Here is a 58,555-nt window from a genome sequence, read left to right as displayed (position 1 = left end):
CTGATTGAGCGGGGATGTCTCATTTTCTCATTTTTCCTGTGTTAGAACTGGAATTCACACCGGAGGCTCCCCTAGTTCTCCAGCATGGAAACTCTTACTGAATTATACCATTGGCTTTCCTGGGCCTCCAGCTTATGGATCCTGAGACTTCTCAGCCCCCATAATAATGTGACCAATTCCTATCGGATACATACATGAGCACATACACATTTTTTTCTCTCTCTCCTTACTAGGTAACATAAGATACAGGATGTTATGTTATAGTATTTTAGTACTGTCAATTTAACATCATAGTATTGAGGCAGGATAGAAAGAATTAGGGAAAACCCCTGATAAGTGGAATGAGGCAGAAGGAGTGGACATCGCCAGGCCAATAAACCCCTAGATCCTTTCATCAGAGCCCCCACCTCCATGGGTGATTGTAGGGAAAACAGGTCTGGCAGGAAACCCCTGCAGTGGTCACAGAAGTCAACAACAAGGACTAGTGAACACCAAGTCAATCCAAGATGGAGGGAAAACTGACCAGAGACTGACCCCAAAGCTCATTATGCCATCATTATAATGAAAACTGACACCACACACAAGTTTAAGGGATGCAAACGCCCTTACAGTCCTGGAACAGACCATATTAGGGACAAGACCCCTCCCAACTAAAAGCAGAATTTGGCACCACAAAATTCAGAAACAAAGCGTCCTTGGAAACAAACACATGAAACCCCAAGAACTGACTGACCCCACAAGCTACTCACCAGAAGGCTCACATCCACCCGGATGTGTGCTTTCGCCGTCACAGTGGTGCCCTGTGAGGGGTAACCAGGGGGGCAGCAGGCGACTCAACCTCTGATCCTGTCACCAGGAACCTGAGTCCCAGCCTGCTTTTCTTTACCCGAATAAAACCTGCTTCCACTTTCACTTGTTCTTGAATTCTTTCCTGTTTGAGTCAAGAACCTGGAGGTCCTGGACTGCGCCGGGGCAGGGCCAGCCGCGACGGGAAGTTATGGGCTATCACGGCGAAGAGTGAACATGACTTAACTCTTCTGGGGAAGGATGTAGTGCATTTTTGTTGGACAGAGCATATTTGTCTCAGTGATTGGCAGAATTATGACCACGTTGTTGTCTTTATTTGGTGACGGAGTGTGGTTTAAGATGTGGATGGGTACCACGTTGATAAGAGGTGGACCTGTGTTGGTTAATTTTCTGTTAACCTGAGCGAGCCATGGGTGTTGAGGTTAACATTATTTCTGGGAGGGGCTGTGAGAATGTTCCCAGGTAAAACCAGCAGAGTCAGTAAAGAAGTGTGCCTGCCCCAGCGTGGGTGGGCATCCTCCAATCCGTTGAATAAAAAGCAGAGGAAGGAGGAATTGGCCCCGTTTCCTCGCTCACTGACTGAGCCGGGACACTGCATTGCATCTAACCTCCTCTGCTCCTCAGACTGGGATTTACAGCACCAGCTGCTCTGGTTCTCAGGCCTCAGACTCCAACTACAATAAATGATAACACAAGCTTTCCTGGTCTCTAGCTTGCAGGTGGTATATCGGAGGCAGAAAAGTCCCATGAGTCATGAAAGCAAAATTCTCATAAATTTCCACATATATACATACATTCCCTCCCCTTACTCCCACTTACATATCATATTTGTTTTGTTTCTTTGGGGTACCTCAACACACTAGGTTTCTCTCCAGAACATTCTCATTATATCAATCTTGATGAATCAAAAAAAAAGGACAATTATGTAATACCATAATCAAAAATTAAAAAAGAAAAAACAATTTTTTTTTTTTTTAATGAGCACCCCAAGTGATTCTCATGATGAAGAAAGTTGCAAAGGTCTTACTTTGCAGAAGGTATATCCTGTCTCTACGCATAGTTGGTTCTGCTCAAGGTCAAAGAACCTTTCTAAAACTCAGTTCTTCAGAAGAGAAATAGGGGGACTGTAGAATCCAATCACTAGATATTTTCCAAGAAATTTCCACTGTGGACATCCTCTTTCCAAAATAAAAACATTTGGGAAAAAATTGATCTATGGAGACAAACCCATATGTGGTAACTGAATTTCCACAAACGTGACAGTTAGAAAAAGCTTGTTTTAGTGTTTAGTCAGCAATGCTGTACTTCCAGTTAATTATCCCATTGTACCATGAATTGTCAAAAAATTAGCTTTACAAAATAAAGGAAAAGGTAAAAATTTGTTAATAGTTTAAAAAGAAAGTAATTTTGAACTAGATGTTTTGTCATAATCCTTTACTTAGAGCCTAATTAAACAATGTCACAGCAGAAAGATAACCATCAGGAGAAACTTAAGAGATTCTTGGCTGTAACTGCATTAGCTTGCAGCTGCCAGATGCTGAAGTCTAATTACAAAATTAGTGAAAAATAAGCCTTGTTTGGGGAGCACTGGGCACGTAAATAAATGACATTAGAAGGAAATAGAGGCTGGTTTAGAACACACTGACCTGAGAAAAACCATGAGCTGCCTTACAGACCTATTCTCCATCCCATCTTTCGCTTGTAAAACCAATGCTGGCATCCGACAAGTGAAACCGTTTATGACTCACTAAAATAAAGGACGAGAATGAAGAAGCGCTATGAATCCTGCTCCCGGATGCTTTATGCTCAGCCTCACCAGCATCTATTGTAGTATCACACGGAGCGCTAAACGTTCCATGCGGCAGACAGACAGACTGCCCGGGAATGGGCTGCTTCGAACCGAGGGAGCTGGTCAGCAATCAGCTTTTCATTCCTAGGCATGCCTTCATCTGGCCTTTAGTAAGTCTTCCTCCTCATCCTCCCTTATGTTGCACTTCTCCAGCTGATGCATGGCTTCAAAGCTGCCCTTCAGTCTAGCCAGATTTTACCTATGAAAGAATGGAAAGCCGGACCCGAGAGTCTTAGTCATTTTTTCCTGTTGACTGAACTGCTCTGGCCAAAGTGACACTAGAGCGTAGTCTACTCTGAAACCCGGCTGTGCTCCAAGCAGAACGTCCAGCTGCCGTCTGCACCGGTGTGGTTCCTGGGTGCATTGACACCAAACTCAGAGGAGTGAAGTTTACTGATTGGTCCTCAGTACTAAAATGTAAAAAAACAAAACACAAAAACAAAACATTTGAACCACAGAAGAAAAGCAAGCTCTGTCCTAAGCCCAGCGAATAAGTCTGTCTTGTAACAGGAGCCCCACGTGGTTTGAATGCACACTAACGTTTAAGATCCACAGTGTTAGGATAAAAGTCCAACTCCTTCCTGGCTCACAAGGCCCTTCCTTCATGAAGTCGCCTCACTTTTCCTGCTTCTCTTAACAATCCCATCCGTCCAACCTGTTAAGATGCCCTGAGGTCTCTTCCAACCACCTTTTCCTGAACCCTCTTTCCCACACCACACCCAGTGCTCACAATGTTACGCTTTTTTAATTCTCTGTCAAGGATAGTTCTTCTTGTCTCTCTCTCTCAGTCCTTTCATCTATGAATAATTTCTACTTCTCAGTACAGAGGAAGACTACACTCCCAATGCTGTTATTCTCTATATCAATAGCTGCTATGTAGACATGAGGAGATCAGTGTCAGTAAACCAAGTAGGTAATTGGAGAAGCCTGGACAGAGATTGTGCAGTGAAGGTGGGGAGGATGGAATCCATGTGAATGATATTAAAGAGGCAAGGTTGATGAAACGGGATATGAACTGAACTGTAACCTCATTGGCTGAGATTTTAATACCTTAATATCTCATTATATCCAAACTATCGTTGAAGAAATGATACAAATAGAGTATTACCTTCGCTGGCCAGTGCTAACAGGGAGCATGAGGACTGTGAAGCCCAAAGCCAGCTGAGTGTTAGTGCAGCATCCGTAGACGCCCTTGTAGCGGGAGATACAGTCAGGCCTGAAGGCCCAGCTCAGGAGCTGAATATAACAGCGGCCAAGGACATTGGAGTTAACGGGGCTCAGAAAGCTATTATGACCTTTGTTCTCATTCTTCAACTGAAATCTTTCTTAAACACACACACACACACACACACACACACACACACACAAAAGTCTAAGTAGTTGGAAAAAGGTTCAGTGGGAAGCACATTGTCTCTAATGCTCAGAGAAGAATTCTGCCTAAGCCAACTAGAAAAAAAACTGTACCAAAAAAAAAAAATCTGGGTTTGCCCAGTGGATAGAGCGTCAGCCTGCAGATTGAAGGGTCCCAGGTTCGATTCCAGTCAAGGGCACATGCCTGGGTTTCGGGCACATCCCCAGTAGGGGCGTGCAGGAGGCAGCTGATCAATGATTCTTATCATTGATGTTTCCATCTCTCTCATCCTTTCCCTTCCTCTCTGAAATCAATAAAAATATATTAAAAGGGCAAAAGTGTCCCAGAAGCCACACTGTGACAGCTGTGCACATGAGATCCGGGAGGACTTAGTCTCCCCAGGTGAACCTGTGGGCAAGAGAACCCGGGGGCACCACCGAGGTTTATTAGCTAGAGTGCTGCAGAACCATGGGATGTGGAACACAAGTCTGAAGTTTATAAGAAGCTCGTGGGCAAGATTGTTAATTTTCAATTCCTAGAGTTTTAGTTATAAACAAAAATGACTAAAGTACCATTCACCAAAAATTAAAAAAAAGTAAATTTCATCATCTAATTTCAAAGCCATTCTGGAAATGAAAGGAGCTTCTCCCAGGGCAATGAGTGAAGTCCCGACGAGCTAAGCGCAGTCAGCCTACATGGGCACTTCTTCCTGAGGCCACCACCACGGTCTGTTACCTGACCTCCTTATTGCCTAAGAGACAGGCTCGCAAATGTTTTGATTAGAGTTTATATCATTTTGCTTTTTTGTTTTTATATTGTCAAGAAAATATCATAACGCCTCCTTAATACCATGTACATTCAGCACAGATCAAAAGCAAACTTTGGAGATAAGGACCAAGCCCTAAAGTAAGGTGACTTCAAACCTTCAAGCACTTTTAAAATGAGAACCAAGTCCTAAGAGATCAGCGAGGAAGGAATAACTTGAAGACTGGCTCTACGCATAAGAGGGGCTTGAGGAACACCCTGGATTTCCCAGCGAGTCTAACAAAGCATAAAACCAAACCCACACAAGTCCAATGTGATCAGTCAGTAACCTAACTGCTCGATAAAACACAAATAATCCAGAGGCTCTACAATGTTTTTTTTTGTTTTTAAATAATGTGCAACATGAAAAAATACAAGATATACAAAAACTAAAATATTGTTATGCATATAAAAGCAATCAATAGAAACCAACCCTAAAATGGCCTAATTGGTGAATTCAGCAGACAAAAATTTAACACAGATATTATAAATAGGTTCAAAGAACTAAAGGGAAAACAGATAAGGAATATGAGCTGAAGAGTGAAAATTATAAAACTAGCAAGGAAAATTCTATTCTGTCCATGAATGATTAAATATGACAGGAATTTCACTTCCTCCAGTAGAAAACTCAACAAAAATAGATTACACAACTGATTTCAGACATTATGTAACAGATCGGAAGTAACTATTATCCCTTAGAAAAGGGAAACAAAGTAGGCACGTAATTGCCAGAGGTGTTTCTTTATCACACCTCAGAGAGGGGCAGCCCTATCAAGCTGTCCTTTTTTATTGAGTATAATAATAAAGTGTAATATGGGAATTAGACCAGATGTCCTTCTGGGTGAAGCCGGGGCTGTGAGGGAAGCCCGGGTTCTGGGTGCCAGAGGAATGAAGGCCTACTCTTGCACAAATTTCGTGCATCGGGCCTCTAGTACATACCGAAAAGGTACAAGGAGACAACAACAACTAGATTCAGTAGGGCAGAGCAGTGGGAAAAAGGAAGCTGCAGAGGCAGACAGACATACAAAATGGTTCCTTCAAATATTTGGCTGAGTACTGATCTGCATATGTATGAGAGACATTACCCAAGACGAGAAAAGAAAAACTAAGGAAAGCAGTAGGTCGAACAATTCCTACAATTCATAAAGAGCTAGGGATAACTTATCATTCCATTAGCCAGAGTTTAAAGACTCTAATGTTGCATTGGATAGAGTCCACAGATGGGTATGAACTTATTGGTGAGGCTATCTTGAAGTAGGCCCACGAAATAATCTTAGAATCAAGCCTCAAATTAATATGACACTAACTCCAAAATTCTTTAAAGGAATACAATTCAGTTCAGCCCTCAACAATACCCAGCAACCAAAAATAACCAGACAAGCAAGGAAGCAGGAAACACTATCTATACCAATAGAAAAATCATCCAGAGAAACAGACCATAAGGTGGCAGAAGTTATTGATGTAGCAGTAAAGAGGTTTAAAAGGCTATGATAAAGATTATAAGTATTCAAGTATGTCAAGGTAAACTGAACATAAATTAGAGAAATGGAAGATAGCATGCAAATCAAACTATAGAGATGAAGAATACAGTATTTGAAATGGAAATATAATACCTGAGATTAAGAAAAGATTATAAGATAGTGAAGAAAGTATCAGTGAATAAAACAAAGACAGGAAGTAAAACTGTTCTTATTCTCAAATGACATGTTTGTCTACATAGAAAATCCTAAGAAAGCCACTTAAATTAATAAATAAACTAGAGGCCCGTTGCACAAAATTCGTGCATGGGGTTGTGTTCCTCAGCCCAGACTGCACCCTCTCCAATCTGGGACCTCTTGAGGGATGTCCAACTGCCTTGTATAGACTAAATGGGCAGTCGGACATCCTCACAATCCAGGACTGCTGGCTCCCAACTGCCCACCTGCATGCCTTCCTGATTGCCCCTAACCACTTCTGCCTGCCAGCCTGATCACCCCCTAGCCAGTCCCCTGCCAGCCTGATTAATGCCTAACTGCTCCCCTGTCAGCCTGTTTGCCCCTCACTGCCCTCACCTGCAGGCCTGGTCACCCCTAACTGCCCTCCCCTGCAGGCCTGGGTCCCTACCAACTGCTCTTCCCTGCAGACCTGGTTGCCCCCAAACTTCCCTCCTCTGCAGGCCTGGTCACCCCTAACTGCCCTCCCCTGCAGACTTGATTACCCCCCACCTGCCCTCCCTTGCAGGCCTGGTCCCTCTCAACTGCCCTCCCCTACTGGCTCTCTTGTGGTGGCCATCTTGTGTCCACATGGGGGCAGCATCTTTGACCACATGGGGGTAGCCATCTTGTGTGTTGGAATGATGGTCAATTTGCGTATTTTTTTTTATTAGATAGGATTTAAGCAAGGTTAATGGAATATAAGATAAATACTAGTATACTATAGATTAGCTACAAAATTAAGAAATAATTTTAAAAATTCAAAAGATAAGATGCAAAAGCATAAAATAATTAGGAATAAATTTAATGGAAAATAAGTAAGAACTGTACAGTACAAAACTACAAAACACTATTCAGAGAAATTAAAAATCTTAATAAATAGGAAAATAAAAATATTTGTTGACTGGAAAGACTAAGTTTTGTTAAGTCTCCTCAGATTAATTATGGATTTAATTTAATGCAGTCCTAAACTAAATCCCAGCAAACATACACATATAGATCAATGGGGCAAAATTGAGAGTTCAGAAATAGATATATCAGTACATGAATGTATGGTCAATTGTTTTTTTGACATTGGTACCAAAATAATCCAAAAGGGAAAGTTTTTCAACAAACTGTGCTGAAATAACTAGATATGCATAAAACAAAAACCAAAAACCAAAAACCCAAACCTTGGCTTCTACCTCAAACTTCATACCAAACACAAACCTTAATTTGAAGTGGATGGAAACCAAACAAAGTTGAAACCCTAAAAATTTTGGAATCAGATATTTGGATCAAGTGGTACCAAAGACTTCTTAGACAAGATAAAAAAAAATCACTAACTTTAAAATACAAAAAAAGGTCAATTTGATTTCATCAAGATAAAAATCTTCAACTCTTCAAAAACACCACTAAGAAAGCCATGTTGAACTAGGAAAAAAATATTTACAAGCTATATTTCAAAAGGATTTTGCATCCAGAATACATAAAGTACCCTTACAACTCAAAAATAGAAAAACAACCCAACTATTTAAAATGGGCAAAAGGCTTATGTAGATTCTTCATCACATACGCGCGCACACACACACACTCACACACTCACACACGTATATATGAATACAAATGGTATGAAAGGTGTTCAACACTACTAGTCATCAGGGAAATATAAATTAAAACCTCAGTGAGATGCCACAAATATCAGAAAGAAAAATTATTAATACTGATCATATCGAGCTTTGGAGAGAATGTACAACAACTCTGAAATTTCAAGCTTTGCTCTTAGGAATGTAAAATTAATAAACCACTTTGAAAAGTCACTTGCTGGTTTCTTTTAAATATATATTTATATGACCCAGAAATACCATTCATAGCTACTTATTCAAAATAAATATAAACATGACCACACCAAGAGCTATACACAAATAGAGAAAGAGCAGATGAATAGATAAATGAACTGTAAAGTTCAGATAAATCTAGTCAGTAATAAAACCAAACAAAACATTAAACTACAACACATGCAAAAACCTGGATGAATTAAAAAATATGCTAGGAAAAAGAAGCCAGCGATGGAACAGCTGTATAACTCCAGTTATACAAAGTTCCAGAACTAATAGTATTAGATTAGTGGCTGCATAATGGTGGGGGTAGGGGAGGAAGACTGACTGCAAAGGGGATTGTGGGAACTTGCTGGAGGTGATGGAAATGATGTATATACATTAAAAACAACACATACAATGCAATTACTCAACAAAGTTTATTTGAAATAAACTTCTTATTTTACTGCAAATCAATGAAAACCTGTACAAATGGTTTTGGCCAACTTGGGGAGGCATCCATTTGCAAAAAGGTAAAATTAAATGATTAGTCAGAAAGAACAGTTATTTTGATGAGTAGCCATACTTTTCCTTTCAATATTTTATTTCACTTAGATTGCTCTGATGTAGGAATTTACTAATTCCTAATAAATTAATAATACTATTAAAAAAGAAAAGAAGTATCAGCCATGTTGATCATACGGCATGCATTGATATCCAATGAGCTGATCTCATAGTCAGCCATGCCACTGCTATGGTCTGAAAGTCTATGCCCCCCAAATTCTTGTGTTCAAAGCCTAACCTCCAATGTGATGGTATTAGGAGGTGATTAGGTCATAAGGGGAGGGGCCTTATGAATGGAATTAGTGCCCTTAAAAAAAAAAAAAAGGCCAAAGGAAGCTTGCTTGTCCCTTCCACCCTGAGAGCAAGGGGGCCCTCACCAAACGCCACCTCTGCTGCCATAACCTTGGACTTCCCAGCCTCCAGAATTGTGAGAAGTGTTTGTTATAAGCCACCCAGTTTATGGTATTTTTGTAGCAGCAGCCAGGATGGACAGAAACAGCCATAGACCTGCTAACCACGTGGTTTCTAGTTAGGTGACTCAGCCATCTTCATTTTGCCAGCTGTCGGTGAAACTGACGCTTGGAAACACACTGATTTAGAGCAGGAATAAGCAACAGCTCTAAAATAAATACATCTTTTTAAGATTTGACCAGAGGGTAACAATTCAGTCTCTCTTTCTAGATTATACACGTTATATTTTAAAATAGTACATTCTTGACCACTGTTGTTTTTAGGAGCATTATTTAAAGTGCCCCTTATGTTTTTATTAGAATAGCAAAATATATTAATAAACTGAAATAAGTATTTTAATAACTCATGTTCCCAGAAGTGTATTTTTAAATATGTATTCCTAAACAAATTTGAAATAAGACATTACATCACAGATAAGAATAATGATGCATTTTAAGGGGGGGAAAATCGCATTATTCTTATTCATTCCACAACTCTCTGTTTGTTGAGTACCTATAATGTTCTAGGCACTATTGTGGAGGTTTGGGATTTATCAGTGAAAAAGACAGATAAAGATCTCTATCTGCATGGAACGTAAACCCCAACAATGAGAGGAATAAAAGAATAAACATGAGCAGCGAGCTACCTAACATCCGTGGTTAGTAAGTGCCTTGGGGGAAATATAGAAAAAGTGAACCAGAGTGGGAGCCAGCCGGCCAGGCCTGGGAGTGTGAGGTGTTCAGCCCCAATCACGAGTGTATGTATTTTCCCAGTGTACCAATATTTTAAGGAAATGATTTATGGAGCAAAACAGACCCCATGTTAAGAATGCAAGATTGATAGTGCTCTCTGGCCCAGTGTATCTTATAGAAGAAATGTTCCTTTGAATTGCCCATTTTTTGGAATTCCAGTTTGAATTAAGTCGCATTGATTTCTTAACTTTAGTTATAAGAACAGTTCCATTAAGAAGTTATAGGAAGTCTTTAACTTTTATTTTTCAGTGCATTTTTTTTTAGGTAAAACAATTGAGTTAAAGTTTTTTTGTTTTTTTTTTTCTCTGCTCAAGAAACCAGAAAACTATAAGATATTTCCAGTACAAGGTTAAAAGTAAAATCTTAACCTTGTACTGGGAATATTAACACAATTTATAATCATGATTTATGAGTACACATCTTCTGATTTATGATCTGACAGCACATTAGTTAGTTATGGGCAATTTAGAATGCTCAATAGATATAGAAGTTTAATACCTTAATTTTAAACAGCACTCAGTAATTTTTTTTATTTTATTATAAAACTGAGTAGACTTTGAAGTAGCTCAGGCAAAGCTCTTCCTGCTTCAAGGTTAGCAGTGGTTCACTGACCCCAAACAGCCAAGACCGGAGTGTGTATGCATGCTCCCTGGTATAACATTATGTGTCAAAGTCAGCTTCAGCTGTCAGACAAGAGGCCCATTCTCTCTGCGAAGAAGTGGTTGTGACTAAAAGTGAGGATTCAGTCAAATGCTCCTTCTGTAAACTTTGGGCCAGAGGGCACCTGACCCCCAGACACCATGTGACTGCAGAGGAAAAACCCATGTTCATCACTCTTCTGGCGCTTTAACCTCACAGTAAATGAATGTGGGATTAACTTATCAACTCGAGTTAAAAATCTCAGTGCTTTTGTCAAAATCATGAATTTTAATTATCTTCGTGTTCAAGACTCCTTTAAAGATATATGATGTACTCTTGGCTGACTGGCAAAGGCATTCATTGTCTTGTCCACAATGTAAGAAAAGTTTAAGATCTATCTTACCCTCTACCTCCTGTGTCCAGCTGAGCAAGGAATTGCTGAGGTACAAATTTAGTTTAGAATTCATTGAACAAGGCAGGAAACCTAGAGTGGAAACAAGACTAGAAGTTGGTTGGGTGGACGAAGACAAGAGGAATGTAACAGTCTCCTTTCTGCCTCTCCAAGCAAGAGAAGGCGACTAAGGGAGGGGCACACATTTCATTCAATGCAGGCTGCTGGTAGCTTTGGTATCACTACAAATGGAATAGGATCTCTCTCTCATTGTTTCCATGGAAATCCTGAGTAGGGGGTGTGCAGGAGGCAGCCGATCAATGATTCTCTCTCAACATTGATGTTTCTACCTGTCTTTCCCTCTCCCTTCCACTCTGAAATCAATAAAAATATATTTAAAAAATAAAAATAAATAAATAAAATGTCCATACTTCCCAGCGCAATCTAGAGATTCTGTGCAATCCCCTGGGGATTGAGCCCACAACCCAGGCATATGTCCTGAACAGTAATCAAACCTGGGACCCTTCAATCCAAAGGCTGATGCTCTAGCCACTGAGCCAAATTGAGTAGGGCAGTATGGACATTTTAATGATGTTGATTCTATCAATCCATAACACACTGGTTATGTCTTTATTTTTTTTTTTTCAGTGTCCTGTGGTTTTCTGAGTACAGGTCTTTTACCTCCTTAGTTAAGTTTATTCCTAGGTATCTGAACATAGATGCAAAAATCCTCAACAAAATTCTAGCAAATTTGATTCAGCATTACATAAGGAAGATCATACACCATGACCAAGTAGGAATTCTCCTGGGGATGCAAGGATGGTACAATATCTGCAAATCAATAAATGTGATACATCACATTAACAAATTGAGAGACAAAAATCATATAGTCAGATCAATAGATGCAGAAAAAGCATTTGACAAACTCCAACACCCTTTCTTGATAAAAACTCTCAGCAATGTGGGAATAGAGGATCATATCACAACATAATAAAAGCAATATATGACAAACCCACAGCCAACATCATACTCGATGGGCAAAAACTAAAACCATCTCGCCCCAAAACAGGAACGAGACAAGGATGCCCACTCTCACCACTCCTGTTTGACATAGTAATGGAAATGCTAGCCATAGCAATTAGACAAGAAGAAATAAAAGATATCCAAATTGGGAAAGAAGACGTAAAACTCATTATTCACAAATGACATGATACTGGGCATAGAAAGCCCTAAAGACTCCATCAAAAAATTATTAGATTTAATAAATGAATTCAGAATATGAAATTAACACCAAGAAATCTATGGCATTTTTTATACACCAATAGTGAACTTACAAAAAGAGATTAAAAAAACAATCCCATTTATCATCGCACCAAAAAAAAAAAAAAAAATGGAGAAACTAAGTTTTTAAAGAAAAACACTTTCTTTTGAAAATCATTTTGCTAGGAGGTTCATTTTCTATTTCCATTTTCCTCTTGTCAATATTTGGCCCTGTCTTTTCATTAATCAATTATGAATTTAAATGTTTTTGATAAATGCAATCTACCAGAAAAACAAGTGACTTTATAAGTCAATTCAATAGAATTGTGTGTGTGTGTGTGTGTGTGTGTGTGTGTGTGTGTGAGAGAGAGAGAGAGAGAGAGAGAGAGAGAGAGAGAGAGAGAGAGAGAGAAGAGAAAAGAGAAAAGAGAAAAGAGAAAAGAAAAAAGAGAAAGGAGAAAAGAGAAAAGAAAAAAGAGAAAAGAGAAAAGAGAAAAGAGAAAAGAGAGAGAGAGTCAATGTGAGAAAGCAGTGATGGTAATCTTTGCTTTCAGAATCCAGTTAACAAGTTGCTACTGGCTACGGCTCATATAAAGAGGAGAATGTGAAGACATTTTAATACATAACTGGCACAAAGATAGGAGATTTTTAAAAATTGAAAAGTTAAAACCAACAGTAGACACATTTTTAGGAGAATGAGGTATAGAACAGGGTCTGTTCGGGATCACTGTCAGTTAGTTTTATTTACTATTATATTGTATTTGCATGTCCAGAGGGACAGTGTAGACGTCTCTGACAGTGAAATATCAAACGGGCGAGGGGAGTGCTGTAAAGGCTATAGGGACTGACAGAAATGTCCCAGGGAATGTCAAGTTAAGGTGTAGGTAATGAATGTATTTAGAGGGAAGGGACTCCAACTATAAAGCCCATCATCAATCATAACCCAGGATAGGTCATCTCTATGGTTCATGACACCTGAATCCAACACAGAACTGTGGTCATAAAAGTTATGAAGGAGGCACATGTGGAAGGAAAAGAATAAGGACTGCCTCAGCCCCTGGCCTGTGCCTCATACAGTGCTTTAAAAAATGGAACTATTTTTATAAGTTGTCATAGAATTATAGACTTTTCCCCTAAAGCAATAACTACTGAAAATATGTTGAAATAACAAAGCTCTACATATACATATTTTTGTCGGTATTCTCATAACGTATTAAGGAAATCCATGCATTTTGGCGCTTCAACTTATTATTATTATTATTATTATTATTTTTTTACAGAGAAGAAGAGAGAGAGAGAGTTAGAAACATCGATGAGAGAGAGACATCGATCAACTGCCTCTTGCACACCCCCTACTGGGGATGTGCCTGCAACCAAGGTACATGCCTTGACTGGAATCGAACCTGGGACCTTTCAGTCCATAGGCCAACGCTCTATCCACTGAGCCAAACCAGTTTTGATTCAACTTATTTTTTGAGACTACCAGCAAGGACAATGACCAAGCCCTCCTTCAACAGTCCTCTGGTGTCAGCCAGAGACAGAGCCCAGACCTAGATGGACATGATTCATTTTTTCACCCAAATGCTGGAAACAAACACCTAAAGGAACATTTAGAGGTTGTTGAACCTTTTCTTTGGTTAATTGTCTGTAAAAGTTTAAAATGATAAATGTTGATATTTGTGATGGAAGTCCTTTATTTCTCCTATGTACTTTTTGTTGTTGTTGCATATTTAAAAATGTAGTAAGAAAAATATTTCCCCTTAGGAGTCACCTTTCCTCCGTCAACCAAATGAAGAGAAAACACTCCTGGCCTATTTGAGAGAAGCCAGGGTGCATCCCTGCTGTTTCAGGGTAATTTAATTATGCAATGATTCATCAGGTTCTTATTTAGCCAGAGAATTATAAAAATGAAATCAGCACTGTGGATAAGTGATGGCAAGGGGCAGGATTTATAAAGTTACCTTGCTGTCTCTCCTCCTGGCCCCGAGGCCTAGCATTCGGCATGTTGTCAGGAATCACTGCCCGGTGAGAATGATGAATTTTTGATGCCAGGATGCACTCAGTTTACCTCTGCCTGTTGGCATCCTTCTGTGTCTGCTTATGGTTTTTATGACTGAGAAGGTTATTATTATTTTTTCACAGAAGGTTATTCTAAAGTCAGAAGACAGTTTTAGAAAAGCTATGGCCTGGAAATGCATGCAGTCATTCTCAGATTACTCTGTGAGGTAAACACCAGTAATCATCTTGATCGGGTCCTGGCTGAGGCACACATTTTAAGTCAGTCTCCTAAAGCGATGCACCAGACAGGTCCGGAGCCAAGTCTGAAACCCAAGACTCTGGCTCCGCAACTGCTGCCGTGAAGAGGCTCTGCCTGAGCGAACATGGGTTCTCCGTGGCAAAACAGTGGGAGCGCGGTGGCAGCCGGAGGCCCACAGGCGCGCCTGCGACGGGCAGGGAGACCCTGTGATTGAAGGGAGCTCCTCGATTTTAGCTCAGACCTGTGCACGTATGCCTGGCCTGACTTCCCTCCTCAATCCTGAGACAATAAAGGAACAGAGAAACGAATACACTTGTAAGAGTAGAGAGAGATTGGGAAGTGGTCACTTGGGAACTAGAAACTCACCATTTTCTGGAAGTCGGAAAGTACAGCATGTTTTTGAAAATGTCTTTTTGTTCAACATTGTTTTGTTATAACATTAAGAAGATGCTGTAGGAACTTGTTTACCTCCATGAGCCTAGGGCAGTGGTCGGCAAACTCATTAGTCAACGGACCCAAATACCAACAGTACAAAAATTGAAATTTCTTTTGAGAGCCACATTTTTTAAACTTCTCCTAACACCACATCTTCAAAATAGACTCGCCCAGGGCACGGTATTTTGTGGAAGAGCCGCACTGAAGGGGCCAAAGAGCTGCAGCGGGGGATGGCAGAGCAGGTGAGGGGGTAGTGCCAGGCCATGGCGAGGTGCCAGGCAGGGCTGCGGGGCTTGGAGGCTGGGGTGCGACCTGGGGCCCGATCCCCACAGGCCAACCTGAGGGACCCTACAAGTGCACAGGGTCTCTAGTTTCCAATAAAAGCAACATTAACAACCGTTCAGGTTAGAGACCTAGGAACATTGCACACTCAACAGAGAAGTAATGCCAGAAAGAGCAAAAGCGTAAGTGCTTCTACTATGACAAACATGTTCTTGAATGAGGCACAGCTTCTCTAACCCTCGTTTTTGTTTTTTCCCCCCCTCAACTGTCAAATGGGAATATCATTAAATTCTATGCACACAGACTTTCGGGGATAAAATGTGAACTCGAAACTATTAGCGAGAAGGCCAACCCCTATTTTGTAAAACTGCTATTTGAAATTGTCTGCTTTTTAGATGGTTCCTTGTTCTGCGAGTCAACTCTATTATTTTTAGACGGTCCCTTGTTCTATAAATTCACTTGACTTTTTGGCTTCCTTGAATAATGAGGAAGATGAGCGTGGCTGTCTGACCTTGCACGCCGCTTTGCTGCTGTCCCTAGATAGCCCACCCCCATGCCAGGTGCCTCTCAGTTATCTGTGCTCAAGGTTACAGGCTTCCAGCCAGATAGCTACCAAACATGCAGAGGGCTCTTTTGAAAACTTGCAAAAGGGAGGAAGCCCCAAACGAAAACATTAGAAAAATATAAAAAGAGAAAGCTCCCTCCATGTGTTTGCTCTGAATTTGAGAAATCTTTCTCTGAGCCCGCCGGCATAATAAACAGTGTAACTCCATTCCCTCTGGGCGTTGCTTAGTTTTCCTCTGGTCTTCTGTACCATTCAAATTGGCTATACTCTATAGAAGTGTAAGGGTTGTAGTGAAAGCATGCAATTAAGAGCTGGGGTGAGAATAAAGGACATAGTTTTACTCTTAATGACAGAGCAAGTCATCGATCCATCTGGGGCTCAGATTCCTCTGGAAAAGAGGGGCTGAACAATATGTGAGTTCTCTATCAACTATGACATTTTCTGACTGAATAGCTGCACGCTGGGAAAATAAGTTTTAAAAAAAGTATTTTATTGATTTTTTACAGAGAGGAAGAGAGAGGGATAGAGTTAGAAACATCGCTGAGAGAGAATCAATCATAGATCAGCTGCCTCTTGCACACCTCCTACTGGGGATGTGCCCTTGACCAAAATCGAACCTGGGACCTTTCAGTCCTCAAGCCGATGCTCTATCCACTGAGCCAAACTGGTTTTGGCATGGGTAAATAAGTTAATAAGTGTGTGAGCCTGGCTGAAGCGACTGTCCTGGTCTCACATAACCTGCCAGGGGCAGCACTAACCCAGTGCGTTTCCCACCCCGCATTCCAGGACTTCCCAAAGGAATCCACAAACCCCTATCGAGGGAGGGCCTGCAACATGCCAAACATGCTAAGCTCTGAATTAAGAACATACATAGAGTATGTAAAAGTGGCTTATCTCTTCCATTGCTCTCTCTTCAATAGAAACTTGCAAAATTAAAAAAACAAACTCTTTGAGGAATAAACATCACAAAGTACATTTCAGTGCACCGATATCTGAGGCATTTACAAAAGGAATCGCCAGTGTTTTATTAGCCGGCACAGCTCTTTTCTTGCCTTTTTCACCTGAACCATAGTTTCAATGTGATATGTTTGTCTCCGCTGCCCCAAGTCTCCAGATATGAGGCACACACTCTTCTTGGACAATAAACAGTCCATGCAAAGCCCATTACTTGAAAGTGATATCCATTTTATAGCAATTTATAGAAAATATAGCAATATGTTCATATATACATAATTATCTACTCATGTGAGCTTACATAAATCCATGGTCATGTGTTTAATGTGCTTTAAGAAACTGAAAAGGGAAAATGAAAGTAGCATGTATTCAGAGACACATTTTAGTGTCCATCGATGATGAAGATGGCATTTTTATAACTACCATATTATGAAAAGACTGAGGAAGGAAGAAGAAAGGTCAGTGTGACTTCTCAGAGGGAAGAAATAGTCTTGGGATTTTGATTTCAGGGGAAACCCCTTTGCTGCCCAGAAATATTTTCTGAACTTTTGCAAATATTCATCATCCTTCCTGCTTAGCACAAAGCCTTCCATCCTCAAAATGCAGAAGTCCCAGGAAGAAGTAAAACACCTGCTTCTATTTGTGAGTTCCTTTTAGCAGCTAAGAAAGGCAGGCTTGCAAACAAGAAGCCGAGCTCAGCTCGCCCAGGCCCCGGGGTCACAGGAGGGTACAGATGGACACTTTCCCAGATGGAGCAGCATCAGGAAGCAGAGACCGGAGAGCACCTTGGTCTGCTTCCATTATTGGCTCATGACCAGGACTGAAGTATCGCTGTTTAAGCAGATATTACAATACACCTTAAACTGGCAACAAAGGATCATCGGGATTTGCATATCTGTTTAGAATCCATAAACTTAGAATTTTTAAGTTTTATGTGTTCATTTTGATGCCAGAAGCAAGAAAAATTTGTTTTGCTAATTGCAAAGCTAAAAAGTATCCTTTGCAGTGAAACTAATCTCCATTTTATAGCAATTTTCTTGGAAGGCATTTTCGGGGAGTGATGTTTCAGTTCCTCAGGGTAACTCTGTCAGAGGTTTTGGAAGCCTATTAAGTCTGAAAGATCCCGCCCCTCCCACCCCCGCCCGAGCATGGATGGCTCACGTTTGAGCACCATGACTAAGTAGGAAAACTTATGAAGAAATAACTTCATGCTGGACATGACTTAGCCATTTCCAGTCAGCCCAGATCTATTAGCACAAGTAGGCCTTCAGGAACTTGGAGAGCATTTACAGAACTGGCTCTCTACCTGAGCGCGAAGCTAAAGGGAAGTGTCTCCTCGCAGACAGTAAGTTAGCACCCCAAAGCTTTCTGGGCCCTCCTTCAAGCCCCAGGGCACCGATTCTCAGCGTTTTCTGATTTACAGCCACTGCCATCAGAACCACAGGAGATAATTTGATAAAAATACCAATGATCAAATGTATGCCTTCGTAAAGAACACATATGAGTAGTTTAAGATCCACTTAGGAACTTGTATCAAGGAGTACTCGTATATGCTTCTTGTTAGCTAAAAATAGTAGGCATGCTAATTCAAAAAGTAACTTTTCCTTATAAATTTACATGTTTATAAACAATAAGTAATGAGTCTTGGTTTTTCGAAGCTTGACTCAGTTTTTCTATATTTGAGACTACTGGCCCTTTAAGCTTCTCAGTTACCAGATAAACAATATCCCCTCAAAGCTTGGGGAAACTTAGGATGGGGCCTGGCTAGGGAGACACTGAAGCCCACAGAACCAATGACAGCTGGGAGGGTAAGTCTGTATCCTGCTCTCTCCTCTGAAAGGGAAACTGGGTGAGGTAACTTCTCAGGTTGAATTTACTGGAGAATTCTCTAATTTCTAGTTCAGCATTCACAATCTCTCAATGCACCCAGATTTGTTACAATGATCACAAAAGATACATGTCTTTGCACAAGGAAGAAGAAAACCAGGGAAAAACACATGAGCACCCGTCATTAAAACAGACTCCTGAAGGACTGCTGGAAATACCTCCATAGAGATCTAGTATTTTCATTTTCTTCTGTTTCCAGATGATCGGATCCATGCTTAGAAATGAAATCTGAGATACCACCAGAGTGTAAGCTCTACAAAGGCAGGGACTTTCTTTATCGATACTTTATTGTAAACGAAGACGTGTGTGGAAGGTAACTAAGAAAACCTAAGAGCTGAGCCGTTGAGTAGTAAGCCAGGTTGAGCCTTATTCTCATAGTGTGCCCCAAGGGGGCGCCAAAGAGCCTCCAGCGCAGGTGATCTGTGCCAAGCATCCACCTAAACTCCTCCGGATCTTTCCAGCCCCCTGGGCCAGAGTGTTTAAACATGTTATTTCTCTTAGACCAGCTTTATCTCTATTTATATCCAAAAGTGCCCTCTATCGTGTTAGCTTTTCTTTTAACTCCTGCTATGACGGGAAGATTGAAAGCCACTGCAGCATGTGACACAGATAAATCAGCCCTTTAAACTTGAATAAAATGTGTAACCTGTTGGCCACTATGACCAAAGATTGCTTGCTCATACACGATTTAGCTTTCCGGCATACCCCACAAAACAGAATAAGCCGAATTGCTCAGATTGTCTGGGGGTGGGGGGAGACCTCCATTTTCACATTAATGGGGAACATGTGGCTTACTGGAGATACTTCTGGTGATTTGTGGTAAGCCACACCATATGCATAGGAAAGGTAGTGATTTTATCTTTGTGATTAAAAGCAATGCAACTAGTTCATTAAAAAAACAAAACAAAAACCTTCTTTAATTTGGGTAGAAGTCAAAGAAAGGGAGCCAAAGTTCTGATACACCCCATTTACGACGAATATCTTCTGTCTGGAGAAGCTCTGCCCTGTCGGATTAGGCTTCAAGAAGTACTGACAGGTTTTATAAACACTACACCCAGTTCTCCCATAAGGAACAGAAGAGGTGCCCTCTCCTTTCTCCTGCTGGAGAAACAGGAGCGAACTGCTTTATCCCAGGTGATCTCCAGTCCCCTCAGGCAAGATTCCTGCTTGAATGAGCCACTCCTGTCTTTTCCTACTGGCCTGTGTTGGGGGCCTGGGGCACGGATTCTGCCCCTCCCTTCAGCCAAGGCTTTGGAGTTGTGGGAAACACAGCGAGTGTGGTTGCATCCGGGCATCCCGGCTCTTTGGAAAGGCCCCCCAAGGACTTGGCTGTGGGGACAGGCTGAAAACCGGGGAGTGAAGGACCAGCCTGTCTACAAAGAGGGCAGACTAACTCTTAAACCCCTCTTCAAAAGTGGCAGTTGAGGAGTTAATACAAGTAATCAAAACATTCAGACCTGGATATAATTGCTCGCTTAGTTTTGGTAGTAGGCAAAATCCCTCCAGAGTCTTCTGAAATATGAATTATCAGACTTTTTTTTTTTTAAATTTATCTTTATTGTTGAAGTATGTTGTCCTGCCCCTTCACCCCCTTCAACCCCTCACCCCCTTCACCCCCCTCCACCTCGCACCAGCCCCTCCCAGGCCTTCACCAACAACTGTCTGTGTCTGTAGGCGATGCATACATGCATGTAAGTCCCCGGTTCATCCCCTCTCCTCTCCCCCAGAGATTGCTCAGTCTGTTCCATGTTTCTGTGTCGCTGGATCTGTTTTGTTCATCAGTTCACTCTTTTGTTTGTCAGTTGATTTTTCTCATTAGATGCCACGTATGAGTGAGATCATGTGGTATGTACCTTTCTCTATTAGACAACTTTACAGGAGAGGTTATTTATTGGGCGAAGACAAGCTCGTAGAACTACGAAATGAAGGACACTGGACTAAGGCAGTTAGTTGTTCTCAGCCCTGTGGCCTAGTACACTCACTCTGGGACAGTTTTTAAGGAGGCTGGTGCCAGCATGCACCCAGATCAACCAAACCAGACTCTTCCAGGACAGGCTGGATATGGGGGCATTGGGAAACACGCTGGTGATTTTAATGTGTAACTGTGGTGAAGACCCACTGTCCTAAGGCTGAAAAGGGAGGTTCAGCCTGTCACTTGATAATCAGTAGGCAATGCTTTCACCTGTGTAGGAGTCGCCTGGGAATGCCGTTACACTGCGGGCTCTGGTTCCGTAGTGTTGGCAGAGTTTGAAAGTCTGCATTTGCCACGGGCACGATGGTGATGATGTGAGGGGCACATTGAGTAGCAAGGCTTCAGAGCCTGGTCCTCGGACGTGGTTGTCATCTCTGCTCCACGGAGATTCAGATTTCATTGGTGTGGGGAGCGGTCTTAAAAATTCCCCAAGTGATTGCAATTGGCATCACAATTTGAGGAGAGAGAGAACTAATAAACCCGCGTGAGGAGGAGTTAGGAGAGTACCATGTGCAGGGGACCAGGTCTCGTGGCCTACAGACAGGATCAGAAAGGCCTGGCTTTTCATTTTCTCCAGCCTAGGGGTGTCGAACTCAATCAGAGAAGGGGCCAAAATCTAAAATCCAGCCTAAATCGCGGGCTGAATGGTTTACTGAACAGTCATAAACTGTCATTGTGATGGAAACGCAGCGGAGTGCAGTGATGACAGCGCGGTGCGGGCCACATTGCAAGGCCTGGTGGGACGGATTTGGCCCGCGGGCCTTGTGTTTGACACATGTGCTCTAGAAGATTTGGAAGCTATGCCACACCTGGGTCTGCATGCCATTGTGGTAGCCACCAGGTGGCACTGCATTGGGCCCGCTCCTGTAGCAGGGCCTGCACTTCCCCAGGTGCCAGGCCTGCCTGGCCCAGGCCATCGTGCTACCTGCCTCGCCCTGAGAGCAATTGGGCCCAGAGCTCTGGGCTTGCAATGCCTGCTGCACCTTGACCCCAGGTCACTCGGTACAACTGGCCACGCCCATTAGAGCTGCCTTTCCTCAAAGTGGCTGTCCGTGCAGTGAATAACCAGCCTCCTCAACAGAATTTGCAGACATTGCCCTGGCACATGCAGTAAAGAGACATTCTTGCCCACAGCTGGCATTCAGGAATGTTAGTGGGGGAGCCACACACCAGAGCGGCCATTCCAGCTCCCAGCTCCAGGCACTCAGCCTCCGGGTGGGAGGGCAAGGTAATGAGACTCAGATCATAGACAGGGAGCACTGATCAAAGTGCCCCGCTCAGAGGAAGTGCTCCGTCTGTGTCATCACCCATTTTGCACGTATGCCCTTTGTACTGATGCCTGTTCGCAGGAGCTGGGGCCAGAGCACCCTGGGCAGCAATTTTAGACAAGCAGATGCTAACCTCCTTTGAGAGACTGTGACCTTGAAGCACCATTTCCCATCCTATTAAAGCAGCAGCCAGACATGTCCTATCCTGCTAAAGAAGCAGCCACACATGTTTTGTGTATGAACCCAGACCAACCAACCCCCAAACAAACAAACCCTCTCAGGAAGAATTAAAATGAAAGGCTCTGGATTTAAAAAGCTCCAAACCCTCCGGGGAGAATTTGTCCTCTAATCGTGTCCAGCACCTCCTCTCGGCACCAATCACCTCGTGTGCCCTTTGTTTTGTCTCTCACTCCACCGACTTCCTTCAGAATCAACAACTCTCCCTTCTGTAGACAGTCCCTGTGGGGAGGCTCTCACAGCCAGGTAATCAATAAAGCGGCACTGAAAGAAGAACAAATAAACCCACACATAAATAAACTCATCCCAGAGGACTCTGGCTAAGGTTTGCTTGTATTATATTTATGCGTTCTAATACCTCCAGACCCGTGGCTCTCGCCTGTTGCAGACGGAGAGCTTTTGTGAGACGATGTTACTATAAATAAGCCTCTGCACCTGGACTTACAGCGTTGCGCATTCTCATGAGCCCTCAGAGAGTTTGTGTACAACCCAGATTTTAGCAATAATGATGCTAGGGTGATTGATTTCTTCCAGAAATGTGCTTTGCTATTTTGCAAGCTAATATAGACCAACATAATGTAACACCTTGCCTTCCTAAGTATCTTTCATTTATATCTTTATTAGTTCATTCAATCGAGAAGTTTTTTAAAGAGTAAAGAGGAGATGCTGAATTTTGAGACACTTCGACCAACCAAGCTGATCTAAGCAATGTACTATTTAGCAAATTTGTATTCACAGAGTTTATTCCAACATCTAAAATAAAAATCTATAAAATGCATTTCAAAAGAAAAAGCAATGAGCTCTCCTTCATTTGTTCTTGAAAACAAACTCACTTATCTTAAACAAGGCAGTCAGTCTAAAATATCTCTAATTAATCCAGACATTCCATAGAGATTAATTTTTAAAATGCTCACAATAACCCTTATGCCTTATTCAATCAGTTTTTCTTATGATTATCAAAGAAAAAAAAATGAGGTAATTGTTATGCATTCATAATTGTGTTTGCATTTTCTAAGATATATTTCTCTTTAATTTATAGAGGGCATCCTTGATCGAACAACTACAATGATTCATTTTCTCTGCTATCGAATCCATTTAGCACCTGAGGGCCATCAGTTACACTGTATTTGAGTTGCTTGGTTATGAGAAAATTCTGAGGTTCAATTTTTAGCCATAGGCAACCTGTAAATCTTATTTTAGTTCTTTTTTAAGTTTATTTTTTAATATATTTTATTGATTTTTTTACAGAGAGGAAGAGAGAGGGATAGAGAGCTAGAAACATTGATGAAAGAGAAACATCGATCAGCTGCCTCTTGCACACCCCCTACTGGGGATGTGCCCGCAACCAAAGTACATGTCCTTGACTGGAATCGAACCTGGGACACTTCAGTCTGCAGGCTGATGATCTATCCTCTGAGCCAAACAGTTTCAGCTAGATCTTATTTAAAATGATGGCTTTCAGAAAAGTGTAACATGTAGGATCCAGAAGAGGAAGGGGTGGGTAATTTTTGTCATCACACCCAAGCCCATTTCCTGTACGAACCTGGAGCTCTCTCAGAAAGGCGTCAGGGCTGCTGCTGAGGGAGCTGGACCAGCACCAGAGCCCGACCGCCCTCTCCCTGCAGGACACTGCGCCCCTCAAATGTATTTCAAATCAGTTTCTTACACCCCTCCATGTCTTCAAGGCCCTGAACACTCCCACCCTGGCCATTTCTCAGTGTTACTTAAGCAGTTGGTAACCTTGAGAAGTGAAATTTGCCCCAGTTATCAAAGTAATTAAGAATGGAGGCAGGTCTGTGATTTCAATTACACAATGCATCACATAGCCACTGAGAGGAAGGGAGAGGGAGAGGGAGAGAGAAACATTGATGAGAAAGAACCATTGGTTGGCTGTCTTCTGCACACCCCTACTGGGGATCGAGCCTATACACTAGGGAAGTGCTCTGATCAGGAATTGAACCGGTGACCTTTTGGCGCATGGGACGACACTCAACCAACCACACACACACACACACACACACACACACACACTGTGCTAGATATAAACATGCTGTCTACCTTCAGGAATGAATTGCCGAAATCCAATATTGACTTCATGGGACACAGCATATTTAAATTTTGCCGAATTGTCCAAAAGAATAGAGCATCTACTTATTGGCATACAAACAACACAACCTAAAGGCACCAATATACGAGCAGCAGCTAACGATTTACACCCACGTCCTTCATTCGTGTTTCATGTTTTCTTTTCAGGGTTCTAATTTCTTGGGGGGGAAAAAATCCACATTTCCAACAATTCATAAATAATCACATTTTTAGCACAATATGCATTTTCCAGAAGCCCAGTTCAAAGCTGCATGTGTTCCATACATGTTAACAATGAGTACTTGCGTATTAACTATAGGTTCTGAGACACATCACCTTTCATTTCTTGCATTTACTGTCTGGAGGGACAATTTAACAAGGAAGCAGCTGCAAGAACAATGGACAAATCTGAAGCCAAGTGACTCTTAGAGCTGAGAAGTAAAACACATGGTGCAGCTAACAATTATATTAAGAAATGACAGGTGTGCTCCAAGTTGACTATTTTCTGCAAAGAAAAACACAAAAAGCTAACCTTACACTAAAAAACAAAACAAAAACAAAACTTTACTAACAATGGACTAAGGACATATTTTCATGCCTACCCCTCTTTCCTGGAAACAAATAGGAGCTCACTGGAATTTAAAATAGACATAGTGTATCCTCTTAATGGCATCCCACTTATCTCTTCCCCCCTTTTCTTCATCTATACATTACTGCAAGTTAAAATAACACAACAACCCCAAAAAGCAGGCACACTAGTTTTCTCCCGGTCTACTGTAGCAAGGATAAACTTTGTGGTTTAAAAACAAGAGAAAGGCATTCGCTCATGGTTCTGGAGGTCAGAGGTCCAGGCCCAGCCCGGCCTTCTCTGCTCAGGGTCCCCCAGGCAGGAGATCCAGGTGTCAGCCGCACTGCGCTCTTACCTGGGGCTCCGAGGGCAATCTGCTTCCAAACTCCCGCAGGTTGGTTGTTGACTTCGGTTCCTTGTGGTTGTGCAACTGGGTCCCTGTCTCCTTGCTGGCCGCCCCATCCTCAGCCGTGGACGACCCTCAGCCAAGGCGAGGCCTCCTCCCTGGACGCCCTCCCACATCCCGAATCCAATTTGCTGGAGGAGCCCAGTCCCTTTTAAGAACTCACCTGATTGGCTCACAAAGGCGCTCTCCTTATCTACAGGTGATCTGAGACCTTAATTCCCTAAGCAAACCCCTTCCAGCCCAGTGAGGTGAGCGTTAACGGGGAGAAGGTGTGCGAACACCACTGAGGGGACCCTGGAAGCCCATTTCAGAATTCTGTCTCCAAAAGCACGCAGATTAGCATTATAATCTCTCCAACAGCAATTCATGGGCTATTTTATTGGGCCACCATTTTGGATTTGTCTCTCTTCTAAACCTAAACTTCCTTGGTAAGAGATCTGCTTGCTCAGGCTTCATAGATAAAAGCAACATGGAAATAAGAACTCTAAAAGCCAAGTGCAATTATTTTAAAAATCTATTTCAATCGCACCTAAGAAATTGATACATCTCGTGGTAGCCTGGTGATTATTCAGTTCTTTTTAATCAAGGTTAAACAGTGACAATAATGCTCAATGAAGTAGAAGAGGCATTACCAATGTGGGACTATTGATATATATAGTTACTCAACAACGAAAATGCTGATTTTCGTGTGATCAGCCATTCTCCTGAAATAGTTCAAAAACCATCCGAAAAGAAGTGAGACTGGATTGAAGCTTGTGGCACAGGAACAGCCGTGGGCACCAGGGGTATCCCATTAGCTTTGCTCATGTAAAACAGAGGACTGTTTTATGGATTGTAAACCGTATCCTTCTTATTGCCTCCCCTCCCTCTCCCCACTACTGAAAGTGCAGGCCCATGTGGTAAGGAACCTGCTTCTCCTCACACTGTCTTGAACCACCTGTGCAATTTCAGAAAGAGTGTGTCTGGGCCTCACCAGCCGAATCTGTGAAACAAAACCACGTTAGAATTTTATAGCTGCATGGACCTCTGAAATCATGATCTTGGAAGTTCTACCCAGCTCTAAAGTCATCATTACCCAAATGTTAACTTTTAAAGAGGAAACTAACACACCTTATTAGAGAAATGTGGTACCTGAATGGATATAACAGCGTACTGGGTTTCCTGGTGAGAACAACAGGTTATCCCTTTCAGTTTTAGACTAAGTGTCTGCAGATGTGTTAGCATTTCTATAAATTAAGTGTCTGGCTCCTGGCTCCTAACCCCCTTGCAGTTCCATACACTATACTATCCTTTTGCTTATGTTTTCAAGTTCTCTATGTCCATCAGTTAATAGGATCTTATTATCCTACAAAGTTACAGACACGTCCAAATTCAAAGTCTAATGTATTAAAATCAATTCAGTTTTCCTATAATAAGGCCTTGACATCCTGCTTTTGCATGATCTGCAAAAAAGAAGGGAGAAGGCAGAATTCCCAATTAGGTTTCTCTGAACTTTAACACTGAATTGACATTCCTGAATCTTAATTCAATACCAGACCATAAGCTGCCGGAGCATCTTTTCATCCTGACCATGTAGCACACTATTTAGAACTTACTAGGTTCTCACAACGTGTTTCCAGAAGGAGGCTAGACAACGCACAGGTGTTGCTTTCAAGGAACTTACCCTCCCCTGGGAAAGATGGACTTTAGCCCAGGGAGACCCATTTCAGTCTTCGAACCTGCAGAGCTGTGATGATAAGTGTGCTGTTTGGGGTAACCTGGCATGGCGGCCACAGGAAGCGAGGCAGGGTCACAGGCGTGGTTTCAGCTCCGAAAAGCTTCGTGGTGGCGGCATTTCATGAAAAAAGAAGGGAAGGAGCAGCGAAGGGACCCTGGTGCTGTCAGTCAAATCGTTGCTACTCAGTGTGGTTCAACCCAGACCTCCTGAGCCAGAGTCAGCCTTTGAACAAGATCCCCAAGTGATTGGCACTCATATTGAAGTTTGAAAAGCACTACATCAAATTTATTAAGAACTACTTTAAAATGTGGGGGAATCTCTGATTCTTCTTTTTGACACATGAGGCTGCTGAAAAGAAAAAACTGAAACACACCCACAAGAAGAACTGTGAGGTTGTTGTCTGTTACTAGACAACATCTCCACTGCTCCTGAATCATGAAGACGGCCCAGCAGCAAACCTCTGCAAAGGATTTTCCTCCTTTGAACATTCTCAGAATTATAAATGGCAACATTTATACATTATATTCTACCTTTAAATAAGTAGTAGAATGCCTGGAATAGTACTCAGAGAGCTGTGTAGTGGGGGACACAATAATTTCATTCACATAATATATTTTCTTCAATTACTTTAATATAAAAGACAGCAATGATCCATAGTTCACATAATACTTAAAAAAAGTTTTAAAACTCTTTACTAGTTATTTAACGAAAATAAATTTATCTAAGGATAGCAATGACTACAAAATTAATACTACCAAATTGTTACTGGTACCTATATAAGTGGAGGGTAAGTGGCAAAATATCAAACAAAAATATGAACATTTGAGAACTACATTTTTATCCAGCCTTTAACTTTTTGCTAAATCTTATACATATTAGAAGATATATTTGATATTTTTGTAAAGATAGTCAGCTAAGGTAATACCTCAATGATTTAAAAACAGCCCTCCAGTGACATTGCGAATCATCCCATCTGTTTACAAAATTAAAACAATGACCCAACGAGTCTAACTAGGAAAAGACTCAATTAAAAAAAGAGAACATTAACAGAGAATTAGTGATGGTGACCAGAATAAGAAAATTAGCATAAACATGAAAGATATATAATTACCCAACCTAATTCCATCTGGTTAGATGAATGCAACTCAGTCAGTACACTGACTGCATTATGAGGGGAGGGGGTACCATGAATCAGAGACCTGCTTTTAAATCTCACGTGAGAATCCTATCTCAACCAATTTGTAAAGTAAAAGCACAGAGTCCACATTAAAGCCTTCACATATGTGTTACAATAATACAAAGTCAAATTACTGCCAACACCGTGTTTTCTTTGCAGTGCACAACATAAGAAAACTTCATGAGTGTGCACTCTTGAGCTATGACCAATGTACAAAGTATAGACAAAACAGGCACCTCTATTATATATATTTTTTAAATAAATAAGGGCACGTCAAGAAGAAGAAAAGAAGATCAGCAGCACCTGAAGCCTTTGACATCGGTAACTAAATGCTGGTACCCAAATGTTAGACCATTTTTACTAGGTTTTACTAAGAGGCGCAAAAAAAGAGCCAGTATTTGACTTAACATTTTAATTCTAGTAGAGACAAGGGCTTGTCCAGTCACAGCCCTGGCCCCTGATGGTGGGTGGCACGCCAGTCCTTCAAAGGCTCTAGACTTTGGAAAGCAGGCCCGACTCCGGAGCACTCGCCTTGATCAGATTCTGGACTTCCTTGAACTTCGGATGGTCTTTGTCAGCCACCAGCTGCAGCAGAACGGCCTCGCTGGTCGTCACTATGATCCCAGTCCGAGCAAGGCGCTTTAGAGAGAGGAGAGATAAAGACAAACGAAGACAGAAGCGTGAGCACAAACACCAGGTTACAACAGCAGAAAGAATGCTGGGACACGGTAATTAGTATTCTCCATTAAATCCATGGTCCTTAGCTATCCTATCGAATTCAGTGACGGGGGCAGACTTCAAACCCACACCACAAGCCCACTGTGATTATTCTCGATATTGGCACTACAGGCTAGAAACAAGTAAGAGAACACAGCCCATGTTTTGCCCAGGATAGATGGGAAATCAAGGCTGTAAAACAGTGATTCTCACTTACCTTTTCTGTCCACAAACATGTGACGGATAGCATGTGTGTCCTCCCACTAAGAAAGTAAGAAAGGACAGGAGGTGGGAGAGCCTCAGGTTTCGTTTAAGAATGTGCCCCTGGCCCTAGCTCGGTTGGCTCAGTGGAGAGAGCATCGGCCTGGGGAATGAAGAGTCCCGGGTTCAATTCCAGTCAAGGGCACATGCCTGAATTGTGGGCTTGATCTCCAGTGGGGATGTGCAGGAGGTAGCTGATCAGTAACTCTCTCTCATCATTGATGTTTCAATCTCTCCCTCCCTCTCTGAAATCAACAAAAATATATTAAAAAAAAGAATGTGCCCCTCATTACAATGGACCCACCACCACTGCCAGCATCATTAACACATTAATGATGTTAGCTACATCATTAACTACAGCATAAAAGTTAAGATTGTGTAAATTCACTGACAGGTCAAAGAGTCCTCGCCAAACTCTCCAGTGGAATCACAGTGCAGAACTAAGGACAGAAATGTAAGGAAAGGAAGGAGGGAGAGTGTGGAGAGGTGGGGAGAGAAAAGAGGGAGGGAGGAAGGCAAACAGGGGAAAGTGGAGGGAAAGACCAGGGAGGAGGAGGAAGGGAGAAGGGAGAGGAGAAGAGAATTCTGGAGTAAAGATTCATTGTTTGGATGTACTTGTTATCCGAAACCCAAGGCAACCAACCAAACAAACAGCAAAACAACGGACCAACAATTATCCCCAGAAACATCTGATATGAGGACCATGGACGATGAGGTGAGAGAAAAACTTCCAGGCAAGCCAGAGGGCAGGGCCCAGGTCAGCCTCTCATTGGAAAGGAGGAGTTGCTCATTAGATTCCGCATGTGAGTGACTCCTGGGAATCTAATGAACAAAAATTGATGAACAAAAATAGATCTGAGACACAGAAGCACCAAGCAGACTGTCAAACCTCAGAGGGAAGGCAGGAGAGGGTGGGGGGTTGGGAGAGATCAACCAACGACCTTGTTATGAATATATGAATATGCATATATATTCACAATCCTGGAACACAGACAGTAGGGTGCTGAAGGCCTGGGCTGGGGGGTGGGGGCAGGCTGGGAGAGGTCAATGGTGGGGGCGGGGGGGGGCAGTGGGGTAAAGAGGACATTTGTAATATTTTCAACAATAAAGATTAAATATAATTGATAATAATAAAAGTGTAATATGCTAATTAGATCAGATGACTTTCCCAACGAAGCTGAGGTGACCGAGACTGAGGCGGAGGAGGTGGCTGCCATGGCAGGCGGGGGCCAAGGCAGAGGCGGTGGGGGACCAATCCCCTTGAACAAATTTGGTGCATTAGGCCGGAAGGAAGGAAGGAAGGGAAGGAAGGAGGGAGGAAGAGAGGGAGGGAGAGAGGGAGGGAGGGAGTTGCTTGAATAGCCAGACAGCCCTGTAAAGGGAAAGTAAATCCTCCTTTAGACGACTATCGATCCGCAGGCCCTCCCTTCCCACCGGCATGCTCCTGCTCTTCACCCCGAAGATGCAGGCGGAAGAGCCTCAGCCTGCTTCTGAGAGAACAGGCCTGGGCCTCGGGAGCCGGGACGGAGGGCGTGCAGGGCAGAGGACCAGAACTCTCGGGAGAAAAGACAGCAGGGACGACGCATGGAGGAAAGAGGAAGCACAAAGCGAGGTGCTGGTGCCCCTCACGCTGGGTAAACGCCGGAAGGGAGTGAGCTCTGGGTGTTTCCAGCACCTCTGGGAATGACTTTCCTCCTTGCTTTCCCGTCCTCTAACATCTCCAAACCTGCAGGAATCTCACAGGACTGTGTGCCTGCTTCGGGCAGAAGGACGGGGAGAACATGCAGGACTAGCTGCAGCCCAGCCGTGTGTCCAGGCGTTCAAACCCCGCCAGTGCCCGCCCCGCCGGCCGTGCTGCCCGTCTTACCCTGTGGCATCAGCAGACTTCGAGCGTTCAGCCTGGATCTGAGTCACACACACTCAATGTCAGTGAAGGTGCTTTAGAAAATCCCAAATGCCAGCAAAAGGGAGCTGTCACTCATCCCTCCAGTTCCTTAGTGAGGCAGGAAGGACAGAGAGCTGTTCCCAGGTCCGAGGAAGAGACCGGATGTCCCAGGAAGAAGCCAGCGCTCCCCAGCGCTCTGCGGACCCGGGCCTGGTCCCCTCAGCAGCCTTCAGAGATGCCGAGAGTCAGCCGGCCACGGTGGTGGGGGTGGTGGGGGAGGCCGGGAGCTCCGGGCACAGACCCACTAAAGCCTCTACGACCTTACAAGACTGGCTTACGGCCACTATCGATTGGCTTCAAGAATAATCAAGCCTAGAACCCGTGCAGGGGAAGGCGTGACTGGTAGGCCTTCGCACAGCACCCGCCCAACCACAGCCTGGATGCGGGGAGGGAGCCACGGCGGCTTTTCCAGACCCTGGCAGGCTCCTCTCACACCCTGAGCTACAGGGCCCCCGCAGGGCTGGTCCCAAACCGCTTTGGTTCCTGGCTTTCGAAGGGCAGTGGAAACGCCCGCTGTTCTGACCACACACGGGGACATGGCAACAGGTTTCCGACGGGCTCCCCTTACACGTGCAGCATCCGTCCAACTAGGCCACAGAAATGGCTAGTCCGGCCCACCGACCGAAAAATGCAAGAGCACAAACCCATGATGGCTTTAAGAGAGGACAGGGTGTGGGGGTTAGGGGGTGTGTGTGTGTGTGTGTGTGGGAAGCAAATCCATTAAATTTCCAAGCAACACTAATGACTCCCCAGAAGCACAAGGACATGAACTTCAGGAGAGTGCTTTATTCCATTTCACTCTGCGCTTAACTCTACAGCTATTAGTGGGAAGCAACAAAGCCTGCTAGGTGGCAGGCGCTCCAAGAGCTTTGCTGAGTAAAGCTCCCAGCACAGACCCTGGCACAGGAACTCCCGTGATGGCAGCTATAAACTTTATGAGTGTCATGACCTTGTCAGGCAGTACGGGTGGTCTCAGGAATGATCTCCAGGAGCTGGGTTCTAAAGGAACCAGGAAGGGGAGCTGGCAGGTTGCTGTTTAACTTTCAGGGTCATAAAATAGAGGAGAAAATGTAACGTTTCTCTCAATAACTCAGGGACAAACTACAACAGTTCCATAGCGATTCCAGGCTTAGCAGGCGTGGCTCCCCTCTCCCCGTCTGCCCCGATTCTGTTTTCCCTTTCAACCTCAACGCCTTAACTCAACGCTGGCTGCTTCAGGCTCTTCCCAGTCCACCCTGGACTATATTCTCTTCTCTCCTTCTAAGAACTTCTCAGGACTAGTCCCTTCCGGGTCTTGTAAGCAAATACATTTCTGATAAGACTAACCTCAGGAAGACAACGAATAATAACAATAAGAATAAAAGCAGCAGCTATCATGTGTGAGTACAGTGTCAGACACGGTATTAAGTGCTACCAACTCATTATCTCATTTGATTCTCCCCAAACCCTCCCAGGTAGTGCATATCACTTCCACTTCGCAGGTGAGCAATCTGAGGCACAGCTATCAGATAACAAATTTACAAAACGCCAGAACCTGCATTCACACCCACATGAACCCTCCCCGGGTGGACCCCTCGTCACTGAGATCACAGGCCGCCTCTCAAGGAATGCGATTCTGATGATAAAAAGCTAAGATTTTATTCTGAGTCTCTGGAGAAGACGGGATTGCCAACAATAACAATCTTCTATGATAAATGCCATAATAAAGACACGTCTAAAAAACTAACATGACAGTAGGACAAACGTCCTTGAACTATCTTTATAAACAAGGAAGATTTGTGCTCCTTGTATGCTTTGAGTTTTCACTTCCTTGGAAACACTTCAAGGTCCAGAACGCAGCACTCCCAGGAAGATGAATTATCCACCGAGGAGCGGAGCAGCTGGCTGGGCAGCGAGGATCTGGCGGTGGGAGTGATAAACTCATCATTAAAATCCGAAATGTGGAAGATGATGAACTCCCGGCTGTAAAAGCAGCTTAAAGATCTTTGCGGAGGTGGGGAAAAGCAACACTTAGTACCTTAGGTACCAGGGAACCCAACAGTCCAAATGGACTTAGAAATATTTAACCAAAACCAATACACCTGTTTCCACCCATAATCCCCAAACAGAATTCACTGCGGCAGGAATAAAACAGAGGAGCGATGGCCAACCAGGACCTTAAACAAATGCTGTTCCCCACCTGCTCTCCACCAGTCCTCCCCGCTGACTCCTCTCCTTTCCACCCCAGATTCCTCCCCATTTCCCCTCCTCACCCCCAGGGAACGCTGCAGGCTAAAAAGAGGACAGCCATCCTACAGAGAAAGTGGTTCATAGGCCATCCGTTAAAGAACTCAGCAACTCAACCTACATGTACATTACTCTAAAAGCATTATAGGGTTAGCATCACACACACACACACACACACACACACACACACACACACAATGAATCTTCACAATATGGAGGGACTATTTCAAAGGACGATGAGGCACATCTTGACACTCTAGTCCACATGTGTCAAACACAAGGCCCGCGGGCCAAATCCGTCCCGCCAGGCCTTGCAATGTGGCCCGCACCGCGCTGTCATCACTGCACTCCGCTGCGTTTCCATCACAATGACAGTTTATGACTGTTCAGTAAACCATTCGGCCCGCGATTTAGGCTGGATTTTAGATTTTGGCCCCTTCTCTGATTGAGTTCGACACCCCTACGAGTCTAGTCAGAGAACCACGATACACCGCCCGTGAGTGCTATGCAGTCAGGGACAGGCCTCCGAGTCCCAGAAATTCAGCCTGAGGAAACCTCCCATGAGGCTGAACCAGGCTTAGGCCCACTACGCCCTCGGTCTGGCTAGATCTGGGGTGAGTTAAACCTAGGTGAGCTGTTTTTAATTGGCAAATCTCCAAATGGTTCCGGTTCGGCTTACTGGAATTTCTCTCAGTTCATGCACAAATCTCCAGCAAAGTTATGACAAAAGACATCGAGGAGCTCTTGGCGTCACTAGTTATCGAGATCCAAGGAGGCAGCGGCTATAAAATAGGCTCCGGGGGTGAGATCGCAAAGGTCTCGGGAAACCCCGGAGCCCGGTCCTGCCTGCCCACGCCCACGTCGCAGAGGTACACCCTGCATTGCTGTCCAATACTCAGCGCTCTTCACACTGGTTTGGGAAACTTGGTAAATGACTTGTTCTGCTGCAGGACAATTACCTCGAGAGCAAACATCCTGTCCATCATGCTTCTCGATGAGGTGGCGTCAGCAACGATATGAACCTCAATACCTCGGCCGACCAGCTCCAGGGCTGTTTGTTGGATGCACACGTGCGTCTAGGAGGAGAGTAAGAATCATATGTAAAGTCTTTTGCAAATGTGCAACCGCACGATGAGGCAGGAAGAGCACGGCAGGTCTAATGACCTCGTCCTAACCTAGTTTCGCCTCCAACCTGCTAGGTAACCTTGAGCTTAAACAGCATCTCTGGTGTAGTTTCCTCTTTGTAACATCAGGGACAGGATTACTTCAACGTTCCTCCTACGGGGATCCTTGACCACATTCTTAGAGCTCTGTGAGGCTTTGTTAAAAGGTTTTCCCCTGTCACCTGGGTGACCTTCCAACAGCTGACTGCCACCACCCGGTTTTGATGCCACTCACAATTGTTTTTTTGTTTTGTTTTTTTAAAATATATTTTATTGAATTCTTACAGAGAGGAAGAAAGAGGGATAGAAAGCTAGAAACATCGATGAGAGAGAATCATCGACCAGCTGCCTCCTGCACACCCCCTACAGGGGATGTGCCCGCAACCAATATATATGCCCTTGACCGGAATCGAACCCGGGACCTTTCAGTCTGCAGGCCGACGCTCTATCCACTGAGCCAAACCAGTTTTGGCCACAATTGGGTTTATTTCTGAATCAACACCAAGTGCCCAATACAAAGAGTGAGCCTGCAGCACTGCAGACAGAGAAAGCAACGGGAGAACTGAGTTGTTACAAGGCACCCGAGTGAAGGTAGGCCAGGATAAAAATAACTCGTGACACCAGCAAACAATACCCGGTGTCCCAGCAAACGGATGATGCAGGTTCCATCTTTCCACGCACTAACTTGTAACAAATCACTATCGGGAAACATAAAGTAAAAACATGCTCCAACCACAGCTGGATTATACAACGGATGAGAGCGGATTCCAATAGCGCCACAAGGCCAACCTTATCTTTACACGACAAGAGAGTTTTGGAGAATTATCAGCTGACAGCTCAGCTCACGGCAATTAGCACCGGAGAAGTGCTCAAAGATCATCCTCATTAGGCACGAGGTCTCATGACGATGAACGAGCAAAAAAAAAAAAAAAAAAAAAAAAAAAAAAGTGCAAAAGTCAGCAACAGCATCTGGCGTGACATGTATTCAAAAAGGCTTCCTCTACATTTGTCGTAAGATATTTATTTATTTTATTTTTTATTTTTTTTAATATATTTTATTGATTTTCCACAAAGAGGAAGGAAGAGGGATAGAGAGCTAGAAACATTGATGAGAGAGAAACATCAACCAGCTGCCTCCTGCACACCCCCTGCTGGGGATATGCCCGCAACCAATGCACATGCCCTTGACCGGAATCGAACCTGGGTCCTTTCAGTCCGCAGACCGACGCTCTATCCACTGAGTCAAACCGGTTTCGGCTGTCTTAAGATATTTAAACGTACATCGAAACCCGAGACTACACCTTTCTCTGTTAAAACTTACCACTATAAAACCTATTCTCAAAACATGGGAAGTACATTAAACTGATCTTTTCTGGATTTCATTGTTTTTAAAGTAACTTTAAATTCAGTTCAATAGCTGTTGAAAAGCTATGAGTAAACACTTATATTCTAATTGTACAAAGAAAAAAAAATAAAACAAAAAAATCATCTTAATCAGCATTAGGAATCCATGAGTATTTTTTTTTTTTCCTTTAAAAAGGTATGTACATGCCCTAGTTGGTTTGGCCTGATAGAGCGTTGACCTGCAAACTGAAGGGTCCCAGGTTCGATTCTGGTCAAGGGCACATGCCCAGGTTGTGAGCTCAACCCCCCAATGGGGGACTTGCAAGAGACAGCCAATCCATGATTCTCTCTCATTAAGGATGTTTCTCTCTCTCTCTCCCTCTTCCTTCCTCTCTGAAATCAATACAAATATATTTTAAAAAAAGGTATTGTATGTGCACGTTTGAAATGTGAATGACAATGAACTACATGATTTCTAAGGTTTTTCTAAAGCAAAATTATGACCCAAGGTGAAACCCTATAATGCCTTTAGTGAAAATGTGTTCCGGAAGTAATGGTAAAAGTAAAAGCCCAAGAATTTATCAACCTAGATTGCATTCTAGCTCCATCCCTTAATGTTATACAGCATCTGTGTTTTAGTTTCCTCATCTATAATATGGGGAGTACTTAGCTGAGAGGGTTGCTATGGGAGTTTAATGAATTAACATATAAAGTGTTTAGATCAGTGCCATGCAAAGAGTAAACACTTAATACGCGGTGGCCATTTTTCATCAGGATTACCTCCTACATGGTATTCTATATACAAAAAATGCATTCTGGAATCAAGTTTTCTGCAAATAAGATCCAAAACGTAACAAAAGGCACTTACTTCTACTCCAAATAACACAACACTCCTGACTCCAGGAATCTCTGCTAAGGCCGCTTCTACCTCTGGTAACACCATCGAAAACTTGGTCTTTGGAAGTACCAGCTTTACACCCGTTAGATCGATTTCCTGAACAGTGCTTCCAAGGCCTTTAGGGTACTGCTCTGTTACAATAACTGGAATTCCTAAAATCCGGGCCCCTTGCAACTGAAAAGAAACCACACAAACAAACAAACAAGCAAAAAACCCCACAAAGATAATTAGTAATACGCATATATAGATATGAATGTATATCATACTTCAGTAAATTGGAAAGAAGAAGCAAACATACCAATCTTTGTCCCACACTAATAATATCCCCAAAATACTTGATGGCTGGTCGGAACCTTTCCTGCATATCACAGCAGAAAAACACGGTGCTTGAAGGCGTAAGATTTCCCAGGGTAGTGAGCTGAGGAAGAAAAGAAAGACTCATTATCCGATGACATTTATTTTCCGTGGAGGTCAATAAAAGAAGAAAATGTTTCTACTGTTTGATCCACTAAGTCAATTTCTTCAACTATTACCCAAAAGAAAGGATCTAAACTACAGGAAAAAAAAATTATCCACAAAGATTTTCAGTGAATGGCTTTTAATAGTGAAAATTAGCAATAAACCTGGTCAATAATGCAGACATGATTTCACAAATGTTAACATTAAGATGACAAAACATTTTTTAGCCAATTAAAATAGCATCCTATCTAATAAAGAGGGAATGTGCTAATTGACCATTACACCCTCACAAAGTTGGCAGTGCCCACAGCCAATAAAGAGGGAATATGCTAATTGACTGCCACGCCCTCACAAGATGGCAGCACCCATAGCCACAAGATGGCAGAGCCCAGTCCCCCCAGCCCCACCTCATCCAGCCTCAGTCCCCCAGTCAGACATCTCCCGAGGGAGTGCAGGCTGGGCTGAGAGATGTATGTATATATTTCAAAAATGTGTACCACCTAAGAAGAAATGCTTATAATCTAATGTTAATTTTAAAAACAGAGCACAGTTCAATAGTATTTCAATAATGTTAAAGTGTGAATAAGAAGTAGAAGCAGACCTTGCTGGGTAACTCAGAGCGCTGTCCCCATAAGTTTGATGTCTGCATTTTAAAACATGTTTATCAAAATTAGAGGCATCGGGTTCGATCGCTGGCATAAATAAGTGGAGCAACAAACTGATGCTTCTCTCTCTGTCTCTAAAATCAACAAATAAGATATTTTTTAAAAGTAGAAGCAAACATATAAAAATAAGAAGTGGTTATATATAGAGTGTCCTCAAAAATGTAAACACACACTATGAATAATTATAAAGGCAGTGCTTATTAAAATACATTTCATTTTCAAAATTGAGCTATCAGCTGTTAAAAGTGTGCATATATTTTTTGGGAAAACCCTGTAGTTAGGGGCATTAGTAATATTTCCTCTTTATGCCTTTTTCATAATTTCCAAGTGCTATTTAAAAACATTTTCTGAATGCTATTTAAAAAGTATGTATTACTTTTGTAATAAAAACAAACATTACAACAATAAAGAACTTAAAGTTGATGATGGCATTGCTTACAAGTACAAAGTAAAATTGAAAATAACTTGTAATAGAGACTATGGAACATAAAACTAAAAAAAGCAGACTGATACAAATCCAGAATTATTGCCTGTCATCAAGACAGAAATATTTTGATGCTATTATTAAGAATAACTTACAAGTTCACAAAAAGGCAATAAAATGATGCCAACCACAACACCAATATTAAATGGACAGACATAAATTTGATGTCTGCATTTTAAAACCTATTTATCAAAATCAGAGGCTTCAAATGACACGATGAAAATTGGGTATCAGGTTACCAGGCTTTGCATTGCTGTAGTTGGTCTATTCTAACTTGGGCCCAATATGAGTTTACCAAGAAGTGAAAATCACTACTGAATATAAGAATTTAATCAACTGGAGTCTTAAAAGTCCATGGTGGTTTTCTTTCCACCTTCTCAAATTACAGAAAGCCATGTAAAGCATTCAGTCTGGTCCTGAATGAACCCACACCACTATTCTTCTAGCCATCCCGCTAATTAACCTGTTTTGCTTTCTCTAAAACCACGCCCCGATGATAAACCTCTCTAATAGAAGACAAACATGCAAATTGACCATACCTTCACTATGCCCACAAGCCACACCCACCAGCCAAATCAGGGCGAGTATGCAAATTAACCCAACCAACATGGTGGTTAATTTGCACATCCAGGCCAGAGTGAAGACTGATGACAGTGTAGAAAGAAGCCAAGTGCTGCAGAAGGGAGCGAAGCTTCGGAGAATCAAGCCAGCGGGGTGGTGGAGAAGGGAGGGAAGCAGGTGGGGCGGGGAGAAGGGAGGGAAGCAGGTGGGGGGGGAACGGGGGGGCAGCGAAGACTGCAGCAGGAAGCCCTGTTGCAGGAATCTTCCTGCAAGGGGCATTTACCCTGTTTCCCCGAAAATAAGACAGTGTCTTATATTAATTTTTTCTCCCAAAGTTGTGCTAGGTCTTATTTTCAGGGGATGTCTTATCTTTCCTTCGCTAGGTCTTATTTTCAGGGAAACACGGTGGTTACTAATAATCTTCTGCAGGAACCTGTGTCTCATCACACAGTGGTGGCTGCACCAGTGCCTGGCCCTAGAGGCCTCAGCACACAGCAGGAAACAGGTTACTGCAGGAATTTAGGGAATCATTGAGAGGAACCTTTCATCCTTATCACTATGGCTGCTCTAATCAGTTTTCACTTCATTCCTCCATGGCCCGGTCTGAGGGATCTGGTGCTTTAACCTCCCTTTGGTGTTAACTCCATACACATGCACCGATGAGCCACGTGCACTCCAACACCAAGTTCATGTCAGAGCAAGTGACACCTGTAATTCAAACAGAATGTACAGGGTTTCCTACTTTGCCAATAAAGTATATTGAAATAAATATTCAAGCACCTTATATACTAGAGGCCTGGTGCACAGATTTGTGCACCAGTGAGGTCCCTCAGCCCGGCCTGTGCCCTCTTGCAATCCGGGACCCCTGGGGGGTGTCAGACTGCTGGTTTTGAAGCGGCAGATGGCCCGGGAGGAGCCGAACCCAGGCTGGGCACCACGCCGATCCCACTCATCCCGGCCCTGCTTGCGCCTGCCACTGCCGCTTGGTAAGCTTGCTGAGCGGAGCTCCTGTTGCGGGCAGCTCCTTTGTTGAGTGTCTGACCCCTGGCAGTCAGTGTGTGTCATAGCAACCAGTCAGCCAGTTGTCTGGTCGTTCTGTCATTTGGCTGCTTAGGCTTTTATATACATGACTAGAGGCCCGCAGCGTGAAGTTTGTGCACAGGGGTGGGGGCGGGGGTTCCCTTCAGCCCAGCCTGCACCCTCTCCAACCCACAGGACCCCTTGGGTGTGTCCAACTGTCGGTTTAGGCCTACTGCACAAAATTTGTGCACAGGATGAGAGGAAGGTTCCCCTCAGGCCAGCCCACACCCTCTCACAATCTGGGGCTGCTGGTTCCTAACTGCTAACCTGCCTGTCTGTCTGATCGCCCCTAACTGCCCCCTCCCCACCACTGGCTTGGTCACTCCCAACTGCCCTCCCTCCCCACTGGCCAGCCACCTTACTGCCTCCCCCGCCGGCTTGGCTGCCCCCAATTGCCTCCCTCTGGCTGACTGATAGCAGCAAGAAATGATAGCTGACCGAGAGAAGATCAACGCACAATACGAGCAGATCAAAACTCAACTCACCCCACAATCTAGACCTCTAGTGAAGGAATAGCAAGCCGTATAAAAACTTACAAACTGGAATAATGTCATGTTATCACACACATTAAGAAAATGTTAAATTATATAACATTTTGAGACTGTAATATAAAATGGTCAAAATATTTAAATTTTTTTTTGATACTTGAAGAAATAAAATCTTACCTACTCGGAAATCCTATATATTCAGAGCTGTGATCTCATGGGGTTCCTGAGTCCTGGTGCTTCCCTGTACCTCATCTCTGTGGTGGGGTATCCTGCTCTGGGCAGGGGACATTAGGTGTATGTCACATTAGACACAGGTTGAGGAGGTCAGAAAATGCAGCCCTAAAGTCCTCACTGCCCGGAAAAACCTTTCTAGTTCAGGAACGCATCCTCTAGAAACGTTCAGTAAACAAAGAAAGACGCCAGAGAGATAAGGTGGCAAGGCACATTTTAATTTTTTTTATGCAGAGATGACTGGTTATAATTTAGTGAACCAAAAATGCCTAGATAGTCTCTCCAGGAGTTGGAATTTAACTTCCAACATATTCTTGAATGTGGCCTGCACTTATTAAGTCACTTTCTCAGAGTGTAGAATAGGGAAGAGGGTAACTTTATAGTGGAAGAACCTGGCTAACACTGCCTGAAATAGAGTAAGATGAAGGTAACCCCTGTCTGGGGTGGCTCAGTGGTTGAGCCTTGACCTATGAAACAGGAGGTCACAGTTTGATTCCTAGCCAGGGCACATGCCCAGATTGAGGGCTTGATCCCAGTGTGGCGCATGAGGAGGCAGCCAATCAATGATTCTCTCTCAATATTGATGTTTCTATCTCTCTCCCCCTCTTCCTTCCTTTCTGAAATCAGTAAAAATATATTTTAAAAAACACAATTTTTTTAACCAATGATGTTATGTTGATGGTATGTAGCTTTCATATAATGTGAGAATGACTTTCATAATCTTCCTCTCAAAATCCCACTCCAGTCTAAGCATGAGAAAAAAATCAGATGAATTCAATGTGAGGTGCATTCTATCAAATTATTTGGCCGGGACTCCTCAACACTGTCAAGATCATCAAACACAATGGACGTCTGGGAAGCTGTCAGAGCCCAGAGGAGCCTGCGGAGACATGGCAACCAAATGTAATTAGGATCCTGGATCGGATCCTGGAACAGAAAAGGGCAGTAGGGAGAAGCTGGTGAAATCTGAACGAAGTGTGGAGCTCAGTTAATAAGGATGTACTCACGTTGGTTCCAAATATGCCACAGCAATGGGGGAAGCTAGATACAGGTCTACAGGAACTCTGTGCTCTCTTCGCTTTAAATCTAACACTATTCTAAAATAAAAAGTTTGTTTAAAAAAAAATGGTTTCCCTAGGCCCGTGGCTGGCAAACTGCGGCTCTCAGGCCCCTTGAGTGCGGCTCTTCCACAAAATACCACGGCCTGGGCGAGTCTATTTGGAAGAAGTGGTGTTAGAAGAAGTTTAAGTTTTAAAAATTTGGCTCTCAAAAGAAATTTCAATCGTTGTACTGTTGATGTTTGAGTAATGAGTCTGCCAACCACTGCCCTAAGCTCTGATAGTTAGGGGGAAAGGATGCCACTTTATGAATAACCTCCATACTTTACAAGCCAAGAAAGAGGCTGTGAGGATACAAATAAAACAAATCAAACCAATCCAACTCAAACCAAACCCCAAGCCCCCAAAACCATATAAATTCCAAAAGCTGTTGTTAAATTACACATTGACTCTATAATTCAGGGACTTCTTACCTTGATTCATGAATTTCTCTTAAAACCAACTAAAAATAGTGCTCATATGCCCAGCTGGAGTGGCTTGGTGGCTGAGCGTTGACCTCTGAGCCAGGAGGTCATGGTTTGATCCCTGGCCAGAGCACACGCCCAGGTTGTGGGCTTGATCCTCAGTGGGGGACATGCATGAGGCAGCTGATCAATTATTTTCTCTCATCATTGATGTTTCTATCTCCCTCTCCCTCTTTGAAATCAATAAGAATATTAAAAAGTGAATAAATAAAAATATTGTTCTTAGTCAAACATTTGTATGTTGCAACCACAAGATAGCAAAATAAAAGTGGATTTGACCAAAGGCCGTCACAGTAAAAGTGTAGCAATTACAGATGGATGCATATTCAAGAAGCATGAAGAAATCACATATAAAAATGTGTAGATACAGGCCTTCACATTTCTACATATATTCCTACAACATATACATTCAATAAATCAGATTTCAATACACACGTTTAAACACAAACCAACCAACCAACCAACCAACCAACGGCTTCCTCAAGCTAGAATTTCAGAGATCGTTTTCTAGTATACATTATTTGTTCACTCTCTTAAGAACTGTCACAGCTGGGATTTAAAAGGCTCTTCATCCCCAAGTCCCATTATTACCATTATCTTGACAGCACCTACCCCCTTTCACCAGCACATGGGCACTGACTGTTTTTCTAACAACGGCTTGTTCGGCTTGTTCGCCGGCTAGGAATCTGCCCCCCGGGGGCCCGGCCCCTGGTCATGGGGACAGGCACACACAGGGTGACTGACTGGCCTTCCTCAGCGATGAGCTGTGCACCGCTCTGTCCTCTCCATAAAGCACTATGTGGCGACTGTTATATGGTGAATTGTGCCCCCCAAAATTCATACGCTGAATCCTCAACCCCAGTATCTCAGAAAGTGACTTTAGTTGGATTGAAAAAATGATTACTAGTTACGATGAGGTGGTATTACTGGAGTAGGGGGGGTGCCTACTCCAACATGACTGGCATCCTTCTAAAAAGGGAGACATTTGGACAGAGAGGCCTTGTGAAACTGGAGGCAGAGATCAGGCCAAAGCCTGCCAACAAGTCAGCAAAAGCCAGGAGAGAGGCATGGCACAGACCCTCCTTCACGGCCTCGGAAGCAATCCTGATCCATCCTCCAAAACTGCGAGAAATAAACTGCCCTATAAGCCACTAAAGTCCGGGGTGACTGTCACAGCGCCCCCTAGCAAAGTACTGCAGTGAGTGCAGTTCCTATCTTTGGGAAAGAGTCTAGTTTGGAATTGTAAATGTGTGCTTTAAAACATTCGGTGTCTTTCGTAGTCTCAGACTAGGCTTGATCTGCAGGGAGAGGCCGGAAGGGGCGTGGGGCCTCGTTACTTCACCAGCGGGGTTCCCAAGGCGCCGGTACCGGGCGGCAGCGGGACCTCGCTCCCACACGGACTCCCCCAGACCAAGGCCTGTGTGATGTGACCCCGGTGACCGGCTCCCTACACGGCACACCCTGTGGATTAAATCTCAGATCTCAGTTCCTCTCATTTCAATCCCATGAAATTAGGCAAATCCACTGCCATCTCCAAATCTGTAACAAGGCAAGAAAAATAGTATCTACCTCATAGGCCCCATTCAAGGATTCCATGAGCTTCATGTAATCAATCAATAACTGTCTTGGGCTATTGGGAGGTCCCTCTCTTAGAAAACACACTACACTCTGAAATTCAGCACATCCAAAACCCTTTTTCTGTAACGAGGTTAAAAACATCACTTGTTATTAAGCTCCCTTAAACACACACACACACACACACACACACACACACACACACACACTAATATTACCTAACTGGTTATGTTAACACAGTCTGCAGAATTAAGTAAATGATTCGTAAAGTGGATTTCCCAATGTCACCAAAAGACTTACCATTACATGAGCTGTTTCTAGCAAAAACAGGTTTCGGGCTCCTTAATACAGGCTGCAAAAGAATTATTTCTACCTGCTCCTCCTACAGGCTCCCCTGGTAAACGTTCCCGAATCAAAAACCACACCTTAGACCGGCCAGGCCGGGGAGCAGCCTCCTGTCCCTCTGCCTCACAGACCTGCCTCCACCCCCAGCCCTGAGGTCTGCGCTCTCGCCTGGCTGCAGTGTCCTCGGCCCTGTGCAGGAGGATAACAAGAGTAATAACTTCCAAGAAAGTGAAAGCTGGAGCTGACTCCCTTCCCAAGTGCCCGCCTGAGGGAAAGGTCAGAATAACCTTCCCGGAAGTTCTCGCCTGCCCACACGGAGCCGAGCCCGGCCGCCCCTGCTGGTGCCGAAGCACAGCCCCTCAGGCCCATTCCCTCCCTCCTCCGCTGGCTCTGCCGCCCGGCACAGGCGGGGACACACACGGGTGCTGGAGGGAGAGCAAATTCATGGGAGTTTGCAGAGAGGGATGCTTCTGTTAGTTAAAACTCGGGAAAATTTAATTTTGGAAAATTAAAACTTCCAAGTCAAAAAAAAAAAAAAAAAGACCTAAATTCCCACTGCATCATCCTGCCCCTTACATTGCTTCCCCCAAGTCTCACAAGGCCTCGGACTTCAAACATACTGACAATGCTGCAGACACATAAACCATCCTCGAAACAAGAGCTGTCTCCCCCTACCTGTGACTGGACATTTCAGAAAGGATGACCCGAAAGCCTAATATTGGCACAGGGGGTCTTACAGATCAGTCCCCATAACACCGCTCAGCAAGCACGGTGCTGACGGTGTGGCACAGGCCACGGCAGTCAGAACAAGCAGGAAAGCAAACGCAAAGCCTTCTGCAAATGGAGAAAACATTCTAGGATGAATAGTGTATGAGACAGGGCCACGGAGCTGGCAGGCCTATGTCTGGAGAAATAACAAGTCCATTAGTTAGGCAGCGACCTACATACGGCCAGAGTTAGGCTCTGGGTCCCGCCTCTGGGAGAAGGAAGGGGCCTGTCCTCCCAGGAGCCCGGCCACCTGGAGTCTTCCTCAGTGACCGGCCTCTACTCCTAAGAACAACAAATGCATCAAAACGAACGACAGGACACGCTCACGTCTGTGGCTTGTTCTCTATTCTGCTTTATATTTTCATGAAGCATAAAAAGAGAACGAGAATGCTATGGCCAGCGATAAGGGAGGACCTTCACCGTCACCATGAACTGTGAGCAAGTCCCTGTATGCTCTGCTCTTTGGCAAAATGAAAAGCGTTAGATTAGGTAAGGAACAGTGATTGGGCCTTACTTGTGTCTACACTCACTGTGCCAGACAATTACAACTACCAATCAAATGTCTGTGGAATGAACTCTATGGTCTCATCCAGCATGAAATGTTCATGTCTCTAGGATTATACCACTGTGTTCCAAAAGATACATAAAATGGTTAGGAAAAGAAATATCTTAATTTTTCTTCTAAGTGTACACACACACACACACACACACACACACCACCTCATATAGATAGAAATAGGTATCAGAATAGGTACATGAACATATGAGGGAAGTATGTGTGCATGTATGTATGTGTATATCCCTCCACATTCTCTGTTCTCAAGGCACCTGTCTGAAGAAGTCAAATTATGATGATTACTAAAAGAAGATAAGTCTTTTATTATTAAAAATATATATGAAATATTTTGTAACAGATACTAAAGAATTCTTGGGCTATTTAGTGAAAAATCATTTTTCAAAGGATAAAATAGAGTTAGTACTATTATCAACATTTTAAACATAACCACAAAAAGTTAACTATATGTTACCTCCTGTACCAGGCAAAATATTTCAAAAGCCACAAGTGACCTGAATTATATAATACCTTTGAGTAAAGTACAAGACATTTCAAGTATACACATATAAGGATGTTTAATTAAAAAGAGTTGTCAGCCCTGCCCGGTGTTATACAATGGTTAGAGTGTCGGCCCACACACCAAATGGTCTTGGGTTCGATTCCTGGTCAAGGGCATGTTCCTGGGTTGCAAGTTGGATCCCTGGCTCCAGCTGGGGAGTGTGCAATGTGGGAGGCAACCAAAGGATGTGTCTCTCTCACATCGATGTTTCTTATTCTCTCTTTCTCCCTCCCACTGCCTCTAGAAATCAATGGAAAAAATATCCCTCCCACTGCCTCTAGATATCACTGGAAAAAATATCCCTCCCACTGCCTCTAGAAATCAATGGAAAAAATAACCTTACAGATGGGGGGAGGCCCTAGTTTGGCATAACACCTTATTAGGTAACAGCCCACCCGCCGTTCCAACTACTATGGGAAATCATCACAAAAAGTCTGCATCCTCAGAGCAGCTCCAAGACCTCCTGTTAGAATCTGGACTCTCGCCTTCATTAATGGACTTGTCAAAGGGGCATCCAACTTCTTAGGTATTTTGGCAACAATAATCTAAACAGACAAGGAAGGCTGCAGAGAGGGGTCAGCCATGAAAACTCTTTTTTTTTTAAATTTTATATTTTAATTTTTAAAAATTTCTTTTCCGTTACAGGTGTGACATACAATATTAGTTTCAGGGTACAACGTAGGGACTAGACAATGTAGGGACTGTTTTTTTTTTTTTTTTTTAAATGCCATGGAAACTCTCTAAGATATAGAAATGGGGAGTAGTTAACACCCACAATCACAAGCCTCCCGCTCCCCCCGCCCCCTCCCGCCCCCGTGGACAGCGGCACTGGGAGACCACCTGCCCGGCTGCAGGCTCTGCGGGACCCACAGGGATCTCAGAGCCTTTTCCTCTGAGCACAGGAACTTGAGGCAGCTTCCAGCTCCTGCTTAGGACGCTTCTGGCATAGGTGCTGGGGCGATAGGAAGCAAGACCAAGTCCACAGCCTACTACAAGGGGTGGGGGAGGGTGGGGGGAACAACTGGAGAAGGATCCGCAGAGAATGACACCTGAATATTAACAAAATGCCTTCTCCCCTGGAGTCCTGCCTTTCTTTCAGTTTGGTCTTCCCAAGACATGGCCTACACGTTTCTCCACGAAAGGAAACATGCTGATGGTGTCGTACTGAAACACACCTCACATTTTTCTTTTCAAAAATATAAATCGTTCAGTGAATCTTCTTCTGAGCATAAAAAGAGGACAGGAGACTGACCCGCTGTTGTATGAGTGTGGTTTTTAAAAACCCCACAAAAACATGCAAAAAGCTATAAAATAACCCTCAAGTATAATAACTTTCTGAGTCATCCTGAGCAGGAAATCATGGTCTTGCTAAAGTTGACATTTGAGAGGGCTGATCCCACACGGTTAATGCAGGCGATGCATGTGTCACCCGCAGATTCCCCTGACAGTTACAGGAGGTGGCTGAGCTCAGGAGGCTGGGCGGGCTGCAGGTCAGGGGGCTGCAGGTCAGGAGCCTGCAGGTCATTGGGCTGCAGGTCAGGAGCCTGCAGGTCAGGGGGCTGCAGGTCAGGAGCCTGCAGGTCAGGGGGCTGCAGGTCGGGAGCCTGCATGTCAGGGGGCTGCAGGTCGGGAGCCTGCAGGTCAGGGGGCTGCAAGTCAGGGGGCTGCAGGTCAGGGGGCTGCAGGTCAGGAGCCTGCAGGTCAGGGGGCTGCAGGTCGGGAGCCTGCAGGTCAGGGGGCTGCAGGTCAGGAGCCTGCAGGTCAGGGGGCTGACAGCTGGGGCAGAGGAGGGGGAAGGTCTGACCCCTAAAGTTTGGTGTCTCCTCTCGCGGTGATCACAACTCCGGGAACAAACCCTAAGGCCAATACTCCCTACAAAGTCTCCCCCCCGCGCCCCAAATAAAACCCCAGCCGCCGCCGCCCAGCCCGGGGCTCCGCTGGAGGCTGGGGCTCGCTCCCGCACACAGAGCGGCGGCGGGCGGCGAGGACCACACACGTGGGGGCGATCGCGCGCCGGGAGGCCCCCGCCCCCGCCTGGCCCAGGGCGGCCGCGACCGTCACCTTTGCACAGGCACCTCCTCCGGGGCGTCCCCGCCGCCGGCCACAGCCACCGGCCCTCCCCGGGCGGCGGGGCGCAGGGCCGGGCTCCGGCGCGGCGCGGGCACCTGAGGAGCGCGGCGGGGCGCGGGGAGCGAGGAGCCCGGCGCGGGGAGCCCGGCGCGGGCGCGGACCCACCTGCACCTGCAGCGGCACGAGGCGCACCTTGCAGCGCTCGCTCACGGCGAAGCCCTTGGGCAGGTCCACGTACTGGCCCCACTCCTCGGCGAAGAGCTGCACCACGAATTTGCGGTGCATGTCGAGCTGGTCGCCGTACAGGCTGAGGAACTTCTGGATGAGCAGCTCGTAGCCGGCGCCGTGGGGCACGGCCGAGGGCCGCGCGAAGACCGAGAAGCAGAAGAGCACGGGGACCGAGCCCGACGGCGCCCCCGCGGGCCCGCCGCCGCCGCCGGGGAGCGCCGGCACCGCCGCCTCTGCCGCCATGTTCGTCCCCCGCGCGTCCGCCCGCCGCCAGGCCGCCGAGGCGCAGGCACCGCGGCCGCGCCCCGCCTCCCGCCCGCCGCCCGCCCGCTGCCGGAGGCGGAGGGGCGGGTCCTGGCGGCCGGGCGCGCGCCCTCCTCCCGCGCGGGGCGGGGCGGACGCCGCTGGAGGCCGGGCGCGGGGTCCGGGGTGCGCGCGGGACCGCCCCCTCCGACTCGCGGTGGCTGGGGGGCGCAGCTCCGGGAGGAGATCGGGGCTCCCCTGCCACCCCGCTCCGCCCACTTGTGAACAGAGGTGTCTTCCGGAGCTCTGCAGCTGTGCTTTGGGGCACCGGGCTGCCCGGCTGAACCTGCTGCCTTACCTGTTGGCCTGGTGCAGAGACATGCTGTCCTATAACAGCACAATCTTTTTTTTTTTTTTAATATTTTGCAATTCCCAATCTCCCGGAAAGTGGGTTGAGATAAAGGGAAGAGGGAAGGATAGAGTCAGAAACATTGGTGAGAGAGAAACATCGATCAGCTGCCTCCTGCATACCCCCCACTGGGGATGTGACCACAACCAAGGTACATGCCCTTGACCGGAAATCGAACCCCCAACCTTCTATCCACTGAGCCAAACCGGTTTTGGCAGCACAGTCATCTTAAACCAAGAGGGCAGATGGGTGATCAAAGAGCAGCGGAGTTTAACATGCTAATTTGGGGGCACCACAAGCTCAGAACTTCATGGTGTGTGTGTGTGTGTGTGTGTGTGTGTGTGTGTGTGTGTGCGCGTTTTCCTTCAGTCCCATGGAACACAGTATCTCTAATAATGGATTGGAGACCTTGACCTCCCTTTATCTCAACCCACTTTCCTGAGACCTTGGACTGGAAATTGCAAAATATATAAACAATTCAAGAGTGAAAATTAGGACTTTATATTGGAACTGAGAGTTGGTTTTTAAGCGAGTTAAAGCGATCGCCTTCAAATAAAATTATTCTCTGCCTTATTAACACTGCAAGGTACTCTATAATTTACTAGAATTAGTATAGCATACATCATGAGCGAAGTTTCCTGAATGCCAGGCCGTGGGAAGATAGGCTCATGAGTCTAAACATAAAGTTAGATTTTAGGTATTAGGGGCTATTTGTTCTTTTATGGTAAAGTGATACCTTTTAAAGGCAGGGCTCCTCAGCAGGCATCGCTGACATTTGGAATGGATACTACTTTTTCCTGGGGACCTGTATGATGTGTTTGTAGAATGTTTTGCAGCACCCCTGGCCTGTATCCACTAGATGCCAGTAGCAACCTGCTCCTCCCTAGTCTTGACTGTCAAAAAATGTTTCCAGATAATGACAAATATCCCGAGGGGCAAATTTGCCACCTGTCAAGAGCCACTGCTTTAAAGTAATGCTATGGCGTCACTTGGTTTTTGGCTCATTTGTACTCAAGCTACTGAAAATGCTGTTTTCTGACTTCTCATCAACTTGGAGAGATGCCAATTTAAAACGTGTCTAAAACCATCAGAACCAGAATGATATTTTTGCAGATATCACTCCATTGCAAAGTCTTTTATAGGCAGATGTGCAAATCTGTGCTAGTAAGAGAAAGGTACTTTAGGCTATCTGATTACAAGAGGTATCTATTCTGGGTTGCTAATTATAAAAGTGTTCCTTCCAATCCTATCTAATAAAAGAGTAATATGCAAATTGACTATATGTCTGCTACACCCACAAGCTATGCTCACCAGCCAATCAGGAGCAAGTATGCAAATTAGCCCAACCAAGATGGCTGCGGCCACAAAGAGAGCAGGAGACTTGAGTTGCCCCCGGCGATGGAGGAAGCCAAGCTTTCTGCTAGCTCTGGCCTGTGTTGGCCTCAGCTCAAGGCTACAAAGTTTCAATTATAGAAGATAAATAAATCCCAACAAAAATGGCAGCAGCCACGGAGCTGGAGAGAGCAGGAGGCTTGAGTTGCCCTGGCGATGGAGGAAGCCAAACTTTCCATTTGCCTTGGCCTGCATTGGGCCTCTTCTCAAGGCTACAAAGTTTCAATTATAGAAGATAAATAAAACCTAGATACCAGGGCCTCTGCTTGGGTTGCCGGGGAGCATGACCAGCCTGCAAACCACTATAGACCCCTCACCCAGGCTGCCCCATGCTCCAAGGGAACCCCCACCTTGATCCAGGACACCTTCAGGGCAAATCAGCCGGCCCCCACCTGTGCACCAGACCTCTATCCTATCTAATCCTATCTAATAAATGAATAATATGTAAATTGACCATCACTCCAACACACAAGATGGCTGCCCCATGTGGTCAAAGATAACTGCCCCCATGTGGACACAAGATGGCCACCACAAGATGGCCAGCAGGGAAGGGCAGTTGGGAGGGACCAGGTCTGCAAGGGAGGGCAGTTGTGGGTGATCAGGCCAGCAGGGGAGGGCAGTTGGGAGGGACCATGCCTGCAAGAGAGGGAAGTTGGGGGCGACTGGACCTGCAGGGAAGGGTAGTTGAGGGGGACCCAGGCCTGCAGGGGAAAGCAGTTAGGGGTGACCAGTCCTGCAAAGGAGGGCAGTTAGGGGCAAATAGGCATCAATCAAGCTGGCAGGGGATTGGTTAGGTTAGGAGGTGATCAGGCTGGCAGGCAGAAGCGATTAGGGGCAATCAGGAAGGCAAGCAGGCAAGCAGTTGGGAGCCAGCAGTCCTGGATTGTGAGATGGCAGTCAGACATCCCTTGAGGGGTCCCAGATTGGAGAGGGTGCAGGCTGGGCTGAGGGACACCTCTCCCCCATGCATGAATTTTGTGCACCAGGTCTCTAGTCTACTAATAAGAGCCCATGGTCAGAACCCTTTCATCCACACGACTGCTACCTACCACCCAAGACCAAAGCATTGTCATCCCTCATCTGCCTGTAACACTGTCCTCATAGATAGTGCCCATTCTTTGAGTTTTAGACCCCTAAGATCCATTTACCACATGGCAATCAGAGTAGTACTTAAAAACCCCAACAAATAATTTCAGAATGTATCACATGTCTCTTCAAAATTCTCTAGTACTCAGAAAGACCTCAAAAAAAAAAAAAAAATCCAGATGTTGGAATTGAAAGAACTTTCGAGCAGTTATACATATATTTGAGAACATGAAGTGTGGTCATAAGAATGAACAGATGGAAAATATCAGCAGAGAGGTGAAAATGACAAAAAGTTAAGTGTAAGTTTTAAAATGAAAAATATAATATTTGGAATAAAAAAATTCACTATAGTCTAAACATCAGAAGAAATGATTAGTGAAATTATCACAACCTCCAGAATATTTCCTGGCACATAGTAGGCTCCCTACAATTATGTGGTGAAGAGGTGTTCCAGTGACTATATCTTTAAGCTTACTGTACTGAAAAATCAAAGATATATTCAGTCAAAGATAATTTTTTTTTTCGGTGAGTGCTTTGCCTACATTGTAGATTAATCCTGGGATAGCTATTATTAGAGGATTACTGGATTTATCAGCAGGCTCCACACAAGACTTTATTTTTTACTCCATTTATGTTTTCTGGAAACTTTGTGATAAGGAAAGCAAAGAAAATCGCTTATCAAAATAACTTATACTCTTCACCAGGGGGGAATTCTGACCATTTTCCGCAAAAGAAAAGAAGGTGTCAAAATGTTCTTTTATACATAGATGAATGTGGTACAATTAAATGATTTGAGGAGCTGCTGAATAAATTTTAGAACTGGAAGATTATCTATTAGAGACATATAGCAGAAAATGATTGCTAAGATTTATTATTTTATTATAACATCACCAAAGATCTTGTAGTTGATTGCTGGCATATCCAACTGTGACTATCACCCGAATGTGATTCAAATTCACATTAATATAAAATGGAATTGTTTGAATTTTTCATCTAGTCATTTGCTCAATGAATAATATATACTAAGAGTTCTGTGGTGAACAAGAAAGATAATGCTCTTACAGAGTTTCTTGCTCTTTTCTTTTTTAAATCCTCACCTGAGGATATTTTTTCCTATTGATCTTTAGAGAGAGAGAGAGTGAAAGGGAGGAAGGAAGGAGAGGGAGAGAGAAACAGTGATGCGAGAGAGACACATTGACTGGTTACCTCGCACACGAACCTGACCAGGGCCCAGGAATCGAACCTGCAAGCAAGACAGGCACCCGTGACCGGACATTGAACCTGAGACCCTCCAGTCTGTGAGCCGATGCTCTAACCACTGGGAAACTGGCCAGCGTAAGAGCTCCTTGTTCTTATGGAGCTTACTGTCTCCTGTGCATATGTGGACAATAAACATGCAAACAAATAGGTGAATGAGATAACCCTACTTGGTGAAAAGGCTAAGAAAAAAAAAAAAAAGTCCTAGAACACAGCTGGGAATGGTAGGATGCAGGATCTTTTCAATAAATTGTCAGTGAGCTACTTTCTTAGGAGGAAACATTTAAGCTGTGATCTCAGTGGGTGAGAGAAGTACTCAGAGAAGAACAAGACCAAAGGCTCCTAGAAGGTAACAAGCCTAGGACATCTGAGGAATGGTGGGCTGGGACATGGTGAACTGTATGAGGTGAAATCAGAGATGTGAGCAATGGCTAAAACCACAGAGAGAATTTGGTTCTTTTCCTGGTAAAATGTTTTAACCAGGGAAATAACATGAACTTATTTGTGACTTAAAAATACCCTTCTTACTAGTTTGTGGAGAATTGAACGTTGGAGGTCAAAAGTAGCAGCAAGGAGAAAAATAAAAGTAGAAGCAAGGAGACCTGCGTGGTAGGCTCTTAGCCGGGTAAGAGGTGGTGGCAGATTGCTCGGAACAGTAGTTCTCAGCCAGGGGCGACTTTGCCCTGGGGCATATTTGGCAACGCCAGGAGACAGTTTTAGATGTCACAATTGGGAACGGGGATGCCACTGACAACTGATAGGTAGAGGCCTAGAATGGTGCAAGCATGCAGCAATACATAGGACAGCCCTCCACAGTGAAAGAATGAACGATTCAGCCCCAAACTGCAATAGAGCCAATGTTGAAAAACCCAGTTCTAAGCTATTGATACTTGTAAATGGAACGAGTGGATGAGTGTGCTATTATTTTGGAGGTAAAAGCAAGAGAACTCTTTCTAGATTAGATGTGGGAGGTAGGAAAGTCTTTGTGCTTGAGTATCCGGCAAGGCTGTGGTGCCATGACTGTGATGAAGAAGACTAGGAGAATAACATGTCGGGGATGAAAACCAAGAATTCTACTTTGGCCATGTGAAGTTTGAGATGCTTATTAGGTACCAAAAGTAGGTGGGGAGGAGGCAGTTGCATATATGAACCTGGACCTCACAGGAGAGGAAACTCATGAAATAAATACAAGAGACATCAGCACCAAGAAGGTATTTAAACCACGGGGACAAATTAGAACACCTGGAGGGAGACCATAGCTTGAGTGGAAAAACAGGGCTTATGACACAGAGTTTAGCAAAGGTGATGAAGGTAGGAATGGGATTGACAAAGAATAGTTACTGAGACAGGAATAAAACCTGCACACTGGAATCCTTGGTGTTAACAAAAAAAAAGTATCACTATTCTATTGAGCCAAATGAAATTGCCTGTTTCAGAAATATCATATACCAACCTCATAGAAAGAAAGAATGGCCAGCTATCTATACTAATAAAAGGGTAATGTGCTAATAAGACCGGACAAAGCCATGGTGGTGGGGCCGAGGCAGAGGAGTTAGGGGCAATCAGGCCAGCAGGGGAGAACAGTTAGGGGGATCAGGCTGGCAGGGGAGAGCAATTTAGGGATCAGGTCGGCAGGGGAGAGCAGTTATGAGGATCAGACTGACAGTGGAGGGCAGTTATGAGGATCAGACTGGCAGGCAGGTGAGTGGTTAGGAGCCAGCAGTCCCAGATTGCTAGAGGGATATCTGATTGCCGGTTTAGGCCTAAACTGGCAGTTGGACTTCCCCCGAGGGGTCCTGGATTGGAAAGGGTGCAGGCCAGGATGAGGGACTGTCCCTCCCCCTCTCCCATGCATGAATTTCATACACTGGGCCTCTAGTGTCAAATAATGCTGAGAGGTCAAGCATGGTAAGAATGAGCCTAGAATATGGTGACATAAAGGCTCTTGGTGACTTTGACAACGACAGTTCCAGTGGAATAGATGAAATATAAATGTAGTTTTCTTGAGATCAAAGAGAAAATTGGTAGTGAGAAATGAGTCAGTTAATTCCTTAGATAAAGAGGGACAGGATTTAGAAGAGTTTCTTTAAGCTCTTAAAAATAGAAAATGCTAAAATGTTAGATTATTGTTCTACACTGTTGAGAATTAACCGGAACAAAGGGGCAGATTTATGGTACAGTGGAGAGAGGATAACTGAAGAAGTACAGACTTTGAAAAGGATGGAATCAGAGCACAGAAGGGGTTCAGGGCTTCTTACAGGATCAGGAACACTTGTTCTGTTGAGAATGAAAGGCAGAGAATTTGGGTAAACATACAGGCAGATTAATAACTTTAAAATAAGAAAATGAGGAAGCTGACTAATTTTCTTTTTTTTTATTGGATGTAACTGTATACTATGTTTAAATGCCTATTACCTTTAATTCCTGTCATATGTTATTATACATTGCCATATATATAACTATATAAGGCAGTCATAATTTGGGCCTGGTGTGGTTATCCTAATTGTCTTGAATTATTTTCTTTTCAAAAAACATATTTTAAGAGCTGCATTTCTATTTTAGTTACATTCACCTTGCAATGACCATCTTTTGTAGATAGAAAGGCATTTAAAATTTATTATATTTTGCACTTCAGAATTTCCATCTATCTCATCAGAAAGTTTCTGTCCAATGCTGAGTCTGGTTCATTTTTCAGACTGCAGAAAGGGAAAAGCAAAATTGTAAACTCTTTCCCAAACCCAGAACTGCCATTGTCTCCAAAATTTATGTTGCCATTCAGTATTCATCTATTTCATAAGTTTATTTATGAGGTGTACACACGCCACGAGGCAGAGACTTTGTCCACCTCTTCCATCAAAGTATTCCCCAAGGCACAGTGCCTGTCCGGGAATACAAACTCCATAAATACTGAACAGCCCAGCCTGGCGGTGTGGCTTAGCTGGTTGAACATCACCCTGTGCACTGAAAGGTGGCAGCTGGTTCAGTCATTGGTCTGGGTGCTTATGGGAGGCAACCAATCGATGTTTCTCTCCCATCAGAGTTTCTCTGTCTCTCTTCCCCACCTCCCTCCCTCCCTTCTTTCCTCTCTAAAGTCAATACAAAGCACATCCTCTGGCGAGGAAAAAAATGAATACTTGAACAAATCAACAAATGATTAAATTTGATTTGTCTTTCCTTTAACATTTAAAAAATTCTCTGTTTGAGTAATTTGCAGTCATTTTCCACTCTCTCCTCAAAGATATAATAATAAACAGTCATCCTTCAGTATCCATGGGGATTGATTTCAGGACCTGAACAGATACCCAAATCCCAGGAAGCTAAAGTCCCATATATATAATGCATGATATGTGTATATAACCTAAGCACATCTTCTCATATACTTCAAATCATCTCTAGATTACTTGTAATACTATTGTATATACAATGTAAATGCTATGCAAATAGTTGCCTATTACCTTAGTTGTTATACTAATTGTTTAGGGAATAATGACAAGAAAAAAGTGTTCAGTACCTATGCAACCATCAATGTAGGCCTAACTATATAGTAGAAATTAGCAACAATTAACATTAGTTTAAATATTTTTGACTTAGTTCTTTGAATTCATGAATGTGGAACCCATAGATATGGATGGCCAACCATAGTTACATCTTAGTGTGCTCCAAGGTCACTGAATTTAAATTAGTGACCATCTGAATTAGTTGTATATATTGCATCAATGACAGATATGTTTTCTTGTTAGAAATAGAATGCCTGACAAACAGTTTACATTGGCATGTAACTACAAGTTGAGGAGGGTAGCAGTTGCAGTGTGGATGGTAACTCAACAATGTCATAGTGTAAGGTTGGTGTCTTTCCAGTTCTCTCACCATTTCTCTCATGGTCCCTGATAGGCCCTATAGTTCCAAGCATTGCACTGTATTCAAGGGCTGGAAGCAAGGAAAGCACAAGGGAGAGACATTTTCTCTGCTACCCTTGTCACTATTGAAGAGAAAAAATACTTTCCCAGAACCCTCCTGGGCAAACTTCTCCTGGCACATCATTGCCATAAGGGTTCTGGCAAACTCCTCCAGGCCCACTTAGAAGTAGGTACTGAGGAAGAAGAAGGAATTGGCTTCTGGTGGCCCCTCAGAATGAGGGCTATAAACTGTCACGGGGTCAGCCAAACTCACATTCCACCCCGGGCTTTGCTAAGCGAAGGCAGTTTGCTAAGTTACCCCGGTTTCCACTCCGTTACTCTACTCTCAGTTTTGGGATATTGGTCCACACATGAGCATCATGACTGAAGCAGACGGGGAGGGCTTGTGCTCCCTCCATCCGGGTAATCCATGTCTGGCTGCTCTACAAGGCCTCCTCTGGGGCCACTTTGTACTGTCAATTCTTTCATCTCCATTAAATTTTAAAATCTAGCAATGAAGAATTAAAACGATTTCTCATAACCTCCTTTCTGGAGCTGAAACTTGGCAAAAAGAGCATTTCTATAATTGATATTGTTTGATGCCAGCCTCTCCTTCCATAGGCAGGATTTTCCTCCAATTTAAGTTTATTAAAAAATTGTATTATCTCCTATTGCTTTTCTTTTCAGAAAAACCTCCAAGTAGGATACCCTCCAACATTGTGCTACTGGACTTTTAAGATTTACAGAGTAAAGAAAATATTTGGGGCTAAAACAAATAAACAAAATACATAATGCGGCGTTTTTCACAGAAACTTTTTCCTTTTCTTCAGCTTTATTTAAATCAATTGTCTACTTAATCCTTCATGTCTCTGAGTAAATTCATGCTTTAGCCTCACATTTATAGGTACTATCCATTGAATGCGTACTGCTCGTCAAGTCTCAGAGTAAGCACTTCACATGTTTCATTTAATTGGATTAAAAAATATTCCAATGAGGCAATATTTTTTTCCTCCCCTCCCCTCGCCATCCCATCCCCACCCCACAGTTTACCAAGAAAGCAGAGGCCCAGAGAGGTGAAATGGCTGCTCGGGGTCCTGTAACTGGTAACTGCAGAGTAGGGACTCATAGGGGTCCATGTACTTGACTCCACAGGCTCCTTATAACTACAGTGGACACCTTCTCTGGCAGGAGTCTCTGACTTTAGGGAGTGGATTTTAGCTCCAGATACTGTTCTGGGGCTTTGACAAATACCTCACCTGCCCTTCCAGGTGACCTCGCTGTCCAGAATCTAAACAGGATGTCTTCGTAATGAGCGCTTTGGAGAGTGGCTGTGGCTAAGGCTACAGGGGTCCCTTCTCCTTGTTGCATCTGATGGAATGACCTGTTGGCAGAAGATGGCCTGCTCCCGGCATTTCTGTTCTTTTACTCACATTCCCTTGCAGAATAAGCTTCTATATGAAATCCCCTTCTGTATTCAGACACAAATCCCCCCAAAAATATACAGTTAATGGTTCTTGAGTTTTCCAGCTCTCAATATTTCAGAGTGAGAACTTCTGGCCATTTCCCTAAAATACTAATAACAAGCACTTTTATACTACTTAGTATTTTACAAGCACTGGCCTGAATGTATGTATTACTTTCCTGTGCCTGCTGTAACAAATGACCACAACCTGGGTGACTTAAAATAATAGTTTACTCTCTCAGTTCTAGAGACCAGGAATCTGAAACCAGGATCACTTTGCTGAAATAAGGACATACTTCCTCTGGAGACTGTAGAGGCGACTGACTGTGCTCTCTGCCTCTTTAAGCTTCTGGAGGCAACTGGCATTCCTTGGCTTGTGGTGACACCATTCCAATCTCTGCCTCTATGTCTGTCTGTGGTCAACCACCCTCTCCTTCCCTA

General features: G+C 44.0%; 1 protein-coding gene and 1 long non-coding RNA gene across 2 annotated transcripts; one reads left to right on the top strand and one right to left on the bottom strand.

The window, feature by feature from the left end:
• The first annotated feature begins 5,712 nt into the window (after positions 1–5,712).
• On the top strand, positions 5,713–30,597 carry LOC123651146. The gene is made up of 3 exons (XR_006739646.1): positions 5,713–5,742; positions 13,239–13,247; positions 30,461–30,597. It is a non-coding gene; the product is annotated as an uncharacterized LOC123651146 (long non-coding RNA).
• Positions 28,562–48,674, bottom strand: ISOC1 (isochorismatase domain containing 1). Its single transcript, XM_036410170.2, has 5 exons — positions 48,307–48,674; positions 37,017–37,136; positions 36,689–36,892; positions 34,273–34,389; positions 28,562–28,803 (listed from the first exon to the last, which is right to left on the bottom strand). Exons 1-5 carry the CDS (start codon positions 48,610–48,612, stop codon positions 28,657–28,659), a joined length of 894 nt encoding a protein of 297 aa, XP_036266063.1. The 5' UTR covers positions 48,613–48,674; the 3' UTR covers positions 28,562–28,656.
• Positions 48,675–58,555: the final 9,881 nt, after the last annotated feature.

Source organism: Pipistrellus kuhlii, unplaced genomic scaffold, assembly GCF_014108245.1.
Source record: "Pipistrellus kuhlii isolate mPipKuh1 unplaced genomic scaffold, mPipKuh1.p scaffold_m20_p_4, whole genome shotgun sequence".
NCBI lineage: Eukaryota > Metazoa > Chordata > Mammalia > Chiroptera > Vespertilionidae > Pipistrellus > Pipistrellus kuhlii.
The sequence above is the reverse complement of the archived record's forward strand: the minus strand, read 5'-3'. Positions and strand labels throughout refer to the sequence as shown.

Coding starts and splice junctions, on each gene's coding strand:
- ISOC1 (XM_036410170.2), bottom strand. CDS start 48,612: ATGGCGGCAGAGGCGGCGGTGCCGGCGCTCCCCGGCGGCGGCGGCGGG. Junction 34,390..36,688: donor TTGTGTTATTTGGAGTAGAA/GTAAGTGCCTTT, acceptor CTCTCCTCCTAG/ACGCACGTGTGCATCCAACA. Junction 28,804..34,272: donor ACAGGATGTTTGCTCTCGAG/GTAATTGTCCTG, acceptor CTCTCTCTAAAG/CGCCTTGCTCGGACTGGGAT.